General features: G+C 48.5%; 4 protein-coding genes, 1 non-coding gene and 1 pseudogene across 8 annotated transcripts; all 6 read right to left on the reverse strand.

Moving 5' to 3' along the window:
- Positions 1-13,089: 13,089 nt before the first annotated feature.
- Positions 13,090-14,491, reverse strand: LOC100194072 (uncharacterized). Of its 3 annotated transcripts, none has more exons than NM_001352338.1 (2): positions 13,946-14,487; positions 13,090-13,768 (listed from the first exon to the last, which is right to left on the reverse strand). In NM_001352338.1, the coding sequence occupies exons 1-2, from the start codon at positions 14,378-14,380 to the stop codon at positions 13,679-13,681; spliced, it is 525 nt and encodes a 174-aa protein (NP_001339267.1). In that variant the 5' UTR covers positions 14,381-14,487; the 3' UTR covers positions 13,090-13,678. The 3 variants fall into 3 exon arrangements, with proteins under 3 accessions (NP_001339267.1, NP_001339268.1, NP_001132600.1); NM_001352339.1 differs by having other exon boundaries at positions 13,090-13,642; positions 13,946-14,470; NM_001139128.1 differs by having other exon boundaries at positions 13,090-14,491.
- Positions 14,492-26,230: 11,739 nt separating this feature from the next.
- Positions 26,231-28,837, reverse strand: LOC100281616 (uncharacterized). The gene is made up of 2 exons (NM_001154535.2): positions 28,496-28,837; positions 26,231-27,958 (listed from the first exon to the last, which is right to left on the reverse strand). Exons 1-2 carry the CDS (start codon positions 28,626-28,628, stop codon positions 26,517-26,519), a joined length of 1,575 nt encoding a protein of 524 aa, NP_001148007.2. The 5' UTR covers positions 28,629-28,837; the 3' UTR covers positions 26,231-26,516.
- Positions 28,838-42,783: 13,946 nt separating this feature from the next.
- On the reverse strand, positions 42,784-42,855 carry TRNAG-UCC (transfer RNA glycine (anticodon UCC)). The gene has a single exon. It is a non-coding gene; the product is annotated as a tRNA-Gly (tRNA).
- Positions 42,856-45,168: 2,313 nt separating this feature from the next.
- Positions 45,169-47,750, reverse strand: LOC100274194 (uncharacterized). Of its 2 annotated transcripts, none has more exons than XM_008652904.4 (2): positions 45,578-47,750; positions 45,169-45,476 (listed from the first exon to the last, which is right to left on the reverse strand). In XM_008652904.4, the coding sequence occupies exons 1-2, from the start codon at positions 47,257-47,259 to the stop codon at positions 45,368-45,370; spliced, it is 1,791 nt and encodes a 596-aa protein (XP_008651126.1). In that variant the 5' UTR covers positions 47,260-47,750; the 3' UTR covers positions 45,169-45,367. The 2 variants fall into 2 exon arrangements, with proteins under 2 accessions (XP_008651126.1, NP_001347489.1); NM_001360560.1 differs by having other exon boundaries at positions 45,191-45,476; positions 45,583-47,410.
- Positions 47,751-56,934: 9,184 nt separating this feature from the next.
- Positions 56,935-57,954, reverse strand: LOC100274599 (uncharacterized). The gene has a single exon (NM_001148951.1). The coding sequence runs from the start codon at positions 57,926-57,928 to the stop codon at positions 57,281-57,283; it is 648 nt and encodes a 215-aa protein (NP_001142423.1). The 5' UTR covers positions 57,929-57,954; the 3' UTR covers positions 56,935-57,280.
- Positions 57,955-60,996: 3,042 nt separating this feature from the next.
- LOC103633298 (F-box protein At4g05010-like) lies at positions 60,997-62,152 on the reverse strand (annotated as a pseudogene).
- Between the last annotated feature and the right edge of the window lie 8,621 nt (positions 62,153-70,773).

The following is a 70,773-nucleotide window of genomic DNA, read 5'->3' on the forward strand; positions in this document are numbered from 1 at the left end:
CATGGAGGAGAATAACCAAGCATCCTTTGAGCATCATTGATCACTCACACTTCATTCTTGCGCACTTGTTCGACATTCTAGTGATTTGAGCTCTGTTCTAGTGTGCTAGTCTCTTGAGCTCAAGTCTGGGTTTTGCGTGTGCGTATTCGCTGTGATCTTTGTGTCGTGTGTGAGTTGCAAATCCCTCCCTTGCTCTGTGATTCTTCGTGAACATCTTGTGTAAGGGTGAGAGGCTCCAAGCTGTGGAGATTCCTCGCAAACGGGATTAAGAGAAGCAAAGCAACACCGTGGTATTCAAGTTGGTCTTTGGACCGCTTGAGAGGGGTTGATTGCAACCCTCGTCCGTTGGGACGCCACAACGTGGAGTAGGCAAGCGTTGGTCTTGGCCGAACCACGGGATAACCACTGTGCCATCTCTGTGATTGATATCTCTTGGTTATTGTGTTGTGTTGAGATCCTTCTCTAGCCACTTGGCAAATTACTGTGCTAACAAGTAACCAAGTTTTGTGGCTTAAGTTTTTGAAGTGTTACAGGAGCACCTATTCACCCCCCTCTAGGTGCTCTCAATTGGTATCAGAGTCGTTCTCTTCAAGAAAGGGACTAACCGCCCGAAGAGATGGATCCTAAAGGCAAGGGGATGGTGATCAACGACAAGGAGAAGGAGTCCTTCGTCAACGAGCCCAATGATGACAGGCCCACCGACTCAGGCTCGGGCCACAAAAGAAAAGACGGGAGGAAGAAGAAGACAAGGCGCATCAAGGAAATTGTCTACTACGACAGCGACGAATCTTCCTCCTCCCAAAAGGACGACGACGACTACGATAGACGAAAGACGATTAACTCAAACTTTTCTTTCGATTATCCGCGCATCCCGCATAGTTCAAATGCTCAATTGCTCCCCATTCCACTTGGCAAGCCCCCTCACTTTGATGGAGAGGACTACGGATTTTGGAGCCACAAAATGCGTACTCACCTGTTTTCTCTCCATCCAAGCATTTGGGAGATTGTAGAAAGTGGAATGAAATTTGATAGCTCGGATAGCCCTGTGTTTATTAATGAACAGATTCATAAAAAAGCACAAGCTACTATTGTGTTGCTAGCCTCTTTGTGCAGGGACGAGTATCACAAGGTGAGCGGCTTGGACAATGCCAAGCAGATCTGGGACACCCTCAAGATCTCTCATGAGGGAAACGACGTCACCTTGCTCACCAAAATGGAGTTGGTGGAGGGCGAGCTTGGACGGTTCACGATGATAAGGGGCGAGGAGCCGACACAAACATACAACCGGCTCAAGACCCTTATCAACAAAATAAGGAGCTACGGGAGCACGCGATGGACGGACCACGACGTCGTCCGCCTAATGCTAAGGTCATTTACCGTTCTTGATCCTCATTTGGTGAACAATATTCGTGAAAATCCCAGGTACACCAAGATGTCGCCCGAAGAAGTTCTTGGGAAATTCGTTAGCGGGCGAATGATGATCAAGGAGGCGAGGTACGTGGACGACGCCTTGAATGGTCCGATCAACGAGCCGCAACCCCTTGCTCTCAAGGCAACACGAAGCAAGGAGGCGCTACCTAGCAAGGTGGCACAGATTGAGGCGGCCGGACTTAATGATGAAGAGATGGCTCTCATCATCAAAAGATTCAAGACAGTGCTTAAAGGTCGCAAGGGACAGCCAAGCAAGACCAAAGCCAAGGGGAAGCGCTCATGCTTCAAATGCGGTAAGCTTGGTCATTTTATTGCTAACTGTCCCGACAATGATAGTGATCAGGATCAAGGGAACAAGAGGGAGAAAAAGAAGAACTATAAGAAGGCAAAGGGCGAGGCTCATCTTGGCAAGGAGTGGGATTCGGACTGCTTTTCGTCCGACTCCGACAATGAAGGACTCGCCGCCACCGCCTTCAACAAGTCATCCCTCTTCCCCAACGAGCGTCACACTTGCCTCATGGCAAGGGAGAAGAAAGTAAGCACTCATAATACTAGTACTTATGCTTCTTCAAGTGAGGATGAGTCTAGTGATGATGATGAGATAGATTACTCATGCTTATTCAAGGGATTAGATAGAACCAAGGTAGACAAAATTAATGAATTGATTGATGCCTTGAATGATAGGAATATACTTTTAGAAAAGCAAGAGGATTTGCTGTATGAAGAACATGATAAATTTGTAGAAGCTCAGAAATCTCTTGCTCTAGAAATTAAGAGGAATGAAATGCTCTCTAGTGAATTATCTTCTTGTCATGAAACTATAGCTAAGTTAAAAAGTTTTAATGATGATTTAAATGCTAAACTAGAAGTAGCTAGTAAATCTAATTCTTGTGTAGAAATTGTTGAAACTTGTAATAGGTGTAAAGATTTTGACATTGATGCTTGTAGTGATCATTTAGTTTCAATTTCCAAATTAAATGAAGAATTAGCTAGTCTTAATGCTCAACTTAAGACTAGCAAGAATGAATTTGACAAGCTAAAATTTGCAAGGGATGCCTACACGATTGGTAGACACCCCTCAATTAAGGATGGACTTGGCTACAAGAGAGAAGCCAAGAACTTGACAAGCCATAAGGCTCCCATCTCCGCCAAGGAGAAAGGGAAGGCCCCTATGGCTAGTAGTGTGCAAAAGAACCATGCCTTTATGTATCATGATAGGAGACAATCTAGAAATGCTTATAGGAGTTGTAATGCATATAATGTCTTTGATTCTCATGCCATGTTTGCTTCTAGTTCTTCTTATGTGCATGATAGAAATGTTGGTAGGAGAAATGTTGTTCATAATATGGCTAGGAGAAATGTTGTTAATGTTCCTAGGAAAATAAATGAACCTTCTACAATATATCATGCTTTAAATGCTTCTTTTGCTATTTGTAGAAAGGATAGGAAGATAGTTGCTAAGAAATTAGGGGCAAGATGCAAGGGAGACAAAACTTGCATTTGGGTCCCTAAGGATATTTGTGCTAACCTTGCAGGACCCAACATGAGTTGGGTACCTAAGACCCAAGCCTAAATTTGCCTTGCAGGTTTATGCATCCGGGGGTTCAAGCTGGATTATTGACAGCGGATGCACAAACCATATGACGGGAGAGAAGAAGATGTTCGCCTCCTACGTCAAGAATAAAGATTCCCAAGATTCAATAATATTCGGTGATGGGAATCAAGGCAAGGTAAAAGGGTTAGGTAAAATTGCAATCTCAAATGAGCACTCTATCTCTAATGTGTTTTTAGTAGAGTCTCTTGGATATAATTTGCTATCTGTTAGTCAATTATGCAATATGGGATATAACTGTCTATTTACAAATGTAGATGTGTCTGTCTTTAGAAGATGTGATGGTTCACTAGCTTTTAAGGGTGTACTAGACGGCAAGCTTTACTTAGTTGATTTTGCAAAAGAAGAGGCCGGTCTAGATGCATGCTTAATGGCTAAGACTTGCATGGGCTGGTTGTGGCATCGCCGCTTAGCACATGTGGGGATGAAGAACCTCCACAAGCTTCTAAAGGGAGAACACGTGATAGGTCTAACCAATGTTCATTTCGAAAAAGATAGACCTTGTGCAGCTTGTCAAGCAGGTAAACAAGTGGGAGGAGCACATCACAGCAAGAATGTGATGACCACGTCAAGACCTCTGGAGCTGCTGCATATGGACCTCTTCGGACCCGTCGCCTATCTGAGCATAGGAGGAAGTAAGTATGGTATAGTTATTGTTGATGACTTTTCCCGCTTCACTTGGGTGTTCTTTTTGCAGGATAAGTCTGAAACCCAAGGGACCCTCAAGCGCTTCCTAAGGAGAGCTCAAAATGAGTTTGAGCTCAAGGTAAAGAAGATAAGGAGCGACAACGGGTCTGAATTCAAGAACCTTCAAGTGGAGGAGTTCCTTGAGGAGGAAGGGATCAAGCACGAGTTCTCCGCTCCCTACACACCTCAGCAAAATGGTGTGGTAGAGAGGAAGAACAGGACGCTCATAGATATGGCGAGGACTATGCTTGGAGAGTTCAAGACCCTCGAGTGCTTTTGGTCGGAAGCCGTGAACACGGCTTGCCACGCCATCAACAGGGTCTACCTTCACCGCCTCCTCAAGAAGACGCCGTATGAGCTGCTAACCGGTAACAAACCTAATGTATCGTATTTTCGTGTGTTTGGGAGTAAATGCTACATTCTTGTGAAGAAGGGTAGAAATTCTAAGTTTGCTCCCAAAGCCGTAGAAGGTTTTTTATTAGGTTATGATTCAAATACAAAGGCGTATAGGGTCTTCAACAAATCATCGGGTTTGGTTGAAGTCTCTAGCGACGTTGTATTTGATGAGACTAATGGCTCTCCAAGAGAGCAAGTTGTTGATCTTGATGATGAAGAAGACGTTCCAATGGCCGCGATACGCACCATGACGATTGGAGATGTACGGCCTCGGGAACAATTGGAGCAAGATCAATCGTCTTCCTCAACTATGGTGCATCCCCCAACCCATGATGACGAACAGGTACCTCAAGTGGAGGCGCATGATCAAGGGGGAGCGCAGGATGTTCAAATTGAAGAGGAAGAAGCACCTCAGGCACCTCCAACCCAAGTTCGAGCGACGATTCAAAGGGATCATCATGTCGACCAGATATTGGGTGATATTAGCAAGGGAGTAACTACTCGTTCAAGATTAGTTAATTTTTGTGAGCATTACTCTTTTGTCTCTTCTATTGAGCCTTTCAGGGTAGAAGAGGCCTTGCTAGATCCGGACTGGGTGTTGGCCATGCAGGAGGAACTCAACAACTTCAAGCGCAATGAAGTTTGGACGCTGGTGCCTCGTCCCAAGCAAAATGGTGTTCCGCAACAAACAGGACGAGCACGGGGTGGTGACGAGGAACAAGGCTCGACTTGTGGCAAAAGGTTATGCCCAAGTCGCAGTTTTGGACTTTGAGGAGACTTTTGCTCCTGTGGCTAGGCTAGAATCAATTCGTATCTTGCTAGCATATGCCGCTCACCATTCTTTCAGGTTGTACCAAATGGATGTGAAAAGCGCGTTCCTCAACGGGCCGATCAAGGAGGAGGTGTACGTAGAGCAACCCCCTGGCTTCGAGGATGAACGGTACCCCGACCATGTGTGTAAGCTCTCTAAGGCGCTCTATGGACTTAAGCAAGCCCCAAGAGCATGGTATGAATGCCTTAGAGACTTTTTAATTGCTAATGCTTTCAAGGTTGGGAAAGCCGATCCAACTCTTTTTACTAAGACTTGCAATGGTGATCTTTTTGTGTGCCAAATTTATGTCGATGACATAATATTTGGTTCTACTAATCAAAAGTCTTGTGAAGAGTTTAGCAGGGTGATGACGCAGAAATTCGAAATGTCGATGATGGGCGAGTTGAACTACTTCCTTGGGTTCCAAGTGAAGCAACTCAAGGACGGCACCTTCATCTCCCAAACGAAGTACACACAAGACTTGCTAAAGCGGTTTGGGATGAAGGATGCCAAGCCCGCAAAGACGCCGATGGGAACTGACGGACACACCGACCTCAACAAAGGTGGTAAGTCCGTTGATCAAAAAGCATACCGGTCTATGATAGGTTCTTTGCTTTATTTATGTGCTAGTAGACCGGATATCATGCTTAGCGTATGCATGTGTGCTAGATTTCAATCCGATCCTAAGGAGTGTCACTTAGTGGCTGTGAAGCGAATTCTTAGATATTTAGTCGCTACGCCTTGCTTCGGGGTCTGGTATCCAAAGGGGTCTAACTTTGACTTGATTGGGTACTCAGATTCCGACTATGCTGGATGTAAGGTCGATAGGAAGAGTACATCGGGGACGTGCCAATTCTTAGGAGGTCCCTGGTGTCATGGAACTCTAAGAAACAAACCTCCGTTGCCCTATCCACCGCTGAGGCCGAGTACGTTGCTGCAGGACAATGTTGTGCGCAACTACTTTGGATGAGGCAAACCCTCAGGGACTTTGGCTACAATCTGAGCAAAGTCCCACTCCTATGTGACAATGAGAGTGCTATCCGAATAGCGGAAAATCCTGTTGAGCACAGCCGCATAAAGCACATTGACATCCGGCATCACTTTCTGAGAGACCACCAGCAAAAGGGGGATAGCGAAGTGTTCATGTTAGCACCGAGAACCAGCTAGCCGATATCTTTACCAAGCCTCTAGATGAGAAGACCTTTTGCAGGTTGCGTAGTGAGCTCAATATCTTAGATTCGCGGAACTTGGATTGAAATGTAGCATACATGTGTTTATGCCTTTGATCATGTTCATTCTGCATTTTGTTGCTTATTGTGGTGCTCAAGTTGTACAAACACTCCCTGGACCTCACAAGTCTTGTTTGCAAGTGAAGCACATATTTAGGGGGAGCTGTGCTACAACTTGACCCTTTGAGACTAACCATGTACTTGAGTTTGGTTGTTTTAGTCTCCAAGGAGAATTGAAAGGGAAAGGTGGACTTGGACCATGCAAGACTTCCACTGCACTCCGATGAAAAGAGTAACTTTTCCAAGTTCATCTTTATACTCTTATTGCCTATTTGCTCTTGGTTGAAGATTTTGGTGAGGCAATGGGGTTAAAGGGCCAAGATTGATCCCGTTTTGGTGCTTGATGCCAAAGGGGGAGAAAATAAAGGCCAAAGCGATAAATGGATCAGCTACCACTTGAGAGATTTTGAAAATAGTAGAGATTTTGAAAATAGTAGAATAAAGCTTTTGGTTTGTCAAAACTCTTTTGTTGTCTCTCTTGTCAAAAGTTGGCTTCTTGTGGGGAGAAGTATTGATTATGGGAAAAGGGGGAGTTTTTGAAATCTTGAATCAATTTCTCTTGGAATGACTCTCTTTATGTCTTAACATGTGTGTTTAACTTAGAGATAGAAATTTGAGTTTGATTTGCAAAAACAAACCAAGTGGTGGCATAGAGTGATCCATATATGTCAAATTTGAATCAAAATAAATTGAGTTCTTATTTGAAGTGATTTTGTACTTGTTCTACTTGCTTTATGTTGTGTTGGCATAAATCACCAAAAAGGGGGAGATTGAAAGGGAAATGTGCCCTTGGGCCATTTCTAAGTGTTTTAGTGATTTAGTGTCCAACACAAGTGCCTAAGTGTAAAAAGGTGGACAAAGTACAAATCAAGGATAAAGGTATGTTTCTCAGACTTAGTACATTGTTTTATGGACTAATGTATTGTGTCTAAGTGCTGGAAACAGGAAAAATCCAATTGGAAATGTCTTGGCTCGAGCAGCCAAGAATCTGCTGAGTTTGGGAGCACCGGACTGTCCGGTGGTGCACCGGACAGTGTCCGGTGCGCCAGGCTGGCTCGAGCGAACTAGCCGCTCTCGGGAATTCACCGGCGACGTACGGCTAAAATTCACCGGACTGTCCGGTGTGCACCGGACTGTCCGGTGAGCCAACGGTCGGCCGGGCCAACGGTCGGCCGCGCAACCTGCGCGGGACATGTGGCTGAGCCAACGGCTAGAAGATGGCACCGGACTGTCCGGTGTGCACCGGACATGTCCGGTGCGCCAACGGCTCCAAGTTTGCCAACGGTCGGCTTCGCTGTTTAAGGAAGAAAATCGGGCACCGGACTGTCCGGTGCCCCCGACGACAGAAGGCAAGAATGGCTTTCCAGATTTGTGCTCAACGGCTCCTAGCTGCCTTGGGGCTATAAAAGGGACCCCTAGGCGCATGGAGGAGAATAACCAAGCATCCTTTGAGCATCATTGATCACTCACACTTCATTCTTGCGCACTTGTTCGACATTCTAGTGATTTGAGCTCCGTTCTAGTGTGCTAGTCTCTTGAGCTCAAGTCTGGGTTTTGCGTGTGCGTATTCACTGTGATCTTTGTGTCGTGTGTGAGTTGCAAATCCCTCCCTTGCTCTGTGATTCTTCGTGAACATCTTGTGTAAGGGCGAGAGGCTCCAAGCTGTGGAGATTCCTCGCAAACGGGATTAAGAGAAGCAAAGCAACACCGTGGTATTCAAGTTGGTCTTTGGACCGCTTGAGAGGGGTTGATTGCAACCCTCGTCCGTTGGGACGCCACAACATGGAGTAGGCAAGCGTTGGTCTTGGCCGAACCACGGGATAACCACTGTGCCATCTCTGTGATTGATATCTCTTGGTTATTGTGTTGTGTTGAGATCCTTCTCTAGCCACTTGGCAAATTACTGTGCTAACAAGTAACCAAGTTTTGTGACTTAAGTTTTTGAAGTGTTACAGGAGCACCTATTCACCCCCCCCCCCCTCTAGGTGCTCTCAGACGTGCCCCCCGTTGGGGTGCCGGCACCGTCGACTCGCTCGACAGCCGACGAGGTGTCGCCTCCTGCTTGGCCTTGGTTGCCCCGCCTCCTCCTCCGTCGGCGGGGGAGAGGGCGGGGTGAGCTCGAATGTTGTTCTTCCACCACGCGGGGAAGACGTCGTTGATTCCGCCGCCGGCGGGCGGGCTGTCGGGCGCCATTGTCGTTGTCGCACGGCGGGGGAAGGAGTATCATGTCGTAGCTGCCGTCGAGGGACATGAACTCAAGACTCCCGAAACAGAGCATCGTCCCGAGCTGGAAAGGTTGCTGGAGACTGCCCATCTGGAGCTTGACGGGAAGCTATTCGTAAACACGCAGCAGGCCCCTACCTGGCGCGCCAACTGTCGGTGTTTCGAGACCGGGGGGGTCCCTAGGCCGACGAGTGAAATGTCGCTGCGTGCCCCAGCCCAGATGGGTCGGCGCGAGACGGAGCGCGAAGGGGGGAAAAAGGCAGCCGGAGCGAGAGAGAGGTGGAAATCCCGCGGCCTTCGTGTTTGTCCCGCGCCCAGGTCAGGTGCGCTTGCAGTAGGGGGTTACAAGCGTCCACGCGGGAGGGGAGCGAGCGGCCTCACGCGAGCGCCTGTCCCGTCCTCTTCCCTGCGCGGCCAACCCTCTCTAAGAGGGCCCTGGTAGCAGAGTGCTAACGTGTCTAGCGGAGGAGAGCTAGCGCCCTAAGTACACGCCATCGTGGCAGCCGGAGAGGTTTTGGCACCCGGTTCGTGTGGTGTCGTGGCCGTCGGAGGAGCGCTGGAGCCTGGCGGAAGGACAGCTGTCGGGGCTGTCGAGTCCTTGCTGACGTCCTCTTGCTTCCGTAAGGGGGCTGAGAGCCGCCGTCGTCATAGAGCGTGCGGGGCGCCATCATTACTTGTCTGGCGGAGCGAGCCAAATAGGACGCCGGTCTTGTTCCCCGCAGCCTGAGTCAGCTTGGGGTAGGGTAATGATGGCGCCTCCTGTTGACGTGGTCGGTCCGTGCCCTAGGTTGGGCGATGTGGAGGCTCCTCCGAGGTCGAGGTCGAGTCCGAGCCCCTGGGTCGGGCGAGGTGGAGACCGTCGGCGGAGGCCAGGGCTGAGTCCGAGCCCTGGGGTCGGGCGAAGCGGAGTTCGTCGTCTTCAGGGGCTGAGCCCGAGTCCGAGCTCTGGGGTCGGGCGGAGCGGAGTTCGTCGTCTTCTGGGGCTGAGCCCGAGTCCGAGCCCTGGGTCGGGCGGAGCGGAGTTCGCCGTCTTCCGGGGCCAAGCCCGAGTCCGAGCCCTTGGTCGGGCGGAGCGGAGTTCGCCGTCTTCCGGGGCCGAGCCCGAGTCCGAGCCCTTGGTCGGGCAGAGCGGAGTTCGCCGTCTTCCGGGGCTGAGCCCGAGTCCGAGCCCTGGGTCGGGCGGAGCGGAGTTCGCCGTCTTCCGGGGCTGAGCCCGAGTCCGAGCCCTGGGTCGGGCGAAGCGGAGTTCGCCGTCTTCCGGGGTTGAGCCTGAGTCCGAGCCCTGGGTCGGGCGGAGCGGAGTTTCCTATGGTGCCTGAGGCCGGGCCTGGCTGCCTGTCAGCCTCACTCTGTTGAGTGGCACAACAGTCGGAGCGGCGCAGGCGGCGCTGTCCTTCTGTCAGGCCGGTCAGTGGAGCGGCGAAGTGACTGCGGTCACTTCGGCTCTGTCGACTGGAGGACGTGCGTCAGGATAAAGGTGTCAGGCCACCTTTGCATTAAATGCCCCTGCAATTTGGTCGGTTGGCGTGGCGATTTGGCTAGGGTTGCTTCTTGGCGAAGACTGGGCCTCGGGCGAGCCGGAAGTATGTTCGTCGCTGGAGGGGGGCCTCGGGCGAGTCGTAGATCCTCCGGGGTCGGCTGCTCTTGCCCGAGGCTGGGCTCGGGCGAGGCGTGATCGAGTCCCTCGAATGGACCGATCCCTGACTTAGTCGCACCCATCAGGCCTTTGCAGCTTTGTGCTGATGGGGGTTACCAGCTGAGAATTAGGAGTCTTGAGGGTACCCCTAATTATGGTCCCCGACAGTAGCCCCCGAGCCTCGAAGGGAGTGTTAACACTCGCTTGGAGGTCATCGCTGCTGCTGTTCGGCCCCCCGGAGCAGAAGTCGTCGTCGTCGCCGCTGCTGGAGCGGGCGACGGCGAGCCGTTCGTCGGTCTTCTGTTGCTCCGCAGGCCCCCCAACCGTGTGGGGTTGTTCGTACCTGCGACAAAAGCCTCCAAGCGAGTGTTAACACTCCCTTCGAGGCTCGGGGGCTACTGTCGGGGACCATAATTAGGGGTACCCTCAAGACTCCTAATTCTCAGGTGGTAACCCCCATCAGCACAAAGCTGCAAAGGCCTGATGGGTGCGACTAAGTCAGGGATCTGTCCATTCGAGGGACTCGATCACGCCTCGCCCGAGCCCAGCCTCGGGCAAGGGCAGCCGACCCCGGAGGATCTACGTCTCGCCCGAGGCCCCCCTCCAGCGACGAACATACTTCCGGCTCGCCCGAGGCCCAGTCTTCGCCAAGAAGCAACCCTGGCCAAATCGCCACGCCAACCGACCAAATCGCAGGGGCATTTAATGCAAAGGTGGCCTGACACCTTTATCCTGACGTGCGCCCTTCAGTCGACAGAGCCGAAGTGACCGCAATCACTTCGACGCTCCACTGACCGGCCTGACAGAAGGACAGTGCCGCCTGCGCCGCTCCAACTGTTGTGCCACTCGACAGAGTGAGGCTGACAGGCAGCCAGGCCCGGCCTCAGGCACCATAGGAAACTCCGCTTCGCCCGACCCAGGGCTCGGACTCGGGCTCAGCCCCGGAAGACGGCGAACTCCGCTCCGCCCGACCCAGGGCTCGGACTCGGGCTCAGCCCCGGAAGACGACGAACTCCGTTTCACCCGACCCCAGGGCTCGGACTCAGCCCTGGCCTCAGCCGACGGTCTCCGCCTCGCCCGACCCAGGGGCTCGGACTCGACCTCGGCCTCGGAAGACAGACTCGACCTCGACCTCGGAGGAGCCTCCACATCGCCCAACCTAGGGCACGGACCGACCACGTCAACAGGAGGCGCCATCATTACCCTACCCCAAGCTGACTCAGGCTACGGGAAACAAGACCGGCGTCCCATCTGGCTCGCTCCGCCAGACAAGCAATGATGGCGCCCCGCACGCTCTATGACGACGGCGGCTCTCAGCCCCCTTACGGAAGCAAGAGGACGTCGGCAAGGACTCGACAGCTCCGACAGCTGTCCTTCCGCCAGGCTCCAGCGCACCTCCGACGGCTACGACACCACACGAACCGGGTGCCAAAACCTCTCCGGCTGCCATGATGGCATGTACTTAGGGCGCTAGCTCTCCTCCGCTAGACACGTTAGCACTCTGCTACACCCCGCATTGTACACCTGGATCCTCTCCTTACGTCTATAAAAGGAAGGACCAGGGCCCTCTTACAGGGGGTTGGCCGCGCGGGGAAGAGAACGGGACAGGCGCTCGCGTGAGGCCGCTCGCTCCCTCCCGCGTGGACGCTTGTAACCCCCTACTGCAAGCGCACCCGACCTGGGCGCGGGACAAACACGAAGGCCGTGGGATTTCCACCTCTCTCTCTCCGGCTGCCTTTTCCCCCCTTCGCGCTCCGTCTCGCGCCGACCCATCTGGGCTGGGGCACGCGGCGACAGTTTACTCGTCGGTCCAGGGACCCCCCGGTCTCGAAACGCCGACAGTATTGTATTAATACAAAAGACCATATGTCACTGTAGTTGGAATTAGTCTTTTCTGAACGTCTCTAAATTATGTTGAAATCACCCCCTGTTAAAGCAGGAAGGTTTTCTTTGAAATGTACCAATTGATGACCTTATGCAATGAATTTAAGGTGGGGATCCTCTCCCCTCCGTTGACAGTAAAAAAAGCAAGTGTACCGATTCAGTTAAAAAACTTGTTTTATGCTGTGGTTGTGCCACGCCATAAACCAACACTAACAGCCACTTAAAACCATGCATCCATCTTGTTTCTAAGTTTAAACTTAACAAAGTATTGTTCTTTCTCTATTTTCCTATATGAGAAGTACGTCAATTGCCCCCTAACAAAATACCAATAGATCTGTCCTGAAGAGGTTTACAATGCCCCACATAATCTTTCAAGTTGTTTGCTTCAAATTAAAGCCAGTTCTCCGGCCGTAATTCATAAAGACAAAAGTATGTAGAAACAATAGAAGCGTTTCGAATTAAAATTAAGCGAACAACTTGTTTACTTCTGCAAAGGTCTTATAACTTGTAAGAAACTTGTGGAACATTCCCTTTCTCTGATTCTGGCAAGACAATAAAAATCAGGTCTTTCTCTAGCCCCGTTTGAATCTTTGAAATTAAATTTTATTCTAATAATCATAATTTAGACCTAGATCAATTAAACTAATATAGTTCTATGCGGAATATATGTATATACTACCGTTGACCATATAAGAGAGATATTTATGTGCTATATTTTAACTATAGAGGAGCGAGTCGATGAGCTTGTTACAAATTGCAGATTAGAAATATAGCCTACATAAAATCAATTTCCATCCCTCCACCCTATAAATTTAAGATAATCTTATATTTGAACTTTAAAAAGTGATGGCATGTCAAATTCCAACCCAAATAGGCTACTATATTAAGTAAATTTCAATTCCTCCAAACCAATTTCAGCAAGAAACCTATGTTTCTTACTATCCCCAAAAAATCGTTTTATTGATTAACTAATTCCATCTTTGAATTTCCTGCCTTTTTGGACCAATTTTCTTCGAGGCAGATGTGTCTTTTCTAGGTAAGGTATGTAGATCACAGTCCAGAGAGACCATTTACCTCCCCCTCACTCAAACACTCGGCCACTTTACCACACAATAAGTTTAGTGTGCAAAACAGAAGATCCATTGCCATAATGCAGAACAAGAACATACGTGGAGATAAAGAATACTCAGGTTTTCCATCTAAATACCATCCAGTGATGTACTACATACAGTGATACAAAGAATGTGACGCCCGCCGCAGGGAGGCAGCCAACGCGGAACGCGCGCGCGCCCCACCGCGTCACGAGCTCAGACGTTGTCAGGCAGGTCGAAGTGCTGGACGCCGAGCACCTGCAGCGCGGCGTTCTGGACGAAGAGCACGAGGCCGCACTTGGTGGCGCGAAAGCCGTCCCAGAGCGGGAACTGGACGGTGCCCGACACGGTCTTCTTCGGCGAGGCGCCCTCCCGCACGGCGGCCACCTTCTCGAGACGGCGCACCACGTGGTCGTTGAGCAGCGACTTGCCCTTGTTCTCGCCGCGCCCGCAGTCGGTCACCAGCCCGCTCTCGTACAGCGCCACCAGCACGCTCGCGCCGCCTGGGCCCTCCACGCGGCTGCGCAGGGTGCCCGTGAACGACGCCTGCAGTGTTGCGGGGCTCGGCCGCTGGAACGTGACCTGCGCGCGCGCATCCGATCCGGTCAGGTCGTGGCTTCACGCAATCACGCTCATCAGTCTACAGTGACAGTGACACCCCAGGCCCCCAGCGTCTACGGGCGATCCGGTTACGGCAGATCTGAATCGCTGTTGGTTGCCGATCCAGCGTAAGCATAGTAGTGGCGATCATGAGACGCTCTACAGCAACAGCATTTGGAATATCCAGGGTTTTTTTTTTGTCTTGGTTCTTAAATTTGCAGAGCAGTTAGCTAAACAGTTTGTGCAAGAAGTATGCAATTTTACGCAGCATACGTACGTACGTACCTTGATGGCGGGCGCGGGGTAGCGCGGGGCGTCGCGGACGGCCAGCGCGAGCGCGTCCTGGTCGGTGCCGACGCAGTGCGCGCGGCCCTGCAGGACGACCTGCGGCGTGAAGAGCGTGTCGAGGCGGAGCGCCTCCACGTAGGCCTTCTGGCGCACGGTCCAGGCGCTGGACGCGAAGGGGTCCTTCCACCCGCGGTAGTCCCAGTAGTCGACGTGGAACGCCAGCACCACGACGGCGCCGTCCCCGGACCCGGAGTCCTGCGCCAGCCGCGCCGCCACGGCGTCCGCCTCGGGCGACGCCCCGCACCCCTGCGACCCGAACAGCTCCACCAGCACCGGGCCAGCGGGGGGCGCCTCCAGCTGGCCCTCGCCAGTCGCGTCGTCCGGCGCCGCCGCGACGCCGCGCCCGAAGCACGCCAGCAGCCGCGGCGCCATTCGGTCGAGCCGAGCGAGCTGTCGTGATCAGCTAGCGAGCGAGCTGCCGTGCGCGCGTCGACCGCAGCTGCGTAGGAACGTCGTCGCGGCGAAGGGAGCGGATCAAGTGAGGTCGCTCGCGCGCTGGCCCTTGGCGCGCAAGATAAGTAGGAGGTGTCTGGGTGTGATGTGATTGGTGGGGGCAGCTGTTGGGTGGGTGGAGTGGAGAGGAGAGGTGGTGGAACGTAACATGGCGGAGGCGACGGCAACAGGGTACCAGCCTGTCGCCACGCACCCGCTCTTGGATCGTCGCCGGCTAGCTGCCATGTGTGTGTTACGCGCCCACGCCTAACCTCCAGGCAGCCCTCTTTGTTTTTTTTTCATCTATCTTTTCCTGCTGCTGACTTTTGCTACATTTAGTTTCCACTGGTTCAGTGCGATCTGAGATGCAATATACTCCATGACTGCTACTAGTATACATTTTGTGGTCGTGTTCTTTACCAAATGTAAAGAGGAGGAGCACGCCTTTTGCTTTCACGATGCATGATGATGCTTTGCTTTATAGATGGCCAACCGGGCCGCACGGCACGGCACTGGCACTAGCACGGCTAGGCACGGCACGAAAGGACACGGCACGGTTAGGCACGGTAGAAGATCCGTGCCGTGCCTATTAGTGCCAGCGTGCTGGGCCCTCGGCCCAGGCACGGCACTACCAGTGCTTAACCGTGTCGTGCCGTGCCAACAGGCACGCCAGCACGCCAGTGCTAGTGCCAGCACGGGCACTACGAGTAGAAAAACCAGCAGCAGCATTCAAACAGCATAACTGAGTAACAGATTTCATAGTTAATAACAGATTCAAACAGTATTCAAACAGCATTCACAAAGAGAGTAAGAGACTAATCAAACAACAATTTTATGAGCTGTAGTGCAATGGTTGCCTCGTTAAAAACCTGTCTAGGTAAAACTCACCCTTGTGAGAAACCCTAGACAGGAAAAAAGAGTACAGCCCAGCTCATTAAAATGTTTTTCAAATGTTTACAGTCCAGTCCAGTGTCCAGGTGCATAATATTACAGTCCCATTACAGAAATGGTCAGAAAGAGAGTAAGACTAATCAAGATAAAGATCTTCAAATGTTTCTTCAAGCTCTTTGTCATCCACCATGTGTTGCATCCTTGCTTGAGCATCCTCCCAATCTTTAATGCATGTCAACATCTCAACCACATCAGACTTCAATCTCCTCCTCCGCTCGTCGATGATCCTGCCAGTTAAACTAAAAGTGGATTCTGAAGAGATGGTAGACACAGGAACAGTTAAAATATCTTTAGCCATAATTGACAGTACTGGATAAGTGAGTTTGTGCTGATGCCACCAGTGCAAGATATTGAAATCATCAGTTAATTGGTTGACAGTGTCACAATCTAAGTAAGAAATGAGTTCAGAAGCAGTAGAAGCTGAAGAGCTTGCAGCATGCAGTAGAGCAGTTGCAGAGGTATCTCTAGCAATGTTTAGAGTAGAAGCAAAAGAATGCATACCAACAGAAGTACCCACATCATCAGCATCATCATAAATTTCATCCCAAGCAGACCGTTTCTTACCAGACAAGTTAGGAGGGACAACCCTGTTCAATCTAACAGATCCATATTTCTCTTCATATTTATTATAAACATCAGTAAGCTTAGCTCTAGTGGTAACCTGATAAACAGCATAATCTGTACTTGTCAGGTTCATTAATCTTCTAAGCACTCTACTAAAACCTTTCATTTTAGCTCTAGGGTCCAAGATGAATGCAAAAGAGTAAAGTAAAGGGATGTTCCTCCAATATTTATTATATTTATCTATCATAGGTTGAATGACACCTCTGATGTGAGTGTCATTAGCATAGTTCTTTAGATGTATAGCAATCTTAACAAGAAAATGAAGCATAAGTGGAGATGTGGGATAATAAACACCAGACAATGCAACTGTAGAATCATAAAATAGCTCAAGAAATTTAAGTACTTTCTCTCCAACAACCCAATGTTCATCAGTTAAAATAAATTGATCACCTTCAGCCCTAGGATAGTTTGCATGCATGAAAGTAGTGAAAGGTATCTTATGAGGAAACAAATGCTTAAGCATGAGATATGTAGAGTTCCACCTAACCTCCATGTCCAACTGGAATTTTCTAGGCCTAATATTAGTAGCAATGCAATAACTTTTATATGCAGCAATTCTCTGATTAGAGGAGTTTAAAAAAGATATTGCAGTTCTAAATGTTTCAATCAAATTCTTAAGAGCATCTAGGGCCTCTTTAACTATCAAATTGATTATATGACATGCACAACGCTGATGCAAGAACATTTCAGATTCTACCCCATTATCAATACCAAGATATGGTGACATTATAGGTCTAAGCAACCTCATGGCAGCAGCATTAGATGATGCATTGTCTAGGGTAAAAGCAAACACCTTATTAGTCAAGCCATAATCAGCAAGCACACCAGCAACACGATCAGCAATGTTTTGTCCATTGTGTGACACATCAATAAGAACTAAAGCAAGCACCCTTTTCTCTAGTTGCCAATCAGGGTTTATGTAATGGGCAACAACACTAAGGTAGTCCTCTTTGGCATTACCAGACCAAATGTCAGAGGTCAAACACACACAATTAACATCAGAAGAAGAAAGTGTCTCAACAAGCTTAGCCTTTTTGTCAGTGAAGTATTTAACCATGTCTCTGGTGGTGGTTTGCCTAGAGACAGGCACAAATTTAGGATTATGTGCAGTTCTAATGTAGTGTTCAAATGCAGCATTTTCACCCAAACTAATAGGAATTTCTAGCCTAGCAAGCAATCGAACCAATTCATTACGTGCAACCATAGGACAGTACTCCCAATTACGCATACTACCATCAGGATTAAAAGATATCTGAGACTGAGACATGCGGGTTTTTTCACGCCTCCTGGGACATCTATCTCTATGTCGGGTCAGGTGGCCAGTGCCACCACTAGAGAGAGCAGAATATTGCTTAGAGCAATGTATGCACTTAGCTGCAAACCTTATCTTCTTACCATTCACGGTTTTGAAAATTTTCTCGAAATCTAACCACACTGCAGAAGTAGAAGGACGACAATGCTTGGAACTGTGTTCGTCCCCTTCACCTTCTTGATCCTGACCACCGACTTGTTGTTCATCACCGACATGGACGGGATGCTCACTGCTAAGGCCAAAGAGCGCTGCAGCATCCTCCCGGAGGTCATCCTCATCGTCGTCTCCGGCCAACCCACACAACCGTCGCTCCTCGTTGCAGTCGATCTCAACAGTTTCATCGTCGGAGACGGCCATCGACCCACCTCGGGCTCGGAGTCCCGGTTCCTCAACGGAGTAAGCCGGAGCACCAGAGCTAGGAGAGAGGAGGGGATGACCGGTCCGGCCAACCGGTTCCTCCACGGATTTGAATCCGGAGCACCAGAGCTAGGAGAGACCGGAGCTAGGAGAGACCGGAGCACCAGAAGAAGATAGGTGAGGGAGACCAGAGCTAGGAGAGAGTAGAGGCCGAGAAGAAGATAGGTGAGGGAGACCGGAGCTAGGAGAGAAGAGAGTACAAGTGCCAGTGCCAGTGCCGGACAGTGCCGGAGGGGGAGAAGAAGATAGGTGAGGGAGACCAGAGCTAGGAGAGAGGAGAGGCCGAGAGGGAGACCGGAGCTAGGAGAGAAGAGAGTACAAGTGCCAGTGCCAGTGCCGGACAGTGCCGGAGGGGGAGAAGAAGATAGGTGAGGGAGACAAGAGCTAGGAGAGAGGAGAGGCCGAGAGGGAGACCGGAGCTAGGAGAGAGGAGAGTACCAGTGCCAGTGCCAGTGCCGCCGTACCGGACCCCGGAGTCCCGGTTCCTCAACGGAGCAAGCCGGAGCACCGGGATCTCCGCAGAAGCGCAGATCACACCGGAGGCCGGAGGGGGAGAAGAAGACAGGAGAGAGGAGAGAGATGAGGGAGAACGGAGCACCGGGATCTCCGCAGAAGCGCAGATCGCACCGGTTCACAAACCCTAATAAGCCGGAGCACCGAGATCTCCGCAGATCACACCGGAGGGGGAGAAGAAGACAAGAGATCCGAGCGGGGGTTATGGATCTGAGTTACCCGGTTCACAAATGCGCAGATCCGAGCGGGGGAGAGCCGGAGAGGATCTCCATTCTCCGACGAGCGACGATCGATCCGAGTCCGAGCGGAGGCGCCGAGGCGGAGAGCCGGAGACCGCAGACCGGAGGCGGAGATGGAGACCGGAGCGCTTAGCGGAGGCGGAGGCCGGAGGGAACGAGGGAGAGGGGAGCTCGCCGGACGCCGCCGAATCGCCCGCGGGCCGCGGCTGAGCGAGAGCGAGTTAGGGTTTGAGCGAGAGCGAGAGCGAGTGAGCGAGTGAGCGACTGAGCGGCCGCGGCTGGGGAGTGGGGACTGGGAAGTGGGGGCCGGGGGCGGGTTACACGGCTGGCCGGCTGCTGGGTGGGCCGTGCCGGCGCCGTGCCAGCCCAATTTACCGTGCCGTGCCTGGGCCGACCCTACGGGCCCAAGTGGTGGCCCAGTCACGGCACTAAGAACGGGCCGTGCCCGGCACTGGCACTAAAAGGTCCGTGCCGTGCCGTGCCAGTGCCGTGCTTTTTAGTGCCGTGCCAGTGCCGGCCCGTCGTGTTAGTGCCATTTGGCCAACTATACTTTGCTTGCTCCGGTGTGTTTCTGGGCGCGACGACCACCGTGTCGGCGGGTGGTTGGATCCGCAGCCGAAGGGGGTGTTTCACGCACAAAACAGCCAGGCCACGGTTCACTGATCCTGAGCGACCGTTACGGTCTGCGGCTCTGCGCTACGCCGAAGGGGGTGTGCTATGCATTTGCTGCCGGCTTTTTAAAAGTTTTACACGTTCACTGATCCTGAGCGACCGTTACGGTGCAGTCCGGCCGTGGAATTTTAGGTCGATCGACGACATACAGCGGCCGGGCTTCCACACGACGAAAGACGGCCGGCCTGCCAGGGGAGAGAGAGAGAGACAGCGATCGCATTCAATCAATTCGTGTGCGGTGGTGGCGAGTGCGGCAGTGCACCTGATGATGATGGTGCATGGACGTCCTACCTGACCGTCACCGTCGGCGGGTCGGTCCACCGCTGAGACCACTCTCTGTCGGCGCACCTGTAAATTCATGGATGCCATCGCCGCACGGCCGCACTTTGGACTGCTACCGAGGCCTGAATTGCTGATGGGCCACTTGCCCTGTTTAGATCGAGTCCACTCCAACAATCCAGCCTTTCTGTTCTTTCTATGGCATTAATATAGGCCAGGCCTTTGTCTTTCTCGTCCAGGGAAAAAAAAGAATCAGGCTCGTTGGGCTCCAAGAACAAGGCTCCAAAAGGAGCAAGGCTCAATAGTCAGCAAACAAACAAGAAAGTAGATTAAGCCCAAAAATACTTGGCAGAATTTGTTCACCAAAAAAAAAAAACGGGAACAGAACAAAGAGATCCGGCATGTTAGTCGACGAGGCCCATCAAGCGCAACTGAATCGGTCTGGGCCTCAACTCGCCTGTTGTTATCTAAAAACAAATAGAATGGAGTTTCACCTTTTTTTTGTTCCATTTTATTTCTTCTCCTTTTCTTCTTCTTGTATAGATCTAAACAAGGTTTTCTCATGTCCAGAAGTTTGTCCAGAATAAATTATATACAATAGTTGTGTTGGACAACAGAAACAAACCTTATAGGTAGAACTTGTTACTTGTCAAGATTGTTTCTAACAGGATAAATAAACATTATGTTATATTCTTCTTCCACTATGGCACGAGTCCAGTGGTAAGGTTTTAGTTCTTTCCGCTATGTCATTTATCTTATCTTCTATCACACCATCTATTTCAAACTTAAACCGTACAAAGAGAGTGCAAATCCCCTATTTTTTACACACAACTGGCCTATTACCCGTCATTATCGATTATATATGCTGTCCTGTGTATGGTGCAGGGGGGCAGGGAAGCGCGACCAGCTCAGGGCAGAGCACGCCGACGTACGGCGACGAGTGAGTCGGATCTGGGAACGAAAGGCTGCAGCTGTGGTCAAAGCGTGTGCGGATAAAGTAGCGCCACGCTGACGAAGCAAACTCGGAGTCGGCGGCGGCGACCTTGACTGTTAGTCTGTGGATACTGTAGCATTAGGAGGCACGAAGCAGCAGCCCATGGCTCATGCCAACGGATGAGATCACCGACGAATGGCATGCACGCGAAACGCGCGGCCCGTGGCCTCCCCAAAATCGGATCCTGTCACGTGCGTGCTTGTCCTCGATCGGGGGTTAAAAGGAAGCGCGTGGTATTTAAAACGAAGGCGTGGGAGCGTTATCCACAAATTTATCCGGGTCACGTTGCGTAATCCTGGACGCCGAGCCAGCGACCACCTTTTTAGTTTAGGTTAGGCAGGCCGGCGGGGGTAGTACTAGTAGCAGATCCGCATGCCGTGGAAAGTTGTCGCGCCACGCACGCCAGCAAACCGTGCTAATCTTAATCTAATCCCTCCCTCCCACTCCTTTCCCGTTGCGACTTGTGAGCCGGTACGTAATATGCATCTGCTACTACTACTCGTATCGTACGTCGCAGTCGCTGGAAATGAAACCGTCCGGCGTCATCCACGTGACCCCCGCAGGGTTAGCTAGCTAGCTCTAGGTGGGTCTGGTCTGGTTGGTGCGGACCTCTTCTGTTTACGTCCGGCCACCTGCGTCGTCCTACTGTAGTTGCCCTGGGCTTCTTCTTCTCCTATATAGATCCTCATCCATATCTTCCTTTTTCCCTTTTTCCCCGCGATTCCGAACACGGGAGACCTGCGGAGGAGCTCGATCGGGCCATCGGGGCCCGGATCAGACCGAATCGTGTGTTAAGGATAAGACGGCATTGCAATGACATGGATCGGGCTGGTGGTCGTAGTAGCCACCAACCATGCATGCATGATCCTTTTGGCCGAAAGGGAGGCATCTCCTTCACAGGATTGAGTACGTCCTGCTAAAGAGGACATGCATGTTTCGTATTTGCGTGGCGGGAATGGCCCGTCGATCTGGTGGCTTCGATTCCTTCCAATATTTTTTTGAGAGATTTATATTTTTCCAAAAAAAAATAGTTTATTTTCCCTTAAAAAATAGAAATCCATCGAAAAATTATAGTTTTCAAACTAGCCATTACTTTTTTTTTCTCACAATTACGACAGGATCTTATGGTTCCCGATTCCCATGTACTGTTACCGGTACCCTTGGTTGTGTATAACAAGGATATATGTTTTTTTAGGCCAAGTATTTCGGAAGAAATTTTATACCGTTATTTTTTATATTGTCATCATGTCATATAAAGTGAAATCTGGATAAACAACTATTTTAGTAATAAAATTATTATATATATTTAATTTGACGACTCATAGAAACGTGCCAAGGGAGTATTATCTCCGCGAAGACCATATCTTTTTTCTCTACTCTGAAACCTATTGTGACGTCAGCAAAACTTCTTATGTTAAATACAGATGAAGCTCTCCTTGAAACTGGTCTGCAACACATTTTTTTTTTTTTGGTTCAGGGCGCTAATTAAAGACGCTGCAAAGAAAATGGGCCATGGATGCATGCATGGAGCCTATAACAAGCATGTTCGGTGTCCGCTGACTACTACAGATGATAGATCGATTTTTATATTATGAGTTTTTAATCGTACGCCGTGGCAACTTTGGTAGACTCTATGAAGTACTGTCAGTAGTCATCGGATCATTAGTAAAGCTTTAGCCGGGGCACGTTTTGTCCACTCCATCGACGTGGGAGTCGCTGCCGATCGATGATGACGCACATGCGTATATTGCGGCATATGCCTGGGCGCTGCCGCGCTGGGTTGCACTAGCTCCATCCTCCGCAGCCCCCGGTTGACTTGTAACCGCTTTGGCAGCGCCTTTATTCTATCCGTAGGTTGAACTAACCAAACGCGGTGAGAAGAGGAAACCAAGCGCTTCGTCCCGTCCCGCAGCTACAGCGGACGTTTCCGTTCGATCCATCTCGTTTCCGTTTCATTACACGTCCGCCGAAAGGGGCTATCCACAAAATTATCCGGATCACATTTGCGGCGTACTAATCCGCGGCTTCCTGCCAACAACCGCCTTTTTTTTCCCCCGCTCCCTTTTGAGCTTTGACGTGTACACAGGCGTGCGTGGGCTGCGTTGGAAAAAAGAATTGCCACGCACATTGCGAACGCGTGGGCGCAATTAATAATCCGTGCTAATCTAATCTAGCCCGGATCCCCCCGATCGACGGACGACCGCGTAGTACCACGCTACGCTTTCTCGTTCACGAACCCGTGAGCGCGAGGGAGAGATGATCTGTTATGGATAAGACAATCTTTATCACGGCGTCAGGTCGCCGCCCTCTCACCCCCCCAAAAAAACGAGTTGGCGAAAAGGGAGGGGGGGAGCTTCACACGAGTCTCGATCTCTCTCCTCGCGTCGGCCTTCGCGGATCGCCGCCGGGTCGGTGGGGTGGGGCTTTGGTTTGCTACTCGCCCATGCCCACGCACAAGCTTCTCGCTCCACGCTCCTGATTCTATGGACGCGCTACTACTCCTGCCGCTGCCCTGCTGCGGATAAAACGGACCTGTACGTGCCCATGTGTGTGTGTGGGTGTGATGGTGTTCCACAGAAAATGATGGTAAAATGCTGGAGTGCTGTTTAGCATGTTTAACAAAGTCCATGACGTTGCATCGCCATATGTCGACCGGAAGCCATCACCACACGATCTGCTTGCTCCAAGATCACGCGCGCTGCGTTTTTGCATTTCCTCTTGGATGATGATGATCTTCGGAGTACGTAAGTACTCAACGTGTTGCAGTCTTCTAGAAGACGGCTAGCTAGCTAGTTACAGGCTACAGCTAGTAGTTGGCGGATCAAGACTGTCAGCAAAAGCAGAGTAGTACTAGAGGCGTGCATGCAGGATCGGTAGTTGGAGAAATGGATAACGCGCACACGTAGGAGGACGTACTACTCGCCTGAGCCTCACACATGCATCAGCTGTTGGTTTGGCCGGCCGGCCGCGTGTCGGCGTGCCGTAGGAGCGCGGCACCCTGGAGGCCCGGCCGGCGCGGCGGTTTCGCGGTGCGCGGCCCCGTCGGTGCCACTGCCGATGACGGCAACGTTATCCCCCGTTGACCCGTTGCCAGTTCTTAGGCGCACGGTGTCGTCGTCGCCCTCTCTCTCTCTCTGCTGGTACTGTACAGACTACGGGACCATGTTTACCAGATAACAAAAAAAGGGACCTTTGGCAGGGCCCAACCTTCCACGGACGTGAAACAAAAATAAAAAAAGGCAACAAAAACAATAAAACGAACAAAGCGCGGCTCGTCGCGTTTCATCTCGTGCAGATCGATGGCACAAGCACTGTGCCAAGTAGAAAAAAGGGACGCCGGCCTCCCACCTCTAGGTGATCGACTATCGTTAAAACGCCTCCGCCCTCCAAAGGATCCAAAATTTTTAATTCTAACCTTAGTTAGGTTTCCTCATGATTTTAAACGGATTTTTACAAAAAAAGTATTCATATTTAAGATACAAAACAAATAAGTATTCCAAAATAAAAAAAGGAAGGAATTATTTTTAATCGGTGGCAATGGTGTGTAGTTACCCCTTAACTTCACGAGGTTACTCATGAAGTTAACCCTAACTTCACCAGTGTGGTCAAGCAAAGCTCATGTAGATGTGGTATTTGGCCTAATATTTTCGAACTTGAGTAGATTTTTCAAAGCAAAACAATTTCAAACACCCCCATATATTATTAAGTGGTACTTCTAATTAAGTTCATGAAAACCCCAGAAAATCATGCCAATTAAAGACCCCTTAAACATTTAAGTCTTACTTGTTTTTTAAACTATCTTGACCTCTAGTTTGACTTTGGTACTTAATCACCACATAAGATTATCGTGACTAATGTGTGTCGTTTTGCAGAAACGAAGTAAGTTACGACATAATGAATAGACACGAATAGGCTTTATGTGGTATTCATGCCCTTATTGATGGATACCAATAGTCTGTTTTCAAATGACGGTGGAAAAGATTAAGATTCAACTTGTTCTAATTGTCAATAGAGTTGTTTGGCACTTAAAGTAGTGGCTTGGTCTTTTTTTTCTTTGGTCCTACTATAAAGGGAGCATGAAATAGGTGCTTGACATAGACAAGTCTAGTTAGATGTAGTAACGCACACATGTGAATACTAGCGATAAGGTAAACCCATAACAAAAGGATCACGATGCCTACGAGAGAACATGAATTGAGCTTCTCTAAAGTTTCATGGAAAAATGAAGTCCTAAGTGCAAGACCAAATGTCGGGCACCAAGGAATGTGCTACCCAAAGAAAGCCCAAAAAACTCCTCAGGAACGACCCACCAACCAAGTCCCCGCCGAGCACCCCGCGAGGCGAAACGGACAACCAAGTCGTACATTTTGATTATTGTGTGAAATACTCTCTCTGTTGTTTTATGTTGTATTAAATTTGTGTTTAACCAATTATTTATATCTTTGAACATTAGTTTTAAAAAGCTAACAATATAAGATTTATTTTTTAGATTCATTATGAGAAATATTTGAATAATATATTGCTTATACGTTCAGAAACTAAACAAGTTTTATAAAATTATTTTTTTAGTGTTAAGACTTAAGAATATTTTATTTTTATTAAACCTAATACAACATGTAAAAACAGAAAGAGTTTGGTTGCCTTTTTATGCAAATGGCTTCTGGGTAAGTCAGTACCAGTGGTCAGCATTCACCCACGCAAGGAAAATCAAATCTATAGCTTTTGCAGTTGCAACTTGCAATTGATATTCATATTTGGTTTGATCTGGTGCAAACATAATTATACTTCACATTCAGTATCCCGCACAGAATAAAAAAAAATAGAAGACAGGAGACGAAGACTAGTTGACTACTCATCATCATCATCCAGTCATCCTACCTAACGAGACGATTATAATACATCGATGATGATTCAAAATTGCCGGTAAGCCCCCAAAATAATACTGTATGGAGATTATTGCCCAACAACATGGTTATATACTTGAATTCGTATTAAAAAACTTTAATGTGATGCTTAATTTGTATTTGTTCATGTCATATTTTAAAAGAAATTATTGATCAAAGTTTCACTCTAAAGACTTTGTCGAAAAAAATATATGTCTTATTTTATGGTACAGAGGGAGTATAACATAATGACGTCACTGATGGTATTGTATCATTAGTTTTTTAAAAATCGTAGAATTTTAAAAATCTAATCCATATTTTTTGATTCTGGAAAATTTTTAAACCCCAAATAGGTCGAACCAATTTTTAGTGGCATTAAAGGGATCAGTATAAATTATTTAGTGGCATTGGAGAGATTGACTTTAAATTGAACTAACGGCGTTAGCTCCAAACTAACGGTAATGGCATTAAAGGGATTAAAATTTAAATTTGATAGCATTGAAGAGAAGCTATAAATTTCGATGACATTGAAGGTATTGGTATAAGTTTTGATGGCATTGAAGGAATTTTCTCATCTATCATTGTCAACCAAAGTTCATCTTGCCTATTATTATCTTTGATCATCATTTTTCAAAGTTTTTTTTTGAAAAAAGTTAAACAACATATACTTTTTAGATTCACTATAAAAAGTATTCGTATAATATATTGTTCATATGTTATGAAACTAAATAAGATTTTTTAAACCAATAGTCAAAGCTAAGAAAATTTGGTTTAGATTAAATCTAAAACAACACGTAAAAATAGAAAGAGTAAATGCAAAAAATTAATTTTTTGTCCTTTTTTATGCAATGGCTTTAATTGCCGTGGATCTGAAAGTCAATACCAGCGGTCAGCATTCACCCATGCAAGGAAAATCCAGAGCTTTTGCAGTGCAACTTGCAATTGATATTCATATTTGGTTTGATCTGTTGCAAACATAATTATACTCCACATTCAGTATCCCGCACAGAATAAAAAAAAAGACAGGGGACGAAGACTAGTTGACTATTTGTCATCATCCAGTCATCCTACCTAATGAGACGATTATAATACACATTGATGATGAGTTTCAAATTTCCCGGTAAAGCCCCAAGAATAATACTGTATGGGTAGATTATTGCCCAACAACATGAGCAGCGAGGGACGGCCATGGCTACTGCATGCCGCCGAGCTTGGCGTTGGCGGAGGGCATCTCGAGGTCGGCGCCGACGTGCACGTCCTCGTCGCGGATGAAGCGGCCCCAGTACCAGTGCGCCTTCCACACGAGCACCATCTCCTCGATGGGCACGTTCTTGGTCTCCGGCAGGAAGAGCGCGACAAAGATGGTCATGACGACGACCCAGGCGCCGAAGAAGAAGAAGAGGATGAACTTGAAGCGGCAGAGCATGGGGAGGAAGGCCTGCGCGATGATGAAGGTGCAGAACATGTTGACGGACACGTTGATGCTCTGCCCCGCCGAGCGGATCTCCAGCGGGAAGATCTCGCTGGGCACCAGCCAGCCGAGGGGGCCCCAGGACCAGGCGAAGCCGGCCACGTAGGCGCAGATGAAGAGCACGACGATGGCGGCGTACCCCTTGGGGATCTCCGCGACGCCGGAGAAGCCGAACTTGGCGCCGATGAGGCTGCCCACGACGATCTGGCACGCGAGCATCTGGGTGCCGCCCTGCAGGAACAGCTTGCGGCGGCCGAGGCGGTCGACGGTGACGATGGACACGAAGGTGGCGAAGACGTTGACGAGGCCCGTGATGACGGCGGACATGAGGGAGGCGTCGTCCGCGAAGCCCAGCGTCTTGAAGAGGACCGGGGCGTAGAACATGATGACGTTGATGCCCGTGAGCTGCTGGAACATGGGGATGGCGATGGCCATGACGAGCTGCGGGCGGTAGCGCGGCAGCAGGATGTTGCGCCAGGGGTGCGCCACCAGCTTGGACTCGTCGCTGGCGGCCACCAGGTCGCTGTACTCCTCCTCCACGTCGTCGGTGCCCCGGACGCGCTTGAGCATCCGCTTGGCGGCGTCGGTGTAGCCGCGGTCGATGAGGGAGTTGGGTGTGTCGGGCAGGAAGAGCGCGCCCACGGCGATGATGGCCGCCGGCACGGCCGCGAGCGCGAGGCTGACGCGCCAGCCCCAGCCGCCCCTGATCTTGGCGGTGCCGTAGTTGATGAGGTTGGCGCAGAGGATGCCGATGGTGACCATGAGCTGGAAGCCGATGTTGAGCATCCCGCGGAGGCGCGCCGGCGCCATCTCCGAGAGGTAGACGGGCACGGACTGGTTGGCGAAGCCGACGCCGACGCCGAGGAGGACGCGGCCGAGGATGAGCATGCCCACGTCCTTGGCGGCGCCGTTGAGCGCGGCGCCGACCAGGAACGTGACGCCGCCGCCGAACATGGACCACTTGCGGCCGGCCACGCGGGTGACGGTGGCGGCGAAGAAGGAGGCCACGAGCGCCGCCAGGTAGAGCGAGGAGGTGAACATGGTGAGCAGCTGGCTGTCGAACTTGCAGTACTGGTTGCTCTGGTTCCGCTCCGCCTCCTGCTCCTTGCGGTACACCGACGGGAAGAACTTCATCAGGAACGGGTTCATCGACGTCACGCCACCTGCTCGACCACACAGCATTGCACAAACACGTCAGCAACAGCAACCTATTTTCTTCTTTGTTACTTGATTGAAGAGTTATTTTTTTTCTTTTGGAATGGTCTTGGATATATATATATTTTTTCTTTATCGTTAACGTAAACAACCACTAATAGTGTCAAAAACTGTAAGATGACGAGGTGATGCATGGAAAGATTCTTCTTCCCGGGCTTGCAAGAATCTGGCAAGAGGAAAATAAGAAAACGAGGGGGAATATCGCAGTTCTGTATGCATGCGCAAAAAGACGCTCTTGAACCATGCGCGCCCAGTCTCCCGACCGGACGGTAGGTGAACCGCGCCCGAGAAAATACCCTGCCTGATTCGCAAAACGCGAGAACAGAGCAGCGTGGCTGCGTGGGTCTGTGCGAGAGATGCGGTGCAGACGAGGACTGCCATTTTTCTTCTCTCTTTCCAACCACAGCAGCCATGGGTAAAAAACAAAAACCGAAAACATCGCGATCAGATAGATAGAGGGGCGGGGACAGTGCTTGGCGCCGTACCAGAGATGCCGATGTCGTATCCAAAGATGAGGCCGCCGGTGGCGGCGACGATGCAGGCGAAGAGCACGAACATGGTGAGCTTGCCGGGGTAGTCCTTGCCCCCACCGGAGCTCACCACCACGCCGCCGGCCATCGCGAGCCAACTAATAAGCTCAAGCAGGAAGGAAGACGCAACGCAACACAAGGCTCTGCCTCTGCTTCGCAAGAAGCTGCTGCTATGCTACTCGCAGAGAGTCCTAGGCTGAACTGCTAAAGTGAGCTGGACAACACGGAGGTCGGGGAGCGTTCACGAGCGAGTGCGAGCTCAAAGAGGCACAGAGGCGAACGGATGAATGGACGAGTGCTGAAACCGGGGAGGAGCGGGCGGGCATTTATAGGGGGGGAGAGAGGGGCCTCCGTGTGAAAGGGCCACGGACAGCGGGGGGTGGACGGCGATATGTTTTCTTTTCTGCGGAGCCAGAGGAGGCCTTCCGTTCCGTTCCGTTCCGTTGGCGCTAGTTTTTCCCGTTCATTAATTGTGGCCCTGTGGATATATCTTTATCCAGCTACAGCTGCTCTATACTACTACTGACCGACCCCGTTTTCCTTCCTGGAAAGACCCGGCGGCCATTAATGTGGACACGGCGCCGCGCTGCTTTTCCATCGTCGTCCGATCGATGGCGAGCCGGCCATCGCCGCCGTCCAAACGTACACGCGCGTGTTGGGCCGCTGGCGTTGTTATCCGTTTCGTTCGTTCGTCTCCCTCTCCCCGCCGTTCATGCGCTGATGACTCGGCGACAGATCACACGCCATGCGTATAGTAGGATTTACCGGAGAGCCTCCTGACTGTTGCTTGATCGCGTTTTAATTTAAGATTTTAGGCATCCGTGTGGCACACTACCAGCCGATATGACAGGTGGCGGTGCCGCTGCTCAAGAGCTGACCAAACTGGAATAGCCTGGTCGGTTGCATGTTAGCTAGGTTGCGCAGGACGAGTAGTAGGTAGGACTGTCCTCTTTTAGGGGGGGTTGTCGTTGCCAGTCTGTATACGGGTACATCAGGCTTTGGGTTCTACAGATTAATAAGCAGCGCTTTTGTAGGGGTGGTAATGGACTGTATTTAAATATTTCTTCACAGTTTGTTAGATCTCTAAATTAATTTTAGTAGCTACCACCTCTAGCCTAGTCCTGTAGACTGCGCTGCCGTGTCGTCGTCGTCGTCGGGTCTCCTGATACATACTTGGCACTGGCAGCTGCATCAAGATCCTTTTTACCATAAAAAATAGGGTTCGTTGCATCTACTAGTAGTAGCGTGATGTTTCAATGCGTATGCATGCATGCATATCGGGCCAACTTTTTGGATTTTAGACTTTCTTAAGTTTTTTTACAACTATGACCTTTACAGTTTCATTTCAAAAAATGGACTTACTCTCGGCGCTATTATCATTAGCGCCGAGGTAACGCACAACGACGCCAGTAGCATTAACGCCAACTTTTCCTACGTGGCAGTGGACCCCCTTGACGACGAGGTCCGGCGCTATCCAGGGGATCGGCGCCAAGATTTAGGCCCTGTTTGGGAGAGCTTCACTTCAAGAATTTCAATTTCGTTCGAACTTCTTCAACCCAAACAGGTCTAGCTCCATGAGCTTTAGTTTTTAAAAAATCGAAACTAGAGGCCCGTTTCATGAAATTCATGAAGCTTCTTAGAGGGTGCTTCAAAAACACTGTTTTTATATCTCCTCGTGAAGTTGTACGGAAATTACCCACCATGCCACTGGTTACACAACATACAACTTTCGTTCTCTCTGGCGACAACCCACTAATCATCAAGGGTAATCAAGGAAACCCACACAAATCAATTGTACTATAGAAGTTGGAGTCCATATACAAACCAAACGCTCCTGGAACTCACCTTAACAATTTGCTAGAACTGTTTTATAGTGAAACTGAAAAACCAAAGCTGAAGTTTTTGAAGCAAAGCTCTATCAAACAGACCCTTATGGCGCCGACCCCCTGGGACTTACCACATCGTCTGCCACGTAGGAAAAGTTGGCGCCAGTTATGTCGGCGCAAATATGCGTTACCTCGGCGCCAATGATGATGACGCCGAAGATATGATCTATTTTTTGAAATGAAACCATAAATGATATAATTGTGCAAAAAAACCTAAAAGGGCTAAAATGTAAAAAAAAAATTGCCTGAACGCAGGCCTCCTGTGCTTGTGCTACACTGCTACTCCACAGTAAAAGCACACACGCACACGGCAAATGGCATGCTACTTCTACCCAGCGATGAAAGAAGAAGCCTGGTCCTCCAAATCTCTTTTGTATCATTGTATGTATGTACGGACGGGCGCACAGCTGCCGCCAGTATAGCTTGCTGGTCAAAGCACACAAGTCGGCGACAATGGCTTCATCCTTGTTGCTTCTGCCACTGGTCCCGGCCTGCCCTGCCCTGCCCCCATCTATATCTAGTCTAGGCGATCATACCCCGTGTTCTAACAGGCTCGTAGCTGGCCGGGATGGAGATGGAGATCAGGGCATGGGATTGGTGGAGGCAAGGATCGAGCGAGATACGCGAACGAGAGAGAGGCCTTGCATTGGCCGATGGTCCATGCCTCCATGGAGATGCTAGCTAGGGCCCAGTGGAGTAGAGGAGGAGCACACGACGATGGATGAGGTCGACACGACGACGAGACGAAGAGAGCGATTGTGGGTCCACACAGTGCTGAGGTCAAGCCCAAGACGTGTGTACTGCTTGCTGCGTCGTCATGTGCGGTGCTTCCGATTCCCACAGCCCGCGGGTCAACCACTGCTGCTATCCTAGCACAGCAACAGCAGCACTCGACGACTCGCTGTTGCCGGGATATGACCCACACCCGCTGAGATCTGGGGAGGGGAGCTGTAGGGGTATGTTTGCGACACGTATCTGACCGGCTCGACTCGCTCGTGTGGTCTAGGCTGAAGCTAGCCGGTCCCAATTGCTGCAACATATTTTGTTTGTGCACTTGTACCAAGTAAGCCTGGTCCATGTGAGCTGGTGTTTGCCACACGTAGACAGTCAGGCTAAGAGTCACTTTTGTTTCTTGGGAGCAACCATGAGCAGCTGATTTGCGCCACGAGGAGCCGAGTTCTAAAAAAACGGAGCTTGCCTTCGTTTCTTGGGAGTCAGGCTGAAGAGCCACTTTTGCACGCGCAGAACCGAGCTCCAAAGCAAGTCAGGGCACACAAACACAGGAGTTGCATCCCGCGAGCATAGCCAGGCCCTCGAGCCAAGGTCGCAAACGTGCCCGTAGTAGCCCATACATAGCCCGCACGCGGGTCCCCAAACAAACAAGTCGGCTGCCAAAAGGAATATTTTTTTTTCTTTCTGTCGCTGGTCCGTGTGGGGCCATTGACCCTATATTTTTTTCTTTCTGTAAACGAGTGGGCCCCACTGGTAGCCTCGTTTGAAAATTCTTGCGGACCAGACCCGCGGTCCACCAATGGACATCCAGGTCCAAGTACGATCGTACTTTGCTAGGAAGAGAGGGCAGCAACTTGCATCATGCCACTGATGACGCGATGCATCCTTTATTTCCGCCATATAGGACTCCAACGACAACAGAATTTGAATCATCTTCCTCCTCCTGCTTAGTGCTTACGGTGCACTGATCTAAAGCCCTAAACCAGCAGCGCAGTCTGCTAATATATACTGCTAACGTATGCCATGCCATGCGTGGATTCCTACTTACCCTAGCTACCCCTATATATACTTATTATAGCTCTAAATTTAGATATATTATAAATCTAGAGCTTAGAAGTGAGTTAAAATGCTCCGAAGATTCTAAAACCCTACGAGTGCATGAGCTACTGACGAGCAAGCAGTGCATGAAATGATACATACTTACATACATATAGTAAGTCCGGCTCCGTACGTGTTGCACTTGTACTCTAAAGGTCTATTTGGTTGGTTTCTCTAGGCAATCTGGCTGTGTGAGCCAGGACTGTTGAAGCCTGGCTCTACCGATGCGACCAATTTACTCGTATCTGGTGAGCCTGGCTCAGGGTGCTTTGAGGACCGGGCAAGTCTGGATCCAAATACGCATGCAGTTAACCAAACACAAAGCTCGCACGCGTATAGCCTGGGTCACAACAACCAAAAAACAGCTACCCGCATTCTACGATGCAAGCACACGCAGATACATACAACCAAACGCACCTAAAAGATCAAACAGGCGCCAAGCTAGCTATTAGGTGGCAAAAAATGGGAGCGTTGTTGCGATGTGGAAAAGCTCGTGGACCGGCGTTTCCCGCGACATTATTTCTTCGTTCTAATTAAGCGTGCAGGAGAACGTCGTCGACATCGTACGTGTACTGCATGCTCCATCAAGCTATAGTGGCAAAAGAGAGAATATTTGTGAGCCTGCAACTGGAGGTTTATTTTATTCTTCAGACTAGGACAGTACTGCTGGCTGCCGCTGCCCTTGCGTTAATTTGTACGGCTGCTCTACGTACGTATCCCAGGCCACACGCATGGAGATGGAGACGAAGAGATGTGTTACAGTTTACTCCTCCGTAAATATCCCTATCTGTCAGCAGTCATCCTCCTACCTGCACGGCTCAGGATGCGTTTTTCTTCTTTGGGATGGATCATTTTCAAGGTCAACGACACACCGGGGCACACTACCGCGGTCGATCGTCGCTAATATAATGTCTCACAGTTACCTCAACAGTAGTTATCACTGTCGATCACTTTCCACTTGTTGCACACACAGTCGTCGAGTTCACCGAGACACCCTTTTATCGTAACTCAAAACAACAATACGCCATTCGTTCCTGGTGCGCCAAAGTTTTATACTAACCGTCTCAAAATCATTCTTTCACTAATGTTTTCAAGAATTTGCTAGTGTCAAACACAGGTGAAAATCATGCACGAACTTCACGGCTACGTTCATTCATCTATACTAGGGATGGCAACGGGGAATTCCCCGCCGGGAATAGCTCCCCATCCCCGTCCCCGCGACGAAAAAACTTCCCCACGGGGATCCCCACGAACGCTTGCGGGGAACATTTCTTCCTCATCCCCGTTCCCCGCGGGGATAAATCCCCAACGGGGATCCCCATCCCCGTTTAAATTACATTTAAGACATACATAATTTGCTATTAATGTTAAATATTGTCACTTATACACATTGTCAGATATAAGAAATCATTATGCATACATCAAAATGAACACATTTGTATAATTAGTGGTCCCTTGATAAGGTAATTATTTATTTTTGTCGTTAAGTAGTACACAAAAACATAGTCACGTGCAAGTTTAACGGGTCCCCGCGGGGAACGAGGATGTGGAATGCTTCCCCGTCCCCATCTCCGTTTACCCGTCGGGGGATAAATTTTCCCCGTTTATATCCCCGTGGGGGAAGTTTCTTCCCCATCCCCATCCCCTAATGGAGGAATTCCCCGCGGGGAATCGGGGATCGGGTCCCCATTGCCATCTCTAATCTATACTTCTCTCATTTGTATTATAAGGGTGAAGCCAAAAAAATGTGGTTTTGTCCAGCTTTGGTTCACATATATTTTACAAAGAGATCATCCCACAATCGGTTGATTTTTTTTCTCATTCAAGTTGAGATTGGCTATATTCCTGTCCTTTTGCCAAATGGTTTTTTACGTCTTTGGCTCCTTAAAAAAACAGCACCATGAGACCATTTGAAGTAGGAGACCTTAAACATGGCATCATGCCTTTGGAGGCAATCATGTCCTTAGTAGGGGCCAAATTTATTCATTTGACTTCTAGGTGTCTCCATATTTGGCCGTTTAGGAGCTCCTTTGTCCCCACAAGATGCCCCAAGCTACCGGGCCTTGGGGCCCATCCATTTGATTCATCCAAGGACAGGGACCTTAGAGGTCTAGGGGATGGTAGAGGGCCCCAAGCGACCAAGATAATATATGTGTTGTTATGTTAGTTGTGTCGTGTTTTAGGCCATTCTTGTGGATGGACGAGATGACCAAAAGAACTCAAGTGTGGAAGCATCTAGGAACCTAGAACACCATAGGGCTAAAACAATACCTTTTGGGAGCATGGCCTAAAGAAATTTATTCATTCAAGAGGGCATGAGATCAAGGCCCTCAAGAATGTTGCAACCCTGTCACTTCTGAAGATAAGGTAGATCCCTAGGGAATGGGGCCTGAGAGCATAGGTACGATAGTAGTCGAACCCACCGATGATCGCTATCACCGGAATTCTTGAAGATGTCTTGGCAACATTTGTGGGTATATCATTCTTCATATGCTGACACACGTCTTCACCTGAATCTTTGTCGCCAAAGAAATCATCAATGACACACGACATAATATTAGGATTAGTCTGGAACAATGGTGTTGTGTCTCATGTACCATATTTGTTCCCTTCATATCCATATTTGATCCCTTTGCATGCACATTACGTCCCTCATCATGCATATACCCAAATCAACGATTCTTTCATAAAACCTCAATAAACCAAATGAGAAATATTTGTTTTACATCATTGAATATAACATCATTTTTGTAGTCGATGCACGAAAAATATATGTGCTTCGTCTCCTCTCTACATGCATGCCTCCAAGCAACATCAATAAGCCTATGAACCTACAACCACTATGATGGATCTAATATTGATAAGTTATATATCCATAGTGACATTTTCATCTTGAGCTCTATAAAAACTGTAATAATAATATACAATTAAATATATATGTTTAAAGTTATTATACATATTTGAATAAGCATAAAAACAATACCTTACTTAGAAAGTGCAATTCTGGACACTTTAGCTATAATTTGATATAATAAATGTGCATTTTCACCGCTTACTTATTTTCATAATTTTATGGTATATTATAAATATTTTAAAATAGTTGTATGAATAACCTAACAATCTATTTTATTGGATAGATGTATAACTAAATTCTAGATAGCAATGTTCCGTATTATTTGATAATATATTGGTGAGATATGTATATGATGAGAAGAAACATAATAAGCTAACTAATATAAATTTTTTAGGACAAACATGAAACCCTACATCTAAAAATACTACCATTATTTCTTCCCTCATTCACAACCATAAAAAATTAAGTCTAATTTTGACTCAAATAAAGAAGGATTCGTGTAAAAGGAGATATGAGCGTTATTCCTAATCCAATTTTTTAGACACCATTAAAACTATAGAGTAAAAACTTCGTCGTCATTCTCTCACCCTCAAACACAATCCAACTTTTGGTCTAGTTTTGACTCTAATTGAGAAGCATTGATGCAAAAAGAGCTATGGAAGACATTGGGCCTATTTGTTTTATTTTTTTTTCTGACGAGTTTTTCTGAGAATCTAGTTGTAGGGAGAATCTAGAAAGTGATCAATAGGGTTTAGTATCTACAAAGTTATAGATTCGTACTATTGAGACGACTCGGTCCATTCTGTGTTCATATTGATAATGGACGGTTCGACCAAAACAATTCTTACAAAAGCAAGCTCAAAAGCTAGGCATTTGGCAGTCCGCAACAACTTATGACAACTAGAAGCTGAAACAAACACCACCATTGACTAATTAACCTTCTTGAGCGACCTCCTTCAAAAAGAAACCAATAGCAAAACATTTCCCTTGTATTTTGTAAATTTTGGACCTTCAAGTTAGTCACCAATGGAAGATGGCTCGACTGAAAAAAGTTCTGATCAAGTAAGGAAGAAACGATATTTAAAGGAACCGCCAGTGTAAAATATATAATAGTTTAAGTCAACCATTAGTGTAGATAGTGTATGTACGATAAGGTTTTCTCTTGTTATTGTTCTTTTTTTTTGTAAAAACGCAACACTAAGTAGGTTTAATCTCTTAGTGAAACCGTCAATATAAATAATTTTATACATACGGTTCTTGGTCCGGCTCTGCATATCTTATATCTCTACTAACTATTAAGAGGTTAGTGTAGACTGCCCCCGCTTGGAGCAGCCCGCGCGAACCGCCCGCCCCCGCCGCGAACCGCCCGCCCACAACCCGGCCTCCCTCCCCGTTCGCAAAACACCAGCCGCATCCTGCGCAGCTCAACGCCGCCATCCTCCTCAGCCGCGCGAGGATTTCGCCCCGCTCGCCACGCCTTCACAATCGCCCAACGCCAACCACCTCCCCTTTCCTCGCAAGCCCTTCTCCCAAATCCGCCGCCACCCTCATCCCCAGTCGGCCGCCCCTTGCCCGTGCACCCTGCCCCTGCTCGCACCGACACCGCCGTCCTTTTTCCGGCGGTCACCACCAAGCACCAGCATACAACGGATGAGAACATCTGTGAGGAGGCGACGTGGCAACCAGCCCCGAAGCAGGGCCTCTCGGCGTGGTACGAGCCCTTCCCGCCGGCACCAAACGTCGACCCCAACGAGCGCTACTCCCTGGACGAGATCGTGTACCACTCCAGCTTGGGAGGCCTCCTCGACGTGCGGCCCGACACGGTGGTGCTGGCTCGCTTCTCAGGCGCCTATTGGCGCGACCTCTTCGATTCCTTCCCCGAGTGCTCGTGACACCACCACCTCCTGGACCACATGGCCCTAGGATACTTCCCCTATGCCGAGCTCGCGGCCGCGCCCACCAAGTGTTCGATGCTGGTCCTCAACTGTGGCGCCTACTCTGTTCCCAACCCTTCTCAAGCCTCGCCAGTTGGATTCATCCAATCCACCCCGTCTTCTCCGGCTCCGGTCCCTAGCGCCGTCGCAAGCTCACTCCTCCCTGCAGCGGCGCCGACTCGAGGAGATGGGGTGGTGCTGCAGCTGGCGCAGGAGATTCAGGACACGCTTGCACGTGGCCACGGTGGAGTGAGTGATCTGCTACGAAATGGTGCGGCGGTCGGTGCCCATCTGGTCGTACGGCAACTCGATCCGCTGCTCACCATCACCGAAATCATCGCCACCGGCGCGTCACCGAACTCATCACCACCGGCGCCGGATACAACTTCGACACCTCCATCCACGGAGGCAGCAGATCTGCGCTGTCCTACCTCACCCCCATCTGCGAGGCCGCCAGCGGGACCCTCGCTCCCGACGACCGACTGCTGGAGCCAACTCAAGCAGTCGATCCGCAAGTAGCGCACGACTATGGAGGCAACCGCGACGGTGCAGAGGCTGGCCGACCTAGAGGTGCAGCGGCGCCGTATCACCGAGGTGCGTGCCACGGATCTGCACGAATCCAACCTCGTCTGCTCGGAGCAGCTCGTCGTCGACACTGCGGCGTTCGCGTGCACAACCAACGACGTTGTTCAGATCACCGACATCTCCCTCGAGCTCGCCGTACCGCTTCACCTCACCAAGGAGCTCGTCCAGCGTGGCCCCGCCTCGGTCACGGCTGCGCCCACATCTTCCTCCGTTTCCGTTCGCGAGATGAACCGCTTCCGCTTGGACACCAACGACACAAAGCTGCTGCAGCACGTGCAATACTATGCGGAGCCCATCTTCCCCAAGATCGACTCGGATGGAGAGGCGCGCGTACAGGACCAAGTCACGCACGACACCAGGGGCAACCCATGGGAGTTCTGCCACATCTACCGCGTCCAGCACGACCAACACAAACTCCTCCCCATCGGGTGGAGCAGGAACTACATGGCAGGAGCTCTGGATGAGCAGATCGACGCGTCGGTGAGGCAGCACTACCTGTAGAACCTGCAAGCCAGCTGGAGTTTATTGCTATTATAACACTCGTTTTAGTAGGCTTCTTTATTATGGTATTCTCAATTCTATCTTGTCCATAATAGTATTTAAAAGTGTTACTATCCCTTTAAATAGTATTCTGCTCGTTTTCTAATTATTTTAATTTTCTTCCGTTGTTCTATCTCTTGACATGACAATATTATCCCTGGCGCCTTCATCCGTAATATAAGATGGCAGGAGAAATCTAATCAGCCCCTATTTGTCTGAACTGATTTCGTGTAAAGGCTGAAGGCGACCTGGAAGTTGATGCCTGAACTCAAGACAACAACAATATGCAGCCATAGCTATTCGGCTGCTATGCATGCACCCGCTGCTGCAAACATAGGACAACAACAACAATAGCTAGAAAGCAATATGCAACACCGTTGCTTCAAATAAGAGCAACCAATCAGGCATGGCTGTTTGTTTTTGCAGAGTCCATCTGTTTGTTTTTACAACCAAACAAGCAACGAGTTAAGTGCTGCAACATATAAAAGTAAGTTAAGAAACTACATATATTAGTGGACTGCTGAAACAGTAAAACGACATGTACTGATTGTTTGTCTTTGCAACCAGCTAAGTGAAAAAATTCATGGACAGTTCCTTCATCCATTCAACTTTGAATAATAAGTATGACATAATCATAAATAAGGCAAAATAATGCATCTATCAAGCTTTCCCATATCCGACATAATTCTTGTAATGGATCACGATCTAAATGTTTCTTTACAATTTGTTAGTGTCCTAAATTAATTTTAGTTCAAAAATAAATAGAAACATAGTCTAATCTTAACTCGGTTGGCTCTTTAAATTTTATAGTATAAGATTTAGAGCTTATTGTTACTCCTAAATAAACTGTATAATAATGCACATATAATCATGGATGAGTATTCAGGTCATAAAAAGCCCTTCTAAATTTCATTCATAGAACGCCATGAAAAAGAAAATGAAGTTTACTCGAGTGTTCAGTAGACTGCATGCCGCTCAATCATGAAGGTCAAAGTCATGTCTCGCATTCAATGAATAAAATATTAATATGCTAAAGTACTTCCTCCATAATCAGTATTCAGTGTACTGAACTACAAATGCCAACGCCACGAGTCTGATCGGCTTCATCGCGGAGGGAGACAATAATTTGCTGTGGTGGAACCGTTGGATGACTCGAACCTGTTGTGGCGGTGGGGATGGAGGTGATCCTACTGCGACGGGGAGGGAGGTGATCCACGGCGGCGACGACGTGAAGATGACATGAGTTGTAGGGAAATGAAGTCGATCAGATTTCTCTCGCGATCAAACGGATGGAGACGCCAGAGACAATATTGTCATGTCAAGAGATAAAGCAACGGAAGAAAAAGTAAATTAATTAAAAAACGAGCAGAATACTCTATAAGAGGATGAAAACACTTTTAAATACTATTAGAGAGGAGATGGATTTAAGAATACTATAACAGAGAAGACTACTGAAACGAGTGTTATAATAGTAATAAACTCAGCCAGCTGGAGGTTCGTGTTCAATTCGTTCAGACTTCAGAGTGTTGGAGGAGAGGTACCTGAAGCAGCCTCTCGGGGAGATAAGGTAGTTCATTATGCCACCACATGGCAATTTAAGCCATCTTAGAGAAAGCCCCTCTTCATTCTTTGATGGCTCATAAAATTATAAGTAAAACATTTGGTCTCATCATTCAGCAGTTGCCAGTAATTGATACTTTGTCGAATACACAATTTTTTTATTTTTTCCTTTTATTACAAGGATCAAGGCCTGAAATCTTGAGATTTTCTCCATTCCAACAAAAAGGTTATATTCTTTATGCATGCAAATAGGCAGTAGCGATCAAGGGAACAACGATTTAGAATACATGTTCCCTGAAATCTCCAAGTGGAAAGCCATTGCCTGCCTTGCAATTTTCACTGCTTGGATCTCAGTTTTGTCTTATGATTGTGGAAAGGATGCCTACACTGCGCTCGCCATGTTTAATGTCATCACCAACCACTCTGGTACGCTGCGCATAGGATTGTTAGGAGCTGCATTCCCTATGTCGACGATATGTTTCCGTTGCAACGCACGGGCGCCTACCTAGTTACTGATGACGTCTGTCCTTATGAACCAGATGGAAAAAAAAAACTGGCATCAGAAAAAAGAATGTTTTTGTACTTAGCGCGCGGTTCACACGTTTCAGACAGCATGGTTCAACGTTTCAGCGAGCATATTCGAGCCTAGGTGTGCGCATTTCTTTCACTGACGTCGCTACAGGCAAAGGCACACAACAATACAGTATACAAGTGTGAAGCAGATTCCATCTTGCATCACATCAACCAAGCACTGAGCGGCCCCGCCAGTGACGCGTACCTACCTCGCGAGGTTCAGAAGTGATCCAAGAAAGCGACAATGCAATATACTGAGCTGCTCCCCCATTGTTTAACCGATGGAAACGACATGTGTAACACGGGTGTCCGCAATTCAAGTTTGGTCACGTTGCCATTACCCCCCAACATTCCAACAATATTATATTACTTACTGTTAAACGGGCTGTTAATCTGCCATGTACGTACAGTATCGACGTATCGTTGTGCGTAGTAGTACCAATCAAACGCGTTTCATCGGCTCCCCTCTAGCTTTCACAGGGGAAAAGGTCATTGCTAGCTTCTATCATTTTCGGTTAGAGGATGCGAAGACCTTGATTTTGTCACCAAATTAAATCAACAATCTTTCTTTCTTTCTTATTGAAACACAATACAGTGTTGTCGTTAGGATTTTATGTGTTTTTGTGTTTAATTTAATCCAAAAAAATCTACGGGGAAAATATTGTTATATACAGTACTCCTACTCTCAATTGCAGCAAGCACATATTCAACGATTAAGACCATGTCTCATATAACATGATTTGTAGTCGTGTGAGTTGACACCACGTGTTGCTTCAAGTCATAAGACACAATCGATGGAGGTAGATATTCGTTATACCGTCTCTCGAACGTCCATCAGGATTGAAATTCTCAACGAGGAGTCGCGGAGACGCGTCCAAAGAACCTAATCGCCCACACACTTGAGCAGGTGTCTTTAGCGGTCGTTGGTTTTGGAGGACTGCTCTCTTAGCTTTCTGTGTACGCAACTCAGCTGAAAAGCTGAGAGCTAGATTGTTTCTATTGTGTTTTGTCTTGTGCTACGAGAGCTAGATATAATAGCAGGAGCTATAAAAAGATTGAAAGATAGAGTAAGCAGCGTAACGTATACCTAGTATTTTGTCACAACTGAAGAACCAAGACCCTCGAAGAGACATGAGGCACCCAAGCATCCCGAGAACCATATAGCCCCGCGAAAGTCATATACGACCCCGGACAATCCAAAGACTAATGGATTCTACAACGTCCCGAGAACTATAAGGTACCAAACATCCTAAAGAGTCATGGAGGCCCCTAAGGACTGATTTGGTAGACAGGGATCACAAAGGGATCCATGGGAGAGGAATCCCCTTGCTAGGATTCCTCCCCATGAATCCTCTCATGATCAATATCCACAAAATCAGCTCTAAAGGGTCATATAGGGCCCGAACGGTTTAAATTAAATTTGTGTATAGAATAGTTAAAGAAAATATGAAGCATGTTCATATTAAGTCCAACGGCCACTATCACATGTATATAGGTATATCTATGGGATCGTCTTGCCTCTTTAAGCATCTCTATAACAAACTATATGTCGAGCTGAGAGCACATCATTTAAATAATACAAGCGCAGACCCTAATTTCGTTACCAAAGCAACGAGATTAGAGAAGCATCGCACTCGCTCGCTGTAAGTGGAGCACAAACTTGCATTGCGGGCTGTCGTCCTTAAATTGTGGTGAACGGATCATGTCCTTAAATTTGCAAACGCTAGCTAGCTAGTGCCGTCCGAGTCATGTGTGTGCAAATTCTCCTCCACATTCGTTCTTCATTCTCCCGCCGACAGTGACACTCAGTACGTGCAGCTGTAATAATAAGCCAATGAAAGTGAAATCCAATAAGAATTTTGAACCACACACGAGTCCCAATGGCGCCGCGTCCTGCTTCGTGCTGCAGTGGCTCGTCAGCTATCACGGCACGTATCGCCACTTGCAGCGCTGTTGCCCACACGTTGCGATCGCGCCACGAACTCGGGAAGCAGCCAACGCGTCCACCGAGACTTGGGCGAGCGCGAGCGGCACTAGATTTTGTAGTATGCACATTTCGTTTGTAATTATATGCAGTATGGACATAAAATATGCAGTATGGACATTTCGTTTGTAATTATAGTTCTAAAGATTCAAAACGTTAGCATACACGCTGTTGTAAGCGCTTTTGTTTGAAGTTGCATGCAAGCCATGCATGATTTTCTTCTGTCTATTTTAATTAGGTCTACACACACACACACACAAAAAAAAAAAAGCGATCAAAGGAGGGCGTGGATGGGTGATCTAAGATTAACTCGCCTCCATCAATAGCAGGTGTCCTACCCTGGTCACACAACAAGACCCCTCCATGGGCTTGTGTTGCGCCTGTCGGTGGTTTACATGGGCCAGGCCTGAAGCCCAAGGTAACATGCGCACAAGAAGTCCACAAACAAAGGAAACCGGAAACGTGGGCTGAGTCCAACGATGAGAATAAAAAAAAGATGCGTTTGCCGGGAGTCGAACCCGGGTCTATTGCTTGGAAGGCAATTATCCTAACCGTTGGACTACAAACGCTTTGTTGTGCAAATTTCAAAGAATCACAAATATTGACATACTGATACAAATTTAGTTATTTTTAGTTTTCCTTGGCTCCAAGTGTAAATCTGAACCGATTGAAAGCAGGATAGTTGGACCCTACGCTATTCGTAAGCAAAACTTTTGGCTCTTTGTTGGCAGGGTTCACTTTTTCTATAGGCGATGGAACCCATCAAAAAAGGGTACTCCATTACCATCAGATTAACATAATCTCCGGATGATGCAGTAGCCAACCTAAACCCAACAATTCTCGGATAACACCCCTCACGGTCTTCCAGAAAACCGGAACATGCATTGACATTCCAAGGAAACATAAAACCTTTTGCTTTGCTGCAGAACGGCGCCCACCCCACTTCTTGAACAGCCTTGGACTTGCAGACACCTCGCACATGAGAATTCACAGGAACCAATGCTACTGAACAGGGCAGCTGACGCTACGACCAATCCTAAGGTTGGCCGGCCGGTGGTTGGCTTCGAACATATATCAAGAGCAGAATGAGCTGCTTGTTGGACACCTGCTTTCGTGGGCTCACTGCTCAGTGAATGGCTGCTGACTGACTGTCGACCGGGGAACGAAGTACTGAGAACATCCCCATCGAAAAGAAAATGGTCCTGTCTGAAGCAATGGTGCCGTGTATCTGATCTTGGGGATGTTATGTAATCTAGCTAGTAGCTACTGCTAAAATAGATGAAACTTAGGTGGGTATCTTTTACATTGGGGATGTTATGCATTAAGTCTGAAGCAATGGTTGCACTAATGGCCCCTTAATACAGAATCATATGTACTCCATTAACCATGGCGGCTACATGTTTTATGAACACACACTAGGTAGAGATCCTCTAGAGAGCGTATTTCGTAAGCATTTGCTGTTATTACATGCTTAAATTTAATTGTTTGATACTAGACATACTTCTTTACAATGTAATACTTAATATCAATATATTTGGCAGCAACACTTAACTTGATGTTAAATGAATAAAATATCGTCGCTTCATTATCGCAGTATAACTTCTGTGATTTGTTATGTTTTCTGCCACTTTTAAACTTGGCACAATTTTTTTTAATCTATATAGCCTGCCTCATTGTCTTGTACCATGCAACAAACTCAATATATATTATGGATAATATAGTAATAGTTTGTTTTGAGTTTTTCCACGATATTGGTAGGTCCTCCTGTGAGTATATATGAATTTGTAACCTCTTATAAAATTTCTATCTTCTTTGTAAATCGTATAATTTAAATGAGTATCCTATAATCTCAAGGCTACTTATCTTTATATACATTAAGATGAGATCTTTTATACCTTGCAAATATTTAAATACTTTTCTTAGAGTTGATTTGGTGACAAGTAGATCACGAGAGGATTGAGAGAAAAATGATCTAATTTTCTCTATAATTCCCTTCAATCCTCCATGGTCCCCCGTGGTCAGCCCTTATAGTTTTTCAGTGTTCTATATCCGTATTCTTCTGAAATTTAACAAATATCTCTGTTATGAATGCTAAGATTGAGCGACTACATCTACATGTTTGAGCATGTCGCCCACCGCCTTGAAAACTCGTACTAACATATATATCCTCACGACTGGTGCCAATAGCCGCCGGCCGGTAGGATGTTCTCCAACTGCCATCGCGGCTAAGGTGTGCTCTCAAACCATGGTGCTGACTGCTGGATGGAACATCTTGTCTGAAACTTGAAGCAAACGAATGCTAACAAGAGTTGACCTTACTGTTCAGCCTGTTCGGCGAGAGCAAGAAACGTAGCGATCATGATCCTCAGGCCTCAGGCTGTCGGCAGCGAGGTTTCAGCGTCATCGATGGAAGCACGACGGGAAGGGGGCGGTTCCTGGAACAGGTTTACAGCGCCGGCAAGCGGCAACAAACTTAACTGATCCAGTTTTCAGGTTCTGTCATGTTCCCCTGAAACACATGAAGGAACGCTGTTCAGGGACCGTGGTTCTGCATCAACCATAAATATTAAGATTTAAGAACACCCGAAAGCTGCACCACGCGCAGTTACACAGGAGGAACGGATGGAGTGCGTCGGAGAAGACGGACCATAGATCCAGTCACCTCTGGATGCAATAAGCATATCCAAATGGATGGAGGCCCACTGGCCCAGAGCCGGTTTCCATCACTCATGAGTAATGATCCACGCGGCCCTCCATTTGTGTAAGAGATGAATGCGCTCTGGGGCGAGCAGGAGAGGAAATCATCGCATGCGCACTGGGTAAATAATTTTTAAAGCGTGTGGTTTCTGATGCCGCCACTGCATGTTTGGATGGATCCGTTGTTGAAAAAAGACTTGCGCTTTTTAATTGACAGAGACGAGTGATTTACACATGCGGGTAGGAGACAAATCACTGGGTGGTTCATGCTTTTGATTCCTTCACAGTAACAAAAGATGCAAGGAACAATAGTTATGTGTTAGCCAGAGATCGACATGGTGCTAGTAAGTGGCAGCTAGTGCATGCTTGTCTCCAAGGATTACATTACAGGCTCCAAATGCCATGGAAAATGCTCCTCAGCCTGCTCCCGCCAAGCCTCTTCACGATCCGTTTGGCGTCCGGGACATCGGTCTCCGCAAGCTTCTCCAGATTCCTGTCAAAAGAACGCACGAACATATAACAAAAAAACTGAGAATTGCAGCGAGAAAGCACACGATGATTGGCTACTGATAGGTAGGTGTGTGTTGTTTGTGCCTGACGTGCTCCGAGGTCAGGATCTTCCTCCGGCCGGAGCTGCTGTCCGCGAGACGCGTCACCGTGGACAGCAGGAACCGCTTCGCCGGCGTGAGCTTCTCCTCGTCGCCGGAGCCCAGCAGCTGCAGCACCCGCGCCACGTCGTCGCGGTCCTCCTGGACGAACCGCTTCCGGTTGCGGTGCACGGACACCAAGGCGCAGAGCGACTCGGCCGCCATCTCCCGCGCCTCGGGGGACTTGGACGACGCGCCGAGGACGCTCACCAGCTCCAGCATGAATCCGGCGTCGCCCATCGCCTTCCTGATCTCCTCCGACACCGGGCACAGACGGTGCGCCGCCTTCAGGGCGCAGTGCTGCAGCGTGGTGTCTCCGGTGCGGAGGAGGGAGAGGACGCTGTCGAGGAACCCGGCGGCGAGGAGACGGTCGGTGGATGTGGGCGGCGAGAGGCAGAGCCCGTCGATGGCACGGAGGGCCACCTCCCGCACCTTCGAGGAGGAGGAGGCGTCGAGCGCGCGAACGAGGACCTCGATGGCACCTTCCTGGACCACGGCCTCCCTGGCTGAGCTGTCCCCAGAGCCGATGGCGACGACGAGCTCCATTGCCTGGATTCGCGCCGCGTCGTCCGTGGCCCTCTGCGAGAGAGACACGAGCACCGGGACGGCCCCAGCGTCGGCCACCATGTACTTCCTGATCTCGTCGACGCCCGCGAGGCTCCGCAGCACCCGGCACGCCGCGCACACGAGCTCGCCGCCGCTCGCTCCGTGGTCCGTGCACAGGTCGAGCAGCGCCGTGACGCCGCCGTGAGCGGCGACGGCCCACGCGTTGTCCGAGTTCTCCGTGAGTTTGCAGAGCACCCGCGCCGCCCTCTCCTTGGCCGCCTCGCTGCTGGCGCTGGCGGCGGCGTCGAGGACGCGGACCACAGGCGCGATGACGCCGCCGACGACCAGGTCTCCCCTGTGCGCGTCGGACCCGGCGATCACCGAGACCGCCTCCAGGACGTCCTCCCGGACGCGGGCGTCGGGGCACTCGAGCAGCGCGACGAGCACGCCGACGCCGTCCGCGACGTCGGACGCCACGACGCGGACGCACTTCTCGTCGTCGCGCAGCACCTCGCTGAGCGCGGTCGCGGCCTCCCTCCGCATCTCGGCGCCGCCGGCCCTGAGCCGGGCGAAGAGGTCGCGCACGTAGAACCGCACGTCGTCGCGGGTGGCCCCGGCGCCGGGGCGCGGCACCACCAGCGCCCGCGCCCGCGTCAGCGCGCCCGACGCGTGCACCTCGTCCAGCCGCGCCACGTGCGCGTCGAGGGCTGCGGCCAGGACGTCGAGGTCGCTGCGCAGCCGCAGCTTGCCGCCGCCGTACTGCCGCCCCTGGCTACGCGGCACCAGCTCTCGCGCCTCCCGAGCGGTCGCCGCGACGTCCCGCAGGAGGTTCACGAACGCGTCGCGCCTGTCCTCGCCGCTCTCGTCCCCCGCGGGGACGGTGGTGTCGGCGAGGCAGGCGTGGAGCCGGTCCCTGGTGAGCTGCCACTTGAGCGGGAACAGCGTCGCGGACAAGGAAGCGGAGACCAACGAACTGAGGGCGTCCAGCGCCTCCGCCAGGCATCGCTGCTCATCCAGCTCCGCTTGTCGGCTCACCTCCGCCGGCGCGGCCGCCGATTCTTCCTCCCCTGCTTCTCCCATCATCCGTGCCCAGTGCCCTCACAGCCTCAGCTGCATCGGGTAGCTCTTCTCCGAACAAGGCTCACACGCACCGCGATTCTTGCCACGCTCGCGTCGATCCGGTTGAGCAAGGAAGCGAGGAAGAGAACAGAGGTGGTAGCCGCGGTGCGTGGAGTGTGATGACTGTAACTGCACGGTGGTGCTGAACTGGAAGGCGACCGACCGCTTTGGCGTCTTCAAGTTAGTTAGAGCATCTCCAAGAGAATTACAAAAAAACAACCCCGAAAAGGTAGTTTTAGGTGCAGCGTAAATAGTTTTGGGTGCTTTTTTTCCTCCTATCTCCAACAGGTGACGTAAAATAGGATGAAAAATATGAAATAGGTCGGTGAACGTGGAGCCTAGTTTCACTGAACTTAATTTTTGTGCAGCTACTTGTACATCATTTCGGCTAGCCTCAGTTTTGCTTTGAGGGTGCCGTCAGACTTGAGTAAATAGCTATCAGTTCCCTTGCCTTCAGTAACGCTTAGATTCAGTCCTCAGTAAATAGTTGTTTTACTCTTTGGTTGCAAATTTAAAACTTATGATGGGAGCGGCCGATGGCGGAAACTGCTGATGGCAGTGGCCGACGGCGGACAGCTGGTGATGGAGGCGGGCAGGTGGAATGAGTTGGGTTGGACGGGACAAAAAATGGTGCGACGGGCCGATGTGCTACAGATGGCCTGACGACGAATATTTTGGGGCAACCAAAATGTTCCCTGTTTGTAGCTATATATGAGGGAGATTTGAGGGCTATCAAAAAGATGGGAGAGGTTTAAGGGATCTGTTGGAGGCTTCATTTTTCATTTTTTCCTCAAATTTTTGTTTAAGGATGATTTTAAGGAACCTTTTGGAGATGCTTTTAATGGAGATGGAGGCGGGTTGGAGTGTTGGACCAGCAGCGAGCGGCGGACCCACCGGCCGGGGCGCAGGCGCAGCACGAGCGCGCGACTGTTGATGCATGCGCGGGGCTCTCGGGAGAAGGCGATGACGAGGCCCCTTTGGCCTGGGGATCGGTGAGCTTTGCCTTTGTTTGGGGCGGAGCGGCGTGCGCAGGACGAGGGGAATGGAATAGCGGCGCAACGACACAAGTGACCAGACTACGGTGACTACCTCAGCTCAGCGCCTACGATAGTTAGGATCGCGTGACATACTCACATAGTCACATGGCTATGCTAGGCGCATATAAAGGAGAAACATGGGGCAACCCTCTCCTGGCTTTATACTGTCAAACTGTCAACTATTTAGCAGCAGATAATTAAAACTAATGGATATGGAAAAAAATCGATCCACATTTTAGGGGGTGTTTGGGAGTGAAGTTTTTTCACGGTTTTGGAAGAATACTGCAGTATTATATACAGAATGGTGTTTGACAAGCTGGCTAAAATCTCTGTTTTCAAAACTGAAGTATTGCAAATACTATAGTTGTTTAAGGCATTCTAAACTTAGCTCTGGACCTCAGTTTTCAAAACTGCGGTATTGTAAACTGCGGTATTGTCATGACTAAAGTATACTGTAGTATTTTAAAAACTGTGGTTTTCAAAAACTTTGTTCCCAAACAGGGCCTTACTGGTTTAAAAAACATACACTAGTCTTCCATACATGGCAGTTACCAAGCTACCGATCGTGCATGAAACACCTCGCCGTCGTGGCCAACCATTCTATCATAGTAGCTCGCATCTAGAGTTTTCAAAATAAATTCTTCATTATCTACTATATTTTTGAAAATCTATTTAGTTTTTTTATTAGAGTGAGAAAGACTAAATTCTTTAAATACTTTTTCAAAAACTTCTACTCAAGATGGCTCATCTAATGTTGATCTCAACGATCTTATCAATGAATTACAAGTGTTGCAAGTAACTTTATCAGATGGTTTTGCGTCCTTCAGTTGATTTATAATTGCAGACCGTTATCCAAGTGTCTCTGTTGTGTACAATATCGGATTTTATTGGCCATTCCTATGATCTCAAAAGTGAATCTGTTGAAAAATTATCTAAGGTTAACCATCACATAGAAAATGTTAAACGGGTTGGGCTACATGTTCTATTGAGAAGGATATATTGGCAAATATTGATCTAAATATTTGTCCTTGATGATTTTGCTTTTAAAAAAAATGCTTGGATCAGTTATTTATTTTAAGAGACGTTGTGCAGTGTTGAATGAGGTGTAAAATTGTTACTAGTTCGAGGTATTCACACTAAATATATCATTTTAGTGCTCTTATATATATATATATATATATATATATATATATATATATATATATATATATATATATATATATATATATATATATATATATATATATAACTGAGACATTGTTTTAGCGATATAAAAGTAAGGGAATATGTTAATGGGCCCAAATATCTACTACCAACTAGGCAACTAGGCATGAGGCATCTAGCAGCGCAACCCGTAGCCGAGAGAATCATGCAGCACCTGGCAGTCCGCAGTCTCTGGCGCTGAAGCATCCACTCGATGGCGCGACTGGACTGCGCATGCGCATGCACGGGCGCATTCCTGTGCGCCATGCATGCACTCTGTCATGTATACTGTATTACTCTACTAGAACGAGCCACGAATCTTTTCATGGCCTAGGAAAGAATCCATTTCAGGTAGCCAGGCTCTTGTCCGCCCACTATGCACTGGCGCTTCTTCCTCCATGCGATGCGATGCGAGCCCTTCCTTGATTTGGCTGCACCTGCACCAGCGCACCTCGATCCCCCCTGGGGCAATGGCTGTGATGTGCTGTGCCTCACGGGAGAGGCTCGCTTTTGTGGACTAGCTAGTGTGGATGTGAAGGAACAAAGGGCGAAAGGAGCACGGGAAAAGATGCATTTATTTATTTATATAAAAAAGATCTGCATGACAAGGTTCTCACATGAGTCGTGTTGCCCTCATGGCAAGAAAAGGGCATTCTGGAGATCCACAGAATACCTGGCCGTCGTGTTAACTGGTCATGTGGGAGCGATCGAGCGGCAAAACCGGCACCGGCAGCTCAGTAGCTACCGGTTTGTTACCGTGTGATCTGTGATGCCCGTGTGGTAAAGAGAGAGTACAGAATGGAAACATGTGGTTCGCATAAGCATTCCTCCGTCAGGGTCAGGCAACACGGATGAGAACAGTTTAGCATGAATTTCACATGTGTCCTTATTAGCTAACACGGCCGGGTACGTACGTCCGTCGGGTGGTTGTCTCGTAGCCGGGTGCCCATCAGTGTATGGGAGCTAGCTGGGGCTGAGCGCATGTGCCCCCGGAAACTGTACATGGATTGCTGCGCCGCTCGATCTACCGATAAACATCGCTGATGAATTCAATGCATGTTCGCAAGATGCAGCTGCAGTGGTCTGGGACGGTACATGGCTGCATCGTCTACTGTTTGGCTTCAGCACTCTGCAGGACATGAGATCATCTCCTCTCCACGTAGAAGAAGAAAAATGAAGGCTTAACTCAATGGAGGAGTACGTACCACATACCTATGGAAAAGGGCCGGATCTACAAATGGCCAAACGGGCTGCCCGGCCTATTTTTAGGCCTGGCCCGCCAGACACGATTAGAAAACCGGGTCAGCCATCTAAACCCGCGAGCTTGTTTTTCTATTCGAGCTCGGCCCGCAACGAGGCTAAACGGGTCAGACCGACCCATTTTGCACGGATAAAGCGGGCCGAAAATGGGCTAAGCGGGCCGGTAAGCACGTTTTAGTGAAAAAGGCGGGCTTAACGAGTGTAGAGGTAATCGGGTCGTACCGGGCTAGCCCACCGTGCCTAGATTTCTGTTCGAGCCAGGCCCGCATAGAACTGGGCCATGTCGGGCTCGGATCGGACCCAAACAACGGGTTTCGTGCCGGGCTCACGGGCCTCGTGTTTATTGGACATCTATAACCGGATCTCTGACCTGGACCCATGATTATTACTCTTGAGGATGTCGTGGTGGCTCCCAAAGTGCTCCCAAAATTTTGGTGCCATGGAAAGCGGTTGTGTGTGACAAAGACAAAGACAAAGACAAAGCACGTGTGCTATAGCCCATAGGATGATATAACAGCAAACCGAAAGCTTTTCTGTTTTCCAATGGACAGGAAAGGCCAGCTACTCCACTTTCTTGAGAAGGAAAAAAGCTTGTAAGCCGACACCTATCTTTCCCTGCAATGTTTATAAATTGACTCGAATCATCATCGCTGCAGACTATTTGGCCGCTAATTGTCAAACCTAGCTAGGGCACGCTGATTCTCTAGCTAGGTCTAGAGCGCTTTGAGAGTGGCTCAAGGATTTTTGTCATGTCCCCTGCAAGAAATGTTTCTCTGGATGCAGAGAGTGCAGCTAATACTGAAACATGCATGATTGGAAGGGACAAAATCGAACTTTGGCAGTCAGTGGCGTATATACTCCAGTATATAGTTCATCGTTATTAGACAATGCCATATGAAATGTAGGTATCTTATGGAGGACGTCTGGTCCTTATTAATTCGGTCCTTTCGAGCCTTCCTTTGTATATGTTGTCTTTCTTTGAAATACCTAGGGAGGTTTTAAAAAAGGTGGATTATCTAAGGTCTAGATTCTTTTGGCAGTCTGATCAACAAAAGAAAAAATTCAGATTAGCTAAGTGGAGTATTCTTTGCCAGCCCAAGGATATTGGTGGTTTGGGGATTAAGAATATTGACATTCAGAATAAATGCTTGCTAAGCAAATGGCTGTTTAAGCTGTTAAATGAGGAGGGTATGTGGCAACAGATTTTAAGAAGGAAATACTTAGGTAACAAGACGAGGCAGGTAATTAGGAAACCAGGAGATTCGCACTTTTGGTCAGGCTTAATGAAAGTTAAAAACCCTTTTCTAGCGAATGGAACGTTTAAAGTCAATAACGGACAAGCAACTAGATTTTGGGAAGATAAGTGGCTGGGGAATTTTACACTCCAGCACAAATACCCGAGTCTATATAATATTGTTCGACATAAAAATGTGAAAGTAGCTACGGTGCTTGAGACTGTCCCGCTAAATGTATCCTTTCGCAGGGGATTGCATGGAGATAACTTGGGACGGTGGTATTCGCTAGTTAACAGGGTAGTGGGCCTTTCATTAAACCAATCAAAAGACACTTTCAGTTGGAGCCTTCACCAAAACGGGAAGTTCTCCTCTCACTCGATGTATGCAACCTTGATTGAGAGGGGAATACACCGTCAAGAGTCTCTCATCTGGAAACTTAAAGTACCACTAAAAATTAAGATATTCTGCTGGTTCCTAACACGGGGGGTGATCTTGACAAAAGACAACCTAATCAAAAGAAACTGGGTAGGATCAAAAAAGTGTATGTTTTGTTCTCATGACGAGACCATCCAACATCTTTTCTTCGATTGTCACTATGCTAGATTTCTTTGGCGAACGATTTTCTTTACCTTTGGTATTAGAGAACCAACTAGCATACAGGATATGGGATCCTCCTGGTTGCAGGAGTTCGATAAAGAAACAAAGGCAAAGATTTATGTTGGTGCCATAGCAATCTGCTGGGCGTTGTGGCTAAGTCGAAATGATGTGGTTTTTGATAAGAAGCCTATTATAACTTACTTGCAGGTACTCTTTCGAGGGACTTATTGGTGTCGGTTCTGGGGGCTTCTCCAAAGGCGTGAAGAGGACATCGTAAGGATCAAAGTTGCCTGCAGGACCCTGGAAGTCTCAATGATGCAAATCTTCGCCAAGCACGGTTGGAGCTTTAGAAATAGAATAACTAGTGGCTAGTTATTCCAATCCCAACTGCGCTTGGGTCTTTTTGCCGCTTGTGGCTTCTTTTATTTTCTGGCAGTACTACTGTTTTTTGGACGGCCGTCATCTTTGATGTAGGCCGGGAACCTTTTTCCCATTATCTAAAAAAAGGTAATTTAGATGGATCATGGATGGTATGGTAATGGCATGTAATCCAAAGTAAAACAAAGATATACCAAACCTCTGGACCTTTGCCTTTTCTTTTCCATCCAAGATCATGTGGTGGTGTAGTTGCTTTTCGAGGAGAAAGGACAATGGATAAAGCAGAGTTGCTTGGGACAGTAGCGTACTGAACAGTTGAAGTTTGTTGGCGAAGCATTACTGGAGAACTGGTGGAGAGCGCGCGTTTGCTACCAAGTATATTGAGGCAATACTGTAGAAATAGAACACTCCAAGATCTGGGTTTAAGAAAATCTAGGCTGAACCACTCTAGGAACATTACAGATTACAGCATTTGTGGGATCCAAGATGTAGTGCTGTTGAATTTAAGCAGGTACTTGCTGGTCATTTGCCGGTTCCTTCTGTACACGCGTTTCATAGAGATTGGTGAGGGGCTTGAGGGCCGACAACGATTTGGGTCATACACCAACAAAGGCTACCACACGTGTGATTGCAAACAACCTTACTCCCTCTGGTTCCAAAATTCTTGCGTTTAAGGCATTCGAGTTGTGGATGGTAAGTTGGTAACTCTCGACGTGTTAGCTCTTGCTTGAAACTGTAGACAGGTTCAGCCCGCTTCCCAGACTATTGGAACTCGATGTCAAACAAGTGATTTTACGGTGTGATTGGTGAGCAAAACAAGCTATTGGGATTGCGAAACAACTCCTTAAATTTAGACCAAATAGATATATTTATGAAGTTGGTATATTTAGTGACATCATTTAAATAACAGTTGAAGCATGATTTTTAGTTACTAACACCCTAAATTAAAGTTATATTTGAATGCACTTGTTAGAAGCCAAAAATACCTAGCGGACGGTCCGGCCATGAGGCCGGACGGTCCGCGGTCCGGACTGTCCGTGGTGGTGGCGCGGATGGTCCGCGCGTGCGCAGAGTCAGTTAGAGTTCCTAGTTTCTCGCGGGATTTGTTACCTAAAACCGCGGGATTAACTTGGAAATCAGTTGGAAGCGGATCCAGACCTCCCCTTTATATAGATGAAGGGCTACGGCCGATTGAACCCCCAACAATCGATGAAATCCAGTTTATTACTCGTTTTTACCTTATGCATTAGGAGTAGTTCTAGTTTAGCCCTAGTTTAGTATTCCAATCCCCAAATTCTCCGCTTCTCTTCGACTCTACGTCGATTAGAGGAGTTTAGGTCGGTCTATCCGAGCCTAGACACCACCTAGGATCTCTCCCCGACGGGGTCCCTCCCGGGAGCGAGATCTAGGCGCCGCTGGCGATCTTTCGCCGCCCCTGCGCACGCGCAGACCGTCTGGCTTCAGGGCGCGGACCGTCCGACCGTCAGGCAGGGAACGCCAGCCCTGCGCCAGACCGCGGACCGTCCGCGCCTGTGCAGAGAGCACCGCCGCCGGTTCTTGTTGAGTGTTTGGCGCCCGAAAAAGGTGTCAACATTACTAGATTTGATAGTTAGGTGCTAAAATTAGCCAGACATCCAAACAACTTAATTGATTGTTCAACTATTGACTACTTTTATCAAATCAGTTAATAGTTAGCTAACTATTCGTTAGATGAAATGAAACACTCTAACTCTCAGTGCTAGTTTCAGCCAATTACGTAGATTTGGAAATAGTGCACACACGGTTTCATCCCAAAAAAAAGCTCATCTCCTCTCTCTCTCTCTGCCACATCATCGTTATTGCCTATATGTGGGGGATCGGCACGATGGACGAGGTAGTCAGTGTGGCATTGGCACGTACAAGGAACCATATCGAGTTCAGGACAAAAAGCTAAAGGACGATAGTCAGTTGATAGAGATCAAAATAGCCTTTCCACCTATACACGCTCGGCCCAGTTCCGTATCTTTTCGTCCGAGTAAGGCACATGGGCCAAAACCTAGGCTGGGGGACACAGGGGCCCATGAACAACACACTGCTGTTTCCCTTAACTAACTGGAAGTCACTGACCTAGTGACCTGACCTGGTCCGCGGGCCCAGACCACCTAACGTCCTATCCTAGCTAATCTAGCTTCCGCAACGACACGATCCGATCTCACTTTCCTCTACCCCTTTTCAGCTTCCCCATACATCATTGCGAGTTTGCGACGTCGTAATCCGTTGAGCTGTCAAAAACTGAAAAAACCCAAATGCTCCGTCGTGCAAGTACGTTGCTGGAGAGAGCACAGTTAGGTGAGCCATCCCACTTGTTCGGTTGCTTTAAGATTAATAGGATAGACGTGTTACGAATCGAATGGTTGCTTTTAAGATTAATGGGATGAAGATGTCTCATGAATCTAACGGGGCTTAGAGCATCTCCATTTACTTCTTAAAAAAATGCTCCCTAAACTCCGGTTTAGCAAATTTCTAAATATATCTTAGGAACAAAAATAACCTTACTCTCTAATAGTTCAGAACTTTTAGGTTGTTAAATATTTTAAAATTATGCTAACTCGATGCTAAATTCATTATTTATATAACTTAAATTATTTAAAGTACATCACTTGTACACGCGTGAGAACTCGATGTCAAACAAGTGATTTTACGGTCTGATTAGTGAGCAAAACAAGCTATTGAGATTGCCAAACAACTCTCCAAGTCTGGGAACCAAATAGATATATTTATGAAGTTGCTATGTTTAGTGATCTTATTTAAGTAACATTTGAAGCATCATTTTTAGTTACTAACACCCTAAACTAAGGCTGTGTTTGAATACAATAGATCTAATAGTTAGATATTAAAATTAGCAGCATACATCCAAACATCTTAACTGATCGAACATCTTAACTGATTGTTAAACTATTGACTATTTTTAACAAATCAATTAATAGTTAGCCAACTATTCTAATTTTATTAGTAATTTTTGTAGCTACCTGACTATTAGCTCTAATGTATTCAAACATAGACTAAATTTAAGGAGATAGTTGGGCAACTACTGAAGATGCTCTTACTGCTAGGAATATTTTTCCCTAAACGCGAAACTATTTAACTAGATATTGATGCTAGTCCTATGCTGCCAGAATATAGGAGGAGTGTATCTGATCTCTGAACGAGCTGCCGTCTAATCATGTTTATGAAGTGGAACAGTCCGTTCACGTGGCATATGACAGCGACCGTACCTGATCTTCTGCCGGCCCGGACTGCAGTTGCTGCAAAGGATCTGATACCAGAGCACGCAGCCTGACAACTGACAAAGCGGCTGGAGACCGCTAGACACCAAACGTGATCTGCCGCTAGTACAGTAGAGCGTTGTGCAAGGCAGTAACCAAGCGTTAATCCAGCAGGCGGTGAAGAAGAAGGAAGGGCAAAGTACGCAACAGCGACTAGGGCTCCGGTGTGTGCGTACTGTACTGGAGCAGGACCACACCAGCACTGGCGTTGTTCTTGTGCTGCGAACTGATTCGGCGAACCAGCTTTAACCACACCCACGACCCAGCCAAGCAACCAACCACCTTGCGGGCTCCTACCACTGACGCGATCTTGGGATCCAGATCCAAGCGGCATCGCCAAGGCACACAGAAGCTCGGCGATTCCAGCACAGTCCTAGCCACTAATGGCGTCGATGAATGAATGCGTCGAGCAGGAACAGGACGCACCAGCGTGAGGCATTGCGGCACAGCGGTCGCCACCGATGATGAAGATATGCAGATGCCCTACCATATACTCTGCAACGCGTACTGAGACCAGGGCGATCATTCTCCCAACCACAGACGGTTATGATGCTCCAACTCCAACCACAGGAGGCAGGACCGCAGGAGATTAGAAAACACCACCGAATCCACTGGTAAAGATTTCCGAGTTATCATGGCCGTCCTCGTCTCAAAACGACCAAATCAAGCTGTTTCATCAGTATATAAAGAGGAACAAAAGAAAGCAAGCAGAGCAGAGCTTGTCGCTCCCTATCTCATCACCGTAAAATCCTATATGTACATGGCGGCAAGCCATCTAGATAAAAAAGCAACAGAAGAAAGAACTCCAATCACCCCGCACGCCTAATCACTCACTAAGAAGAGAAATCTTGTCGACAGCCTCAGCTCCAAGTACCAGGGATCTTAATCCGCGGGAGACGGGAACGGAAGGGAGGGAGGGGGGAAAAAACTGAAGACGATGATACGCGGTCCATCCAATCGGTAACCGCGCTCACCGGCACCTGGAGATGTCGATCTCGATGAGGCTGTCCTCCTCCAGCTCGATCTCGATCATGCCGTCGTCCGCGTCGCCGCCGCCCCGGACGTAGCCGTCGTCGCTGCCCGAGTCGGGGTCGGAGTCCGAGTCCGAGTCCCACGGCAGTCCCATCTCCTCCGGCAGCCCCCACTCGGCCTCGAACTCCTCGTGGATCACCTCCAGCGCGCGCCCTTTGGCCGCCCACGACGCGAACTCCAGGAGCTCCGGGAACACGGCCCCACGCTCCGGCTCTGGCGGCGGCGGAGGAGGGGGAGGCGGCGGGCACGCGGCCTCTGGAGCCTGCTCCTGCTCCTGCTGCTTCTTCTCCTCCGTCGGCGGCGGGGAGGAAGGAGGAGGGGCGGCGAGAGCGGGAGGCGGCGGCGGCGGCGTGGAGCCGAGGTGGAGGAGGGAGAGGAGCAGGAGCAGGGAGGAGAGCGAGGCCGGGGAGAGCACGAGCAGCAGCACCGGCCGGGGGAGGTAGAGCACGGCGAGGAGCGACGCCGCAGCCGCCGCCGCGAGGAGCGGGTGCTGGTGATGGGGCTGCTGCCGCTGGCCGGCGCCGGCGACGGCAGCGGTCAGCTCTTGCGCGGCCGGCTCCGGCAGGGTGGGAGCGGGAGTGGCCATTTATGGAGGGAGGAGGGTGTGCGGCGGTTAAAGCGCGGCACCCGGCACGCGCGGCGTGTTTTTTTTATATACGAGGGGGAAGCGGACAAGCAGAGGAGATTCGCCGCGAACAAAAGCTCCGGCGGGTTTGGCAGCAGCCAGCGGAGAGAGAAGGTGTTTTGGTGGGCTGGTGGCGTCGATGAACACGAACGGGCGCTACGGGACAGTGGGCTGCTAGTCTGCTACGCAATGGCGTGCGAGTACGACAGGGCGCTTTTTTTCAATATGGTATTTTTATATGTTATTCATTTTTCTTATATAAAAAAAATCTGCGATGTACTCATGGAGTCTCCGGCGGTCCGGCCTTTAGAACCAAGAAGACCCGTGCCGGTCAAAGCGGCGTGGTGTACCGCCGTGATCCCCTCTCGTCAGCAGCGAAGCGAAGTGAAGCGATGATGGGCATTGATGACCGGCCCCCGCAGCAAACGGCGCACCGGCAGCGGCATGTGGCTTCGATCAGACGACGGCTGGACGCCTGCACCTGCACGCGCACGCGCACGAAGGAAGCGACGGGTCGTAACGAACCGGGGCGTGGGGCGTGGCGCGGGCGAGCAAAAGCGGCTGCTGCCGGAGCGGCGCCGAGACCCGAGAAAGCTGGCGAGCAAAAGGCGCATCCCCCCCCTCCCCCCCCCCCCCCCCCCCCCTCCGTTTGCATCATTCACCGGTCGTAGCGCATGCGGGCGCGTGGTAGCCCGGATGGTCGCGAATTCGCGGTCGGTCCGTTGGCAGAACGCATCGTCGTCACGTATCGCGACGCAGGCAGGCTGCATGCAGCGGCGGGCGGTGGCGCCCTGCGCCCAGCAGCAGCAGCAGTAGGATCGCTTGCACTCGAAGGGAAGGCTTTACCTGCCGGGCCGGGACGGCCTAGAAGGCTAGAACCGAGGCATGTGAGTGAGGGGAGGGGTAAACACTTGGTAGCCTCTTCTGTTCTCGAATCTCAACCGAGCGGGGATGGTTTCGAGAGTTCTGCGGTTGCTCGCAGTCGCAGTCGCAGACTCGCAGCAGCCCTCTCTCTCTCTCTCTCTCGTGCGCAAGGAAACAAGCTAGCTTCCACTGTTGACGTGGCCGGTGATTGGGGATCCGGATTTACACACGGTCAAATGAAAACCGCACCATGCGTTAGGTGAGCATCATTTAACCGTGAAACGTGTGGTCGTTTGTTTCACCCGCATGCATTCTGCATTATTACACAACATAAAAAAAGAAGATCAGCAAAAATGCGCAGCGCAGCGCAGCGCTACCAAGGACTCCAGGAGACGCGAGCCCTCCATGGAAAAGGGGATCCGGGACCGAGCGCGGGCGTTGGACTTGGACTGGACCGAACCGACGCCTGGCTGCCGCCTCGCCTCGCTGTTTGTTGCCTTACCTTTTGGCGTGCCAGCATCGTGGCCGGTGGGCCGGTCCCCGCCGGCGGGACAATAATTCAGCAGTTCGATCCGGCGACCGGCAGACTCCGACCCCGCCGCCAGGCGCCCCCGCACGACACCGGAGCCGGCGCGCGGCGGCCTGTGGTGCACTGGTGCTGGGGTGCTGCTGCTATACGGCTGTCAGGGGACAGGAAGGGGACGCTGGCAACAGCTGCGCCAGACGGTGCGGTGCGGGCCTTGCCGTCTCCGTCCGCTGCCACTGCCAGGCCTACTAACCGCGTGGGACGGACGGACGGGCCGACGTGACAGGGCTCTTCCGAGGAAGCTGCCCTGGTCCTGCAACTCTGCAGTGCTGTAGCACGGGGCGGTGGTGGCACACCGGCACTGGCAGTAAAGGCGCCGTGCGTGCCTCCATCCACACCTGGGTCCGGACCGCTCGACTGATCAAATGATTGCACGAAACAGGCGCTGATCGAGTACGGCCTTTGCTAGCTAGTGAGATCCCGGGTTCAAGGAACCATCAGCGTGGACTGTGCTGCTGTGCCTGTTCAAGACGGTGGCACTGGCACCGCCACTCCAACCCAAGCCTCCACCCCGTTTCCGAGATGCAGCAGGCCGTTGATTAGGAGATCATAGTGAATAGCGTACCCTCAGCGTCAGTTCACTTGGTACGCTGCCATCAGCGTCAGTTCTACAAAATTCGCGCATCAAAAACTGATTTGAAGTGTCATCGTTAATTCTGTCCATGCAGATAGTACTGTGTGTTTTGAGTCGTTAACAGCAGAACATGGCCGTGCGCTAGCGACAGGAAAGGCAAAGGTTGTACATTGTGTTCTATACTCGCCGGATTTTGGCCCAGAAATAGTGTTGCTGGGCGCCTGGGCCAAATTGCGATAACAAAAAAAAATCTATTAAGATCCATATGTCGACTGCATGTGTGCTATCCCTTGATAGTGTATGATGTGGATCCCTTTTGAAGTCAACGTACTTTTGGTGACTCCGATGAGCAAGACAACTATTAAGATCCAATCTATAAGTAAATATATCAGATAATGATAAATCTAAATATGAAGAGGATCACACTTTTTAAAGGACATCAACCTTCGAACAACTTTCCGATTAGCTTCAATAGAAGTTTTAAGCCAAGCTTGGCTTTTTTAAGAGAGTTGTACTGAAGATCAACTAAACAAAGTGGTTTAATAACGTGAGCCTAACTTTAATGATGTTGTTGCTTCTACATCCACAACACTAGATATAAATGTTGATGAAGAGGTAATTGATCCTTATCATATATACGCTAATTGTTCTAAGGTGTTGCAAGATTACAGAGTTGCTATTGATAATAATATTATAATTCTCTCAAATATGATTATGTCATGCTTTTACAAATTAGAAAGTAAAACAATAGGCTACGTTGATCTACCGGTTGAAAAATCTGCTCTTAACCAACCTTGATATGCATGGTGTGCCTTATGATTATTACAAAAAATTGTGCAGTAGTTAACAAATCCAGATCGATCTCTTCAGCATATCAAATCACTAAGACCAGCTTAGGTTGATCTAGAACATCTAAGGCAATGGCCAATTTTGCTCCTAACCTGGGTCAAAATTCATCGATGTGGCTAAGAGTTTTACCTTCTTGTCCACAATACAAAGTCCATATAAACTTTTTGCAGCATGCGTACGCATAAGAGAATTGACATCTCTTTGACGATAAATAAAATACAAGATATAAGTACGCATAAGATTAGAGAAGACATCGCGTGTGTTCTTCAATCACAACATTGAAGAACTACGTACGACCATATATCTATAATTACTTAAGACTAGTAATCACGCATCCGAGTATACTATTCCCACTATCTAGGAGCCTCTCTATGACGTGGGCTACAAAAGGCACTAAACTTGTAACCTGAAACTACTAGATACAAGCACGAATAGATCACAAACTGAAAACATGTGGATGTCGTATATTTACATCTAGACCTCGGGGAGCATGCTCTCGTACGACGCCGACAGGTTGACGGCGATTCTCTCTAGGTTCTGGCCCCGCAAGCGTGACTTTGCAGCCCGGTGTTGCTTGGGCGCGCAAGGGCAAGTGTCGTCGCCACCGCCGGCTTCCTCGTCTCTAAAAACGGGCTTCGCCGACGGCGTCGAAAACTTGAAATGCAGCTCCCTAGCATAAATTGTCTGCAAAGATGGAATCGAAATAAGCATTTGTTGGACTTTGACTGGAGCCAGGGGGTGGTTTGGGTCAGCAGAGGTCAGAGGACAAAAGGAGTGATAGGATCAAAATGCTTACTGCTTCCTTGACTTGTTTTGACACTAGGAGAAGGTGCCTCAGATCACTGTAGTTCACCTTACACAAGATTTTTATCTGCAAGATTTTCGACCAAAATGAGATAAGCAACATACATAGGAGAACTATTCTGAACTGAATCGTAATCTGGCGCAGTTACAAAAGTGTCGGCTACATTTTTTTTCCTTGGAATGGATCGTTCCACCTTCGACGCGCGCAAAAGATAGATGGGACTGGACCTAAGAAACAGATCCAAGAGCATTTACCAGTACATCCAGCGGCAGCGACTCAAGGAGGTTGACGGCGTCGTCCATGTGGAAGTGGAAGCGGACGCTTCGCTGCTTGCGCAGGGTGCGTGATGGCGAGTGCGGGGTCCGGGAGCCCGGAGTCGGCGAGACGGCGACTCTCTTCCTCCCGATGATCCTTGTGCTGCTCCTGCAGTTTGAGAAGCTCAAGCTGGTGGCAACTGGCAAGAGACCCCCTTCTTCGCGTTGCCCTGTCCAATTGCCATTTTGCCTTCTGCTTATTATAATTATAAACCCTACTTCTCTGTGTATCTGGCGATTCAAAAAAGATCACCTTAACTAATCGGAGATCTTGCAATGAAGCCTATCTGCATGGGATTGGAGATAGTAATCCACTTCCTGAAAACCAAAAAAAAAAAACTAGATTCACAAATTTCCGGGAAAAAAAAACCGAACCAGAGAGCGAAAAGATAGGGAAGGCGAACAGTGGCAGCCGCCGAAGCGACACAAGCCGACGCAGGAACGGCAATTGGGAAACAGTACTTTAGAAGCAAGATCATGAATCGATCAGCTCTAATCCAATCGCTACCACTGTCTCAGCACAACTAATCAGAGTATCAAACTACCTAAAAAGAACAGGAGACGTCAGCCCCCCCGCCCCCACGGTCACGGCTCTGCGTTCGGCTTCTAAGGGGCGGTGGTCCGGCTCCCGCCTCCGGCCTCGCCGGCTCGCCCCCTTAGGCCCCCTGGCTCCGGTGCCTGAACGGGCTGCCTGTGAAACGGCCACCAGCTTCTCAGGCCGGCGCCAGGCCATCCCCCTGCCAAGTGCCCAGGCCGTGCTGGACGTGTTTGAAGAAAAGAACGCCAAATCGAAAAAAAGGTTTCGGGACCAGGAGGAAAATTCACCTGTTCTTCCGCTGTCAAACCCAAGCTCCTCATGCGCCTCTCGACAGGTGATCAGACAGAACACCTGGGATGTTTGCTGGAGCCTGGAGGACCAAACCTATTCTAGGTAAAATTGGAAAGACCTGACCTCCCCTTCTCCGTTTTTATAGCAACGCTCCTGTTGGCTCCTCTGCAGGGAACCTCCGAACCTATCTAGAACTACAAGGGTCCTCAGCGCAGGGGCCTTTCCAGAAAACTACCCGAACCGCCCCGCACGTCGACGTCTGCGGGGTGGAGAGTGCAGGTCATGGTGTGGCGGCGCTGGCTTTACGGGAATTTTGTTTTCGAATCGGCGTACGGGTTGGCGCGCAACTCGTGCGGGGGCGACGAACGTGTGGGATCGAACGGCGCGAGATGCTGGCGTACCGGGTACGTGGTGCGGTCGTGAGGGTCTGAGGACCAGCCGTTGAACGGGTGGTGGAGGCCGGTCTGACTCGCGGCGTCGCCCACCAGCCGGGAGGGGTTGGTGACGTGGTGGCTGACCGATGACCATGCAGAGAAGTCGGTGGAGGCCGGTCTGACTCGCGGCGTCGCCCACCAGCCGGTTTCGCCATTTTTTAAACTTTTCCGAGGGACATGACATGGGACAACTGGCCTTGAGCTGCGATGCACTGTTATTTCGGAATCGATTGTTTACTCAATTTTTACTCTGCGGCAGTAAAACGACGAGCGAAACGCGGATGCACGGTTGCAGACTTGCAGTCGGCGCTGGACCTGGATTTGGACGCAGCTGCGCGTATGCATGGTCTACGGACGAAGAAGTTTACTGAATGCGTCGTTTCCTTTTATCCATCTGTTTGACTTTATTAACGAAAGCTTGATGCATTGATGTCGATTACTTCTGACAAAATCCAGTTATATATCAATTATCTTCGGAAAGGAATACTTGGAGTGTTCAAGCGTTCGCATTTTTTTTATTTATTATGAGACCTTTTTTTGTGCGTGTGTGGTCCCCCCCCCCCCCCCCCCCCCACCCCCCCCCCTATTCGTGCACCTTTTCAGCCCAGCCTAGCCGCGTCCATGTTTCAGCGTAGGCCCATGATAGGCATCGGCGTCCATAGGCCGCGCCGGTGCGGTCCGTGGTGGAGACGGTGAGACAAAACTCTCTGAATTTGTAACCGTCTGATGATGATCCGATCATCTCAAGTTCTGAACCAGAACGACCTCAGCTTGTTCTCATAAAAGAGAACACTTTTTTAGACTCCCTTTGCTTTCCCTGACTCAATTTGTAACATGTTTTAACGCTAGTTAGAAGTATTAATTATAATCTAATTGCAAAAACCAATTACACTAGGACTAAACGATAATACGGATGTATTAAATCTAATTAGCACATAATTTTTTTTGCGATGCTACCGTAAACATTTGTTGATCGTATATGTATAAATTATACATTTATATTTAATACATTTCTCTTGTTATTATTCTTCAGCTATATAATTATTTTTTTTATAATTAGATTATATTTAATACTCGTAATAGACATTTAAGTGTAGGATGTTTTAGTCCCCGCAAGCAAACACGTCTTAGTTGTCCAATAATGGGAAGAGGCAGGATCTGGACGTAACTGCGCAAATCGTGTGCATGCATGTATCATCACCGTCGTACGTGGACATGTTCAAGTCCACTGCATCTGCACGTGCCTGTGGCACACGACGCCAGCTGCCGCCACGTCATTGCAATAGTGGCGCCAGCGTACGTGGTCGAGCAAGCAGACAAAAGAAGCTCAAGCGGACCGTGGCTGGCTGATCAGAAACAGACGATTCTCCGGTTTCCTCATCCTCCAGCTCCAGGATAGGCCGCCGGTGTGGCTGGTTTTGGTCAGGAAGGGAAGGTTCATGAGGCCGGTAGGCGGTAGGTACTTCCCGAATGGGTGCGGGTGCGGCCGAAACCGACGGCGCACAAGACAGCGGCACAAGCACATCGCCAATTCGCCATGGTGCCCGGAATCCCCGAAAGACAGAGAGCAGGCTGCAGCTGCTGGTGAGAGAACGCCCGACGTGCGCTGAGCCAGCTTAGGCGGCGCCGCAATCTTTGTGATCAATCTGTACTCCATCGCACTACAAATCACTAAAAATATGCGTAAATTAATATTCAATAATAATTAATACTAATGTTCCACTTTAATGTTACGATGTATTTATACTTTAGTACCATATCGAAAGTTTAAGAGACAAATCAATCAACTTAAATAGATAGATCATTAATGCATCTTCTGAGAAGTTCATAAAAAAAAAATAAAGAACTGACACACGCGCGCGCCGTCGACTGGGGCTAGAGATGGCAATGTGTAAAAACCCGCTGGGTATTACTTGCCCAAATCCATACCCGCGAAAAAAAACACACCCGCTAAAAAACTCATACCCATAACGGGTATAAAATTTTGCCCAAACCCATACCCATGCGGGTTTCGGGTACCCAATGGGTTTTCCATACCCACTAACATCAACATAAAAAATAATTCATCATGTAAATGACAATCAATACATTAATAAACTAGGATAAAAGGAACAAGTGATAACTAATTTTAGTTTAAAATTAGTTACATGAAGTTTATTTCAATTATAACATATTCAATTAATAATATTACGAGACATATTTAAATATAAGAAATGTTGATTTTAAGGTGGGTTTTAAAAACCCATGGGTTTGCGGGTGTGGATAGTGGAAGAACAAACCCATACCCACGTACCCGTTGGGTTTCCATTTGAACCCATTAACAAACCAATGGGTAGAGAAATTGACCCAAACCCATACCCTAATAAAGCAAAACCCACCGGATTTTGGGTAGCGGGTACCCGTTGCCATCTCTAACTGGGTCGTGGATCGTGGCTCATGGTAGAGGTGGATGTGGAGGTGGACGCTCACGCGTACAGTCTCTCATACGCATTCCCGTCCAACCTTCTGCATTCACAAAGAGAGTGAGAGAGCAGGCCTCCGAAATCACAAAGAGAGTGGGAGAGCAGGCCTCCGAAATCACCGCGTACATCTGCTTACATCGTTTTTACTGTTGTTTACGGCTTATGTGAGTAGCGATACACAAATGCATATACATGTTGTCACATACAACACACTGGTTTCCTGTATTAAATTAAAACTGATAATGACTAATTCTCTAACACTATACACGTAGGTAATTTTTGTTATCAACCTCTCATTTACGACTAACGTATTAGAGTGTATATATATGAATGAGACTCCAAATATCGTGCTTCGCAATTTTGTCATCCGCATTTTCTCCGAAAAAACGGGACCCACAAAAATGCCGTTTACAGTATTTTCTTCCTTTTTTTCTATTTTCTTTGCATGTATTTGATGCCTGAGTACAGGTAATTGTCCCTCAACTACGTACCAAACGACCACGAGCACCAGAGCCCTAGCCATGAACGCGCACCCGAGTTCGGGCCATAAACACGCGCCCTGAATGCATCGGCGAGTGTGGCTCTCTAGTCTAACCACATGACCGCCTGCCCCATCTGGCCATCTGCAACCTTGACCCTAATAACAAGGATACCAGTAGCAATGAAGAGACTCCCAGTTTCCCGCCGATTCCAGTGGCAAGAAGCACCTCCAGCGAAAATGCGGTGTGGCCGCATGGGTCGATACGAGTGGCCGTGGTGACCACCGAGAAAGAGGAAGAAGCGCGTGGTAGGAGGCGCTGGAGCTGCAGCTGTCCGCGCGCAAGCCATGCGGTCGCGGTCCGGGCTCAAGCCGGTCCCGACTTAGCTTGCTCGGTCGCGCTGGGCGAAGGGGGCTACGGGAAATCAGCCGAGGCGGCTGAAGCCCGGAGACTGTCTGCAGCAATGTACCACCTAAAAACAGTATTTTATATCATATAATGTACTGTTCCTAAAGTATAGTTTAAATATAAACTGCGGCTCTAGAGTCTGCACCTCATGGCTGTTTGATGATGCGTCAAATCTACAAGGGCAGTTACGTCTAGTCAGACACTAAATACAGCAAACAAAAAGAAGAAAACACAATAAATGTCACGGTAATCAAATAGGAGATGTTTTTTCGGAGATAAAAGTCTCGATTTTTTCGGGAATCATTTCAGATGACAAAATATGCAATTGTCTCATTTACAAATGCTAGTACGATGCATTGTAGCTTACGAACCTTCTACATAATTGAACTACGAGTGCAGTTGTTGTGGGCTGAGCTGGTAGCGCAGACGAATGCCGGCTGGTCTCGTGAATCGTGAGGTATGGATAAGAGTGGTAATAAATAACGATTCAAATATTTCTTCACAAAATGGTAGGACATTAAATAAATTTTAGTTTAAAATAAATATAAATAAAAGTCCGATATTAATCGGATCTGATCATTAAGTGTTTGGATGGATGGACGAGGAAGGATGATGATGGATGGGGTGAGATCATTCTAAGTTGACCTACGTTTGGTTTGGAGGTCCAGAGTCAGGATCAAGGAATATTCTTCAAAAATAGTAGATGATGTCATCCCTCAAAAAATAAGGGTCGGGGTCAACCTAGGGAACAGCGGCAGCCGCTAGGGCAGGAGGATTGGGAATCGATGTTGAGGCTTCCACGAACGTTAAACCCCTTGCGATACGCGTGGTCCATGTGCGTGCACAGATAGTCAGTCCTCACTGGCAGCCACGGGATTCTACCAAACCGTTTTGTCACCGGCCGATTCTCGCCACCGGTGTGCAATTAGTTAGAATAATATATCACGCAGCGGAGCATCCGAACCCGTGTGACTGATTACCCTTTGTTGGTCGATCAAATTCATTGGCGCTTCTGCACAAGCTGTAGTACGTACTAGCTTTCGGCTTCCGCAGTCGTCAAAACCAGAACCCAACCCACAGGCCACAGCCACGTACGGGGCAACAATAATGTACCTGCATAAGTCCAGAATACAGCTACTCCGAGATCCAGGGTACCAATTATGCAGCGCCCTTGTTGTCCTGTCGCGCGCACGGAACGCGACCGGTGTAGTAGTCTCTCGCGTAGTATTACGGATGTGGACGGTACCGTCCCTTTCCATCTCAGGCCTTGTTCGATGGAATATAATCCCATCATGGATTTAATCTAGGTATGGATTGGGTGAATCCATATCTCACACCCAATCCCATGGTGTGATTAAATCCATCAACAAATCCATGTGACTTTCAAAGCTAGTTATTCTTTTAATCCATGGATTCTAATGTAAACTTGTGCAATATCTCATGGATTTGTTCCATACGTAATGGGCTATGGATAGAATCCATGTCTTCCATAGTTTAAAAAATTCCCAAACCTTTGGGTTATATTCCATGATGGGTTTAACCGAATAAAAAAAATTAAGTAGTCATGGATTATTTTGGGGCATGGATTGAGGCATGGATTTAATTCCAATCCATGCTAGCGGGATTGGTGTAAACGAACAAAGCCTCACGTGGCGCACTGTTGGCGATCAGATTGGAGGTACTTGGTGGACAGGCGAGCAGAAGTGCGTCTCGAGCACTGGATGGAAAAAAAAAACCACAGAGCATCACACGCCGCCGCTGCTCATATACACACCATCTTTGTTGGTTTTTCAACAAAGAAACACGTTGAAGCAAAGCTTGGCACTTGATTTTTTTTCTTTCTTAAGTCCGTTGGTTTTGGATTAGTTACTCTTAAGTCCCGTTTGTTTCATTTCATTTTGAGGAATTGGAATCTTACTAATAGAATAGGTTATTTTTCTAGAATGTGACATTCCACCACTTTCCAAAATTATCATATAAGCCTATCTCAAATTTATGAGGTGAGAGATGGAAATTGATTCTATAGATTTACATGATATGTTTCTGATGTATAATTTATAGCATACTCTTTTACTTGCTTTGCTATAACATAAATACAGTATATAACTATCTCTCTCAAATAATTTAGAATAATATATAAATATATTATATATATAAATATATAAACTTAATTAGTTTTGTTTAAATTATAATTATTAAAATAAAATTTAATTCCAACGAAACAAACATGTTCGATTTGTCTTGTTTCTAGCTTGCTAGGCGTCACTCGACAGCTCCGCCTGTGGGAGAACCTCCACCTCCCCATCCGCGACTTCTGCCACCAGCGCCCGGCACATCAAGGCCCGTGCTCCAGGAACGATACCAACCGGAGCCTAGGCGATCGTGTGACGTAGAACGAAGCCAGCGATTGTTGACCGAGCTGGCAAGGGCCGGGATGCCTTGTTCTTGTGCCTGGAGCCCTGGACAGTGGATAGGGACATCGTTAGAAGAACCGGCATGGTACGGTGTGCATGCGCATGCATCAAGAGGTTGATGGTGACGATGCGATTCCATCAACCGGTCAAGCTAACAAATAGCACGATCATCCTAGTCCTAGACGTACTGTTACACAGTCTATGCTTGCAATTTTAGTGGGTGCCTAATGTGACCTCTGTTTGTTCGTTTACCACGGCTGTTCTTTCTGTATCCCAGGCTTCACCGCTCCAAGTTGCAAGAACGTACAGATAGAAAAACATATAGTGTTAGGACGGTGGATGAAAAAAAAGGAGACAAAAACTTTAACGTCGAAAAAAGTCTCCCAATGTGCAAGAGAGAAAAAAACACGGAAAAAGCAGATCTGTTATGTGGTGTAGTACATGGTACAAGGGAGCCTATTTATACAGACAAAGAAGATAAAAATAGATTTATATCATCTTATCCAACAAATCTCTCCTTGATGCTAAATCTTTAAAATTGTTTCCCCAAACACCACTAGGGTGCTAAATCTATTATGTGGTGTTAATCTTGCCTTCAGCAACAATATCACGAATGAAGTGGTACTTGATATCAATATGCTTGGTCTTCAATTCATACATGTCATTCTTGGCCAGACAAATAGCACTTTGACTATCACAACAAACCTTAATGATATTGTGAGCAACACCTAGTTCAGAAGGAGGACCTCACATCCAAATAGCTTCTTTAACCCCTTTAGTAGCTGAATTGGGAGACCGATTAATCAAATAACACGCGGTAGATGCAGCTTCTGCCCACAAACCATGCTTATCCCATAAACCAACATTAGAAAACATGCAACGAACACGCTCAACTACCGCCCACAAACCATTCTTATCACATAAACCAACGTTAAAAAGCATGCAACGAACACGCTCCAGAATAGTACGATTCATCCTTTCAGCAACTCCATTCTGCTTAGGAGTACCTAGAACTGTCTTGTGTCTAGCAAGACCATGATCAGCACACAGAAAATTAAACTCACTATTGCAAAATTCCAATCAATTGTCGGTTCTCAATTTCTTGATTTTTCTACCAGTCTGGTTTTCTACCAAAGATTTCCATTGCTTGAATGCAGTAAGAGCATCATTTTTATGCTTCGGAAAATAAATCCAGACTTTGCGAGAGAAATCATCAATAAAAGCGATCATATAATCACAACCTCCAATAGAAGAGTGAGGAGCCCGACCCTAAACATCAGAATGAATATAATCAAGAATACCTTTAGTGCAATGAGTGAATAAAGAGAAACGACTATCTTTTGTTTGCCAAATATATAATGTTCACAAAATTTTAATTTGCCACTATCATTTAAATAAACTCTCTTGTGCAAGAGATGCATAACTTTTTCACTCATATGCCCAACCGCATATGCCAAAGCTTGGTATTTAAAGTGCTGGATGCAATAGAAATAGTTGTGGTACCTGTAAATGTGCAACCTTGCAAATAATAGAGATTATAAGTGTAGTCTTTAACATAACACGGTTGCCTTGAAAAACCTTAAGAACACCATTATCAGCAGAAAATTTGAATCCCATTGCTTCTAAGGTGCCCACAGGAATAATATTTATTTTCATCTTAGGAACATAGCGAACATTAGTAAAGGTCTTGAATATGCCATCATGAACTTGCATATGAATAGAACCAATTCTAGAAATATTCATCACCAATAATAACATCACTATTATGAACATGAGAATAATTAGAAA

Source organism: Zea mays, chromosome 7 (genome assembly GCF_902167145.1).
Source record: "Zea mays cultivar B73 chromosome 7, Zm-B73-REFERENCE-NAM-5.0, whole genome shotgun sequence".
NCBI lineage: Eukaryota > Viridiplantae > Streptophyta > Magnoliopsida > Poales > Poaceae > Zea > Zea mays.

What these genes read in the sequence shown, in the direction of transcription:
- LOC100194072 (NM_001352339.1), bottom strand. Translation starts at nt 14,380, where the DNA reads ATGGCGCCGCGGCTGCTGGCGTGCTTCGGGCGCGGCGTCGCGGCGGCG. An exon ending in ACCCCGCGCCCGCCATCAAG is followed by an intron (nt 13,643 to 13,945) that starts GTACGTACGTAC and finishes GCGCGCGCGCAG; the next exon opens with GTCACGTTCCAGCGGCCGAG.
- LOC100281616 (NM_001154535.2), bottom strand. Translation starts at nt 28,628, where the DNA reads ATGGCCGGCGGCGTGGTGGTGAGCTCCGGTGGGGGCAAGGACTACCCC. An exon ending in ATACGACATCGGCATCTCTG is followed by an intron (nt 27,959 to 28,495) that starts GTACGGCGCCAA and finishes GTGGTCGAGCAG; the next exon opens with GTGGCGTGACGTCGATGAAC.
- LOC100274194 (XM_008652904.4), bottom strand. Translation starts at nt 47,259, where the DNA reads ATGATGGGAGAAGCAGGGGAGGAAGAATCGGCGGCCGCGCCGGCGGAG. An exon ending in CTGACCTCGGAGCACGTCAG is followed by an intron (nt 45,477 to 45,577) that starts GCACAAACAACA and finishes TTCTTTTGACAG; the next exon opens with GAATCTGGAGAAGCTTGCGG.
- LOC100274599 (NM_001148951.1), bottom strand. Translation starts at nt 57,928, where the DNA reads ATGGCCACTCCCGCTCCCACCCTGCCGGAGCCGGCCGCGCAAGAGCTG.